The sequence below is a fragment of the Erpetoichthys calabaricus genome, chromosome 5 (assembly GCF_900747795.2).
Source record: "Erpetoichthys calabaricus chromosome 5, fErpCal1.3, whole genome shotgun sequence".
Classification (NCBI taxonomy): domain Eukaryota; kingdom Metazoa; phylum Chordata; class Cladistia; order Polypteriformes; family Polypteridae; genus Erpetoichthys; species Erpetoichthys calabaricus.
Window position 1 is genome coordinate 211,257,062 of NC_041398.2, and position 53,512 is coordinate 211,310,573.

General features: G+C 38.0%; 1 protein-coding gene across 2 annotated transcripts; it reads left to right on the forward strand.

Moving 5' to 3' along the window:
- The first annotated feature begins 340 nt into the window (after positions 1 to 340).
- On the forward strand, positions 341 to 48,931 carry agxt2 (alanine--glyoxylate aminotransferase 2). 2 transcript variants are annotated; one of them, XM_028802474.2, is made up of 14 exons: positions 343 to 624; positions 10,473 to 10,561; positions 14,850 to 15,040; positions 18,856 to 18,979; positions 20,872 to 20,966; positions 21,893 to 21,986; positions 25,376 to 25,469; positions 27,037 to 27,137; positions 28,953 to 29,045; positions 30,484 to 30,616; positions 33,857 to 33,945; positions 34,430 to 34,579; positions 35,352 to 35,450; positions 44,949 to 48,931. In XM_028802474.2, the coding sequence occupies exons 1-14, from the start codon at positions 540 to 542 to the stop codon at positions 45,048 to 45,050; spliced, it is 1,539 nt and encodes a 512-aa protein (XP_028658307.1). In that variant the 5' UTR covers positions 343 to 539; the 3' UTR covers positions 45,051 to 48,931. The 2 variants fall into 2 exon arrangements, with proteins under 2 accessions (XP_051784234.1, XP_028658307.1); XM_051928274.1 differs by lacking the exon at positions 14,850 to 15,040 and having other exon boundaries at positions 341 to 624.
- The last annotated feature ends 4,581 nt before the right edge of the window (positions 48,932 to 53,512 follow it).

The following is a 53,512-nucleotide window of genomic DNA, read 5'->3' on the forward strand; positions in this document are numbered from 1 at the left end:
AAGACCTCTGGAGAGTTAAATAACGGTTGATTCCAAACTGGCACGGATAGAAGCTCTCAACCCAGGGCTTGTACCAGCCAGGCGCAGGCACACTAGACTGAAAATGCAATTGTAATGCGAATAAGTAGCTAACTTCAGCATCATAACTAATTCAGCGGATTAAAATGGAAAGCAGAATCGATTTTTTTTTCTTTAACACTAAATCCTTCTATTTTTCTCAACACGGTATAAGTACTACATCGTCCCAATATTTCTAACTTGAATCTGTCTGGGAATTAGCTTAATGATTTAAAATGAACAGCAGTTTCCTAGTAACGGCACAAAGCTCTGCGCTGATAGGATGAATTTAGGAAAAGCTCCTCGCCAGAGTTTTAGAAGTGCTGTACTTGTTCCCTTGCTATTTAGTTGGCGGTCGTTGTGCTCCCTTTTCTGCTTCCACGGACTCCAGCTGTCCTAAAGCCTCTCGATTTTAAATTTCCACAAGAGTCGGGGAGAAAGAAAGGCGGCTGCTAACTGGAATTTTGTAAAAGAAAATAATTATGTTTCGAAATCTCGTCACTTCGTGTCTGTTTAAGCACCCCTGCAACTCGACGAGCTCCTTGGCAACATTTCATCGCTTGTCTGGTAAGTAAGACCGGTCGGCCGTGGAAGCGCTCCAAAAAAAAAAAAAAACAACCCCAAACCACAGACAGTAGCGTTCACGTTCAAGATGGAGGGGCTGCATGCAATCTTGTCTCAAGCACTCGAAGTATGAACTGGGCGTCTGTGCGTATTCGCTCCTCACTTCTCGACCAGTTAACCAGCCTCGCTAACTAATAAACGTTGCTCGACTGCTGCAACACATAACTTGTCTAAGGAATAAATATCAGTTTTGGAGAATTAAAATGTAACTGGCAATCCTTCCCCCTCCTATATCGTAAATGACGTAGTCAAAAGTTAATTTTCGTCTTTTCAGCGAATTTATGCGTTTAAGGCTATTCCAATCGCCATTTGATTACTTTTTAGCGTTTGTCTGCATAGTTCTAATGATTTTAACATAACTCGTTAACGGTTTATTTTTCTCCAGAGATTATTTTAAGTTTCTGCGCAAACTTGTATGCAGTAAACAAGATACGATTAATCCCATTCCTATTCTACATACTAAAATATTGGTCAGCAAGTTGTATATCCATATTTGTTGCTAAACTCACCGGTTTTTGTGGGCAAAGTCATGTACTGGACATATCACTTTATTTTTCTTCAACTTTACAGCATTGTTTATCAGTAATGCCTCCAGATCTTCTTGGGGATGCACCTGTGACAGGCACCAACAACCATTTCATCACCACTACATGTGATTACCTCAACTACTTAGGGCTTAAGCAAGGGTCCATTCAAACTATATGTCTCTAAATTTGGCAAGATGCAGAAGAAGCACAAGGTGAAAGCTGACTCATTACAAACTGAGACATTCACACGTTGTCCCCAGAATAAATACGCATTAGGCTCTTCCGGGTCTGTCCAGCAGGTACTCCTTCCACCATCTCACCATCAAATTTATGGTGCTTATCTGGTTTTCATGACTATCTCAATACTTGCCAAAGGCCATCTGTCATGTGGCAGTTAGAAACCATCTTTGATTAAGAACTCTGGTTCCAGAGCCACAACTGTGCAGAACACCAAGGGTTGTTCCCACTACAGAAGCCAGTTTGATTTTCCAAGGTGTCTAGTATGTATGGCCCCATCTCAGTTTTGTATGTCACTAGACTTGAGCTGTACCCAGGCCTCAACCTACACCTTGATGGTGGTGAGACAACTTGGAAATACCATGCACCTTTTTGAGTCCATTCCAGTATTCAAGTTGTTTAAGTATTGTGTCTTGAAGTTAATTTGATCTTATCATGTATGAATTGTTGTTTGTCTGTGGTCCCAACAATTAGATAAATGTACCATGGGTATCTTTATCAAGAGTGCATATTTAGCCTTGCAAAAATATGCAAACCAGTTCGCTAATTTTGCTGAATAACAAAGCATATACTGAAATTTTGTGCATCACAATATCTTTCTCTCAAAGTACTGTGACACAAAATAAATTTTTTAATGTCACATTAAAAAAAAAAAGTGCTTTCTACATAATTTTCAGTGCTAGAATTGTAGAAGCTGTACTTTTACACAGGTAAAACCAGCTTTCATTATTGTATATTAAGGCTTTAAAATTAAATAAAATAATACAAATGCACAAATTTCAGAAATGGGGCACAAAACAAGTATTATTGTTGTCTCAGTGCTCAGTCGGTGACATTAGTTCAATTGTTAGACTGTGGAAGCTATGCCAAATCATCCAAATGCTGACTGCATGTTTCTGTATAAGAGAGGCCACAGAGAGGTCATAGTTCACTTTGGAGAAACTACAGAGCTTTTTGGCTGTGACTGGAGTAAAGTGCACCATGTCAAGAGTTCTGTGAAACAGTAATCTGGATTGGAGTGTAGCACAAAAGAAGCCAATTCTCAGCAAAAAGAAAAAAAAAAAAAACACTGCACATCTCAAGTTAGACAAAAAGCATGTGTTTGACCCATGTGAGATATGGGAAAAGGTTTTCTGGTCAGTTGAGACCTTTTAGGCTTTTTTGGCTTTTAGGCCAAAGTTCAAAGAGATAATTTGATATATTTTATTAATCCATGAGGGAAATTTGTCTTTTTGCATGACCTTTGGGGGTCAGTTATGTATGGTGTAAATGTAACACTGCCCCCCCCCCTTTTACATTTCATCAGCAGGGACTAATCTTCAGTTTATGTGTTGTAAAATAAAAGGATGAGTGAAGGGTTGAAAATGCAAGCAGATACTGAAAGAAAACCTGTTTCAGTGTACCAATAAACTGAAGATTGGGGAAAATGTAATCTTTCTGTAGGGAAATGATCCCAAACACAAACTAACATATTTTTGATGCCTTTGCAATGTGCAGGTTTGAAGTTTATTAACCAGCATATCGAGACTTGCTATGGCTGTTTACCCTAGTCTAAAGTGATGTCTCTTAAGCTTTTTTGAGACTGCAAAGCATTGTATATAAAAAACACATCAGTACCCTAAACTGTATATGCATATATGGTATTTATTTAGATAGATAGATAGATAGATAGGTACTTTATTAATCCCAAGGGGAAATTCACAAATGAATTTAAATAAATGAATGTATTTATGCAAAAATATGTTATAATTAAAAATATTTCATAATGCAGCAAGTGTCAATGTTTGCCAAAGACGAAATATGGACATCACTAAGCATTGAGCTGTAGTAGTCTACAATAACACAATGGGCAGCATCAAGCGTGCAGATTAGGCACTTACGTTCTACCCTCTTATGTACAAGCAACAGAAAAATTAATATAAGACAATGAAACGCACTTTTTCTGCCCCAATTGCAATATCTAGCTGCATGTTTTGATGATTGTTTTAAAACATGAAGCAAGTGTACTAAATCTGTATCAGTGCAGTAGTGGACACTAGACATACCTTTCCTACTGTAATCATGTTGATGTTTTGGTACTACCATAGTTCAGTTACATGTAATATCATTTTTTCTTGTTCAAAAAAAATGCAAAGCTTTTTGAGCATTTTTTGGGGAGAACATAACAACAAGGAGGTTAAGAGCAGATTTAACAAATTTAGTAGAACTAGCCAACCCGCGGCGTAGCATACGCCGCATAATTATGTATTGATGGGTGAACCCTTCCTGAACGACACAGTTGTCCAAATGGGGGTGGGTTTGTGGATAGCACTGTGAGTGAATGAAAAGATGGACCTCTGGAGAGAGCAACATACAATTGTCCGTGACTGAAAGTGAGATCGTCTGTGACGATAGAGGCCACGCTGGTGAAAGTTACTTCATTGGTAGGGATAAGTTTCAGCACTTGTTCATTAAGGTGTAGCGAGTCTTCGTTGTTGACGCTTAATATAGCTTGCGTACTAAGTTGTTCCAGAGTCACAGTTGAGAAACACTTTTTTAATGTCTTTTAAGCACAGGGAAAAAAATGAACATGTGAAACATCCGTAATGTAATAAGGCACCAAGAAAAGTAACATTGCAATAATGCTATCTACGACCCGATCGCTGTAAACAGAAGTGAAAACAAAATCGAGCCCGGTGCATTCTTTAACTGCTTTGTAGCGCAGCGGTAGTGTTGCTGCTTTGCAGTAAGGAGACTGTGGAAGATTTTGGGTTCGCTTCATGGTTCCTCCCTGTGTGGATAGTGCTTTGAATACTGAAAACACTGGTATATCAATGTAATGAGGTATTATTATTCATATGCGTCCAGTGCTTTCTCTCTCGCGTGTGCGCCTGTATGTGTGTGTGTGTGTGTGTGTGTGTGTGTCACTCGCTCGCTCGCACGTGTTCCTGCAGGCATACGCCGCATAATCATTCATTGATGGCTGAACAGTTCTGGAAAGACACAGTTGTCTAAAAGTGTTGGTTTTGAGGATACAACAGTAAGTGGATGAAAAGATGGAACTCTGGAGAGAGCAACATACAACTGTCCGTGACTGAAAACTGGTTTTGGCAGATACATGCATATCTTTTTGAAAGTTTGGCCCTGTTTCATATTAATTGTCATCGCAAAGGCCAATCTAACAGGAAATTGTCTTTGTGTAAAAATAAAAGGCAAATTATCCGCAACAAACAAACTGTTTTGCACGTTGCATACTGTTTTAGTTTGGGAAAATGGTTCAAAGGTTTTAACAGAAAATAAGCAGGCAAGAATCAGAGAGGAAAGGTCCAATACTTCAATTGTTTACTTGTTCAAATATGGTATCAGTTACATACAATATAATAGCAATATACATGCAGATATAGGAATTGTACTATTGACTCACAGTAATATATATATATATATATATGAATTATACTATTGACTTACAGTAATACAGATATATGAATTATACTATTGACTTACAGTAATATCAAAAGACCCAGAGCCATCATCCTAGACCAGTAGACTGAGGGAGCCCGCGTGTCAGTCTCGTCAGAGGATCAACTCGTGAGCCTGGTCCAATACCGGGCGGTGTGCACGTTCCCCACGGTTGAGCTTCCGAAGAAACTGAGGGCGGAACCTTCCCTTATAAACTAATTGAGTGTCCTTGCCCAAAATGGCTTACGTGTAAGCAGTGTATACAGAAGTGATCAGTTTCAGCACACACCCTTCCACGGGACGCAGTATTGTTTTTCTTCTACTTGGCCCTCACTGAGACGGTGCCTAGTATCAGAAGACACACAATAACAAGCGTTGCTTGCAATGAAGCCCCTCGAAGTGAAAAACAAGTACATAGCCTTGACTGTATTCCCATAACATTCTGAAACTCTTTATGAGAAACAGGTTTTTGCACATTCTTTCGCTATCATCCCAGACATTCCAATCTTTGTAGCTGGTTTTGCACTGAAGCGACCAACCCCCTCTTACTCCTTTATTTCATCCCTTCTGCTGTTACAGAGAAAACTTTTTTTATTACACATACCAACCCGCGGCGTAGTATACGCCGCATAATCACGCCGCTTTTTTAATGTTTTTTAAGCAGAGGGAAAAAAATGAACATTTGCAAAATCCGTAACGCTGCTTTCAGTAAGTACAATGCACATGCGTTTAATTTGTCAGCCACTTTTTGCCAGCCGTCTTTTCTGGTTTGGGCTGCTTTTGCAGTGTTACTGCTTGTGCATATTAAATCTTGAAATCCTTCGAGTAACTAATTAACTAACTAACACCCACCCACCCCCACACACACACACAGCTTGTGTGAAAAAAATGCGCCCGTACTTTCATCATTTTGTTGCAACCTATCAAAGACTTGCTGATCATGTTTTCTAGACTCAATATACATTGGCTTTTCACTCAGCGCGGGGGCGCGCATTCATCTCGGGGACGTAATCAGTGCGAGCGTAAGATTCGCACTTACTGGAAATTCCTCGTTCATGGGGAACAATTGCAAGCCCCGGTTTTCAGCACGAATGGGGTTCAACGGCTTACCCACGCCTCTCTGCGCCGGGTAAACACACGTTGATCCATTCAGTGTAGCGCGCGTGCAGTTACCTGATGCAGGAATCTGTATAACATTGAAAGAAGTGTTGTTTCCATGAAATACATTTGAAGCGGTGGCAATGGAAGACAAATGAACAGTCAACGTGGCTCACAGCTGGATTGACACCGTTTTTTTTGTCACCCGACCATGGTAGTAGCGAAGGGGGGTGAACAAAGGGCAAGGACGTAATCAGTGCGAACGTATGACCCGCACTTACTGGGAATTCCTTGTTCGTGCAGAACAAATGCAAGCCCCGGTTTCCAGCACGAATGGGGTTCAACGGCTCACCCACGCCTCTCTGCGCCGGGTAGACACACATTGATCCATTCAGTGTAGCGCGCGTGGAGGAATCTGTATAACATTGAAAGAAGTGTTGTTTCCATGAAAAACATTTGAAGCGGTAGCCATGGAGGGCAAATGAACAGTCAACGTGGCTCACAGCTGGATTTGGACCGCAGCACAGACCAAAGCAAGTGAGTATGTGTTTGATGAGCTGTTCGAGTTGGCGGGCAGTGCTCTGAGGTGCGTTCCCTATCACGTGAGAGGAGGGGTTGAGTTTCTGGGCGGGGCTTCGTTGTTTCATTCCCATGGTTTTCGATGGTGGACGCGGTTGGGTGTCGTAACCAAAAAGAATAATGAAAGGTCAACGTGGCTCAGAGGTGCATGTGGACTCCTAGCACAGACGAAACGACTTGCTGGGTGGTCGGTGAGTTGTAGCATCCGGGCACATGAGCAGGCAGTGTGAATGCCTAGAGAGCGAGGGTGGACGCAGGCCGGGGAATAAGGAGTGTTGGTGGGCGGGGAAACGTTTTCCGTGTTCCTGCAGGACCATCTAAGAAGACGCATGTTTGTCGCGGATGCGAATTGCTGTATGTAGCGTGTAAAACAGTTTGCGATGGTGCACGCGGTCGTAACCGAAAAGTCAACGTGGCTCAGGGGTGCATGTGGACTGTAGCTCAAACGAACATAAATGACGGCGTTTTCAGAGGTGTCGCATCCGAGTTGGTGGGCGTGGCTCTGCGAGTTGTCGTTGTATCCAATGGTCTTAGAGTTGGTGGGCGTGGCTGTCTTGCGTGCTTTCCATGGGTGGCTACTTGTCGGCGGCTTAGTGAATTATATATATAGATGGTAAAATACCTCACATTGTTCCATTCGAACTAGTGTGATGCTATGGTGTCCCCCACTGCACAGCTGGTTTATTGAATATGTATATGCACTGTACAAATTGTTCCAATCATGATAATAAACATTTTAAAATAATAAATGAGCAAAGAAATGAGGTGGTCCCAATGGATGTTCCATTTAATAAAAATGAGTGCAGTCATACTAAAAAGAAATTGATCAGTGTCTGCTGATTTAGAGTTTGGCTTCTTTAATGTTGCAGAGCTCCAATGTCCTTAAAAGACGGTCCATGAGTGAATGGGGACTTCTAGTGATCCATTGATTTAAATATCGATGAGATCAGAAGGTGTGGGTCCAGCACGTTCTGAAGCAGATTTTTATTAAGGATATCTCTATAGTTTTCTCCATTCAACTTTACTTCAATGCTGACTAGACACATAGTCCCTGAAGCTGAAAAGTAACTCCACAGTATTATGGTGCCACCATTGTGCTTGAAGTTGGAATGACATTGCACAGGTGATGAGTGATGCTTGGTTTCCTCTAGACATGACATTTAGAGACCAAGCAGTTCAGTCTTCATTTCAGAGAATTTTGTTTCACATAGTCCAGGAGTCCTTTAGGTGTCCTTTTGCAGACTCCAAGCTGGCTTTCTTGTACAGTATATTTTTCTAAGGAAAGGTTTCTACCCAGATCAGTGGAGTGTTGCAGTGATGGTTGTCATTCTGGAAGTTTCTCTCATCTCCACACAGGTTCTCTGGTACATAGCCAGAGCTACCATTGGGTCCTTGATCAAGAACCTCTTTCTCCATTGCTCATTTTGGCCAAGTGACCAGATCTAGGAAGAGTCATAGTTATTCCAAACTTCTTTCATTTCAGAATTATGGAGGGCACTGTGCTCTTGGAAACCTTCAATGATGCGGAATGTTTTTGCTGCTTTCCCTGCATCTTTGCCTTGACAAACTCCTGTCTTTAAGCAATTCTTTAGAACTTGGGCTTTGTTTTTGTTCTGATACATATTATCAACTGTGGGGACCTTAGGTGTTTGCTTTTCCTAATCATGTCAATTCAATTGACTGGACCATAGATGGACTCCAAACTGGTTAAAGAAACATCTCAATGAGCAATAGAATCAGATGTAAACTTCATTGTCATAGCAGAAGGTCTGTGTGACGGTGATATTCCATGTTTTTTTATTTTCAAATAATTTGCAAAATGTGTAAAATTCTGTTTTTACATTGTCATTGTGAGGTATTGAGTGCTGCTTGATGAAGCAAAAATAAATTTGAAAGATTTTAGCATAAGGCTGCAGTATAACAAAATGTAAAAAAAAAAAAAAAAAGTGAAGGTATCTGAATACTTTTTGAAAGTACTATATACAATAAAAACACTTTCCTTTAAATACACATACTATCAGCGTACATTACAATGCTTGGTCACAGCGCACAGCTATGGTACAACATTAAAGATGAGGCTAAAATGACATTTTTCGGTGATATGAATGCTGTGGTATCAACATGTACTGTAAGTGAAATCTAACAGTTTTGTTAACCTCAAAAGAAGATGCTTACTAGGAAAAGTAGCAAGAGTCAATGTTTAACTTGGTGGTTTTCTAATTTAGGAGACTGCTTTGGCTGCAAGCTTTTTTTCAGGAATCTTGAGCTTTTCATTAGATTTATATATCATGAAAATTTAATTTATTTCCTAGTTTCGATCCTTGTGATAATTTTCTTGTATCTTATAAATATTTTTAGTCAAATTGACTCTTTATTTATAGGTTTCTGTTACCGGATTGCATGCAGCAAACACTGCAAAGGACCCAGTATGTATTCTTTTTGCCTTACATCCAGTGCTGCTGGAGTAATAACAACACAAGTATTTTTCTTCAATAAGATATGTGTTAGGTTACTCGTTACTTTAAAACATAATCAGTACCCTTAACGCATGTTACTTTAAATATGTTACCCTACTACTCTCATGATTGTATCACTGAGTTCAGCAACTTCAGCTCATTAACATAAATTTTCCGGTTTCTTAAATATTGAGACAGGTTGTTTTGGCCAGGAGAAGGAATAGTGCGATCACCCAAACATATGCCTCTGGAAGTGTATTCTGTGAACCCCTCTTCCCGTGGCTACTGAAAACATATGCGTAGTAAACTCATGCACAGGCCACATAATTGGGTTATTCACAGAGAAATCTACTTTTGTTAATCTGCTTTCTCGGAGGTCAATAACTCAATTTCTCTAATCGGAATAGGCTTTTACATGGCATTTTTCTGTAAATAAGCAGGAAGCGCACGTAAAAACACTAAGTGTCATTTAGCTAACAGTTAGTGATGACTGAATCGAACTGTACTTCAGCTTTAACAATTTTTTTGAATTTTTCTGTTATGTAATCAGAAAGAGAGTGCAATGCATGAGTTCCCTTTTTGCCTCTCATTTTCACACTTGTTACATTCTGATTAATAGGTATTTTCTAAAATATTATAATGTAGAGATTGGCACATCAAACATACTGTATAAAATAGAAAAATAGCCAATTTTTTTTACCACTGGAGTCCAGGTAAAACAAGTATTGGTTGGAACAAAAACCTAAAGCCACAAGATGATCTTGGCTGTGACCTTGCCAAAGAAATACAGAAAAAGACGTCTAAGCTGTTAGGCAACATTTTATTTTTTAATTTGTTTTAGTAACACAGTTAAGGTTGCATTTCAAAGTGTAACATCAGTATACTTTATCTTGATGCATATATTTCATATTATAAATTAAATTCAAAATACCTACTCTAAGTTGATGCCTCATATGTGAAAAATGTGGATGTGTGACTTACAGTTGGACTGTCTATGGTTGATTCCTGAATTTGGTCTAATGCTGCTGGGACATGTTTCAACCCCTACAATACTGAATTGGGTAGGCCAGAATACCAAAAAATAAATGGATGGCTGAGTAGATGTCATATTATAATTTTTTGCATCTGTATGTAATAATCTTTTGCATGTAGGGTTAGATTTAGATCACCATTCCACTACATGTGATATGTTGGCATCAGGAAATGTGTCCAACTTTCAGCCTTGCTCTAAAACGTTTGCAAAGAATTATACAAAAATGCATAATTATTCCATCAGCCAGTGGTGATTAAGGGGATTGTAGCTGTTGTAGTATTACCTAAAGTTGTTTGTATGATCCAGTTAAGAATGTATTATATATTGTTTTAAATGGATTTGCTTTATTTAAATTTATTGGAGGAGTTCTTCCATTTCTGAGACCAAGAAAACAAATTGTGACTAAGGTGTCTTTTTATTTAGGTGCTCTGAAACAACAGCTTGCAATAAATGATTTGCCAGCAGACTGCCCACAACTGCCACCTTGTGAATTCACACCTGAAGAGTATAAGGTCAGCTATGAAAAAAAATTATTTATATACTGTGGTCTGTCCTAGAAAATTATCATTTTTGTTATAAAGTTGATGATTTCTCAAGGAGTGTGGTTTTAAAAATGATTATCCTTTTTTGAGTTAAACATTGACATGGGGTGGAAATGGCATTCTTGTATCTGGTTATAGAGTGTGTGTAAATTATTGTTAGACTATGTGTACCTGGACATTGCCCTTATATACCTTTTCCACATTTATATATGTTTTCATCCCGTATCTCCGAAGACCTGTGTTTTAAGTGGCAATGTTAGAATGGTACGGTGTAAGTGTGGGTATGTGCATTAGTTGTGCCTGCATGGAGTGGTGCCCTGCCCTGGGCTGTTTCGTACGTTAAACCAAGTGCTGCTAGGACAGGCTCTGGACCCCTTAAACCCTTAATTAAATTAAGTAGGCTTTAAGAATATTGTACTTTGCCTCACCAATTGCACATGTTTTTGCAATTGTGTTCTTTAGATTTTAACACTTTCCAGTTTTTAGAAATGTAAGTCATTACCAAATTATCATGTGTCAAGTTCAAAATTATTATTAGTGAAATTCTTACTTGTATCTTTGAGCAACATGCAATAAACCATTGTTCACAGAGAGTAGCATTCTGTGAATATCTACTACAGTTACTTCTAACATTTATATGAAATTAACCGCTTCATACAATAGTGGAAGTGCCATGCTGTTGGTGAATAATTTAATAAAGTAGCTGGTATTTTAAACATTACCATCACAATTTCAATTAGTTTTTCATATCATCTTTTTGTGTTAAGCAAATTTTTCAAGCTTTCAAACATTCATCATAGCTCATAACCTGCAGTAGTAGAATTTGTCTAGTATCTGTTATTCTGGAGTTTTTGTTGTACTCTTACGCACTCATCCTAACAGAGAGAGCAAAGGTGCACACAGCACAAGTACAATTCTGACCTCTTGTGACTTGTACCTAATTGGTCATACTGTACAACCCATCATTCTACTGACTTTTAAAATTGTTTTTGTGTCTTTGATGACTCCAATATGACTCCTTGGCCTCATCATAATCAATATGCATTTTCTGGCATTAGACATACCATTGTGTAATGACAGTATACTGTATACAATTTATTTCCTATATGTAACCGTTTTCAGTTACTTGTATTAAATTGTATTTGCCAAATATCTACCTTAATCAGAGTTTTGTCTAGATAAATAGCTGGTATCTGCTAATACACGCAAATATGAATGCATCTATAGATTAAATTACATTTTAAGGAGTGGCACAGTGTTTATATGTCATATGACAATAGTACCAAGTCCTGGATTCAAATCCCAGTCCATTCATAATTAGTTTACCTGTTCTTCCTGTATCTAAAAGTTCACATTCCAAAAATGTGTAGACACCATTTTTATGATTGCTATGTGAATTTTTGTGCAACCCACTTAGAATAGGCAATACCAAGTAACAAAGAATAAAGTAAGGTCCGATGGCCGGGAGTTCAGTAAAAACCAAAAAAAAACAAAATCTGCAGGGGTTCTGAGACCATGAGGCCGTTCACCCCCCACTGGGCATTCTTCCTAACATAAATTATCTAAATCAGTCCTCATTGTTTTCAGGCTTCACGTGGAAGAGTAAGATGATGTTCATGTAGACATCTGGCCTTCAATCCATCAATGTAGGGACTGCATGGTGCTTTGATCAGGTGGTGGTGGTGCAGATCGCCACCACAGAAAACTGGAAAAAGAACAGCAGAGAAAGTAGGGGTTAGTACGGATTGTGGAGCCATTATAAAAATGATAATGAAATGCATATACAGAATATCAGGGTTACATTAAAAAGAAGCTATAAGTAAGCCATGTTAAAATGAGTTTTTAGCAGTTTAGCAGTGCTCCACCGTATTTGCCTTTTGTCTTTTTTGGGTATTCCTGAGAGGAGTGCGTTACAGTAATCTAGCCGACTGAAAACAAAAGCGTGAACTAATTTTTCAGCATCTTGCAAAGTTGTAAAGTGTCTAATTTTTGCTATATTTCTTAAGAGAAAAAATTCTGTCCAAGTGATCCGATTAATGTGTGATTTAAAATTTAGGTCAGAGTTAATAATCACCCCTAAGTTCTTTACCTCTGTTTTGACTTTTAAGCCTAATGGATCAAGTTTATTTCTAATACCCTCACTATATCCATTTTTTTCTCCTTATTTAGTTTGAGAAAATTACAACTCATCCACTCAGAAACACAAGTAAGACATTGGTTCAGTGAACTAAGAGAGTCAGGGTCATCAGGCGCTATTGATAAATACAGCTGTGTGTTGTCAGCATAGTTGTGGTAGCTCACGTTATGCCTTGAGATAATCTGACCTAATGGAAGCATGTACAAAACAGCAGTGTACCCAGGATAGATCCTTGTGGAACACCAAATAGAATATCATATGTCTTTGAAGTATAATTACCACAACTAACAAAGAATTGTCTACCTGTTATGTAAGAGTAATTTAAGACATTACCAGAGAGGCCCACCCACTGACTAAGGCAATTTTATAAGAATATTATGATCAGTGGTATCACTCTGATCTAAGAGGGTGAGAACAGTTAAACGGCCTCTGTCCACATTAACCCACAAGTCATTTACTACTTTAAAGAGTGCAGTTTCCGTACTGTGATTTGTTCCAAAATCTGACTGAAACTTGTCAAGAACAGAATGTTTATTCAAGTGACCATTTAGCTGTATAATGACTGCCTTTCTAGGATTTTACTTAAGAATGTTCTAATTTGATGATTAGCCTTTCTTGTGATACTTTATCATTAAGGTTGTTCGAAATAAGGGCGAATAATATTGTGTGTAAATAACTAATTTTGTTGTTCCTCCAAAAATTAGATATTACAGAATTTTTTTTTTCTTGTGTGTGTGTTGTGGTGCATATATATTAATCATGCTTTTGTATAAGATTCATATGTTGTTTTGGTGCTCACAGTATTACATGTTGATCGCATCTTTGTGTGTACTGGGGATAGCTCGTTGCTATGATGCAGGTGGCATTGCCATGTACATGCGTGCATACTCTTAACAGATGACTTCGGGAGCAAAGTATTATATATAGTACAGTATGTGATAAACAGAGGTCCCTTGTGACTACCAGACAGGGACATAGCTCCTCTGAACATTTTTGATTTTGTTTTTTGTGCAGAGTTAATAGGATTTAAAGTTGGTTTCTCTTCCTTTTGTTTAGAAGTGGATGATGGTCAACATTAAGCCACATGAACAGTAATTCTGGCCTTTAAGTATTTAGAGAGGAAAAAGAATTTAGATGAAAAATAAAGGACAATTCTAGTGTCAAGTTAGAAAAAAACAATTAGCAGAAGAAAAATCAAAAATTCATTGGAAAAACACCGTGTTTGTCCAACAATTCAATTTATTTTTTGTGTAGTGCTCCTTAATATATAGACAGACGGACATTCTATTTTATATATAGATGTATATTTTCTAAAAGTTATGTGTTGATTGTAAAGAGGCCTTTAAAACTTTCAGCTCTGTGCATGTGTACGTGTTTTTTTTTTTTTTTTTTATTACTTTGCACAAATCTTTTCATCAGTTTCTCCCTATGCAGTTACTAAGGAAAACCAGGGCTTATTTTTCCTTAATTTCATTTCTGTCCTATTTGATGCAAAACCAGCTTTTGGTTGTTTTTATGATAATGGTCTTGTGTATTATGTATAAGGAGATTATTGCTGAACGAGTGCATCCTTTATAAGGTACAGAAAACCTGCTTTATTGGGTGGTACCTATAGAGTTTATGTTAGAAACCTTTTTCAAACATAGTATTTGGAAGTTAGATGTTTAAAAACTACTGGGTACACTACCTGTTGAAGACTGGTAATAGAACAATTTAAAAATATTTGCAATGTCTTGCACTATGTGTACCTTCAACGCCTTTTCTCAGTAACCTTATGTGCTTGTTAGCATAAAGCCTGCTTTGTAGCCTCCGTCATTATTTTCTAGGTGCCTTCCTAACCTCCTGTCCACTTTTATATTTACCATTATTGAAGGTGACTCTTTGCATGCCGTTTCTCCTCTTTGTGTGTCTTACCAATCATACTAAAGCCAAACTGACCAATCCGATTGCTCAGAGGAACTAGACACACAGACTTTATTATACATATTACATTCAGCATTAATTGAACCAGTGAAATAGACTATTAAGATTGACTGTTCAGGGATCGGAGATATAGTAACATTGGTATGTCTAAAACTTTGAACTAAGTGCAGTATTTAATGTTCTTCAATCTTCTATTAGTTTCTTTCGGAGCAACAGATGATGGAGATCAGAAAACGTTACTGTGGCCCTACAACTATGGTTAATACATATTACAAGAAACCTGTGAGCATACGTCAGGGATTCATGCAGTGGCTGTGGGACCTCAATGGAAAACGCTATCTTGATTTCTTCTCTGGAGTAGCCACTGTCAGTGTTGGACATTGCCATCCGTAAGTAATTTATTCACATATGTTTCTATTTGGTGGTGTTCACGGTGTACATTAAGTCCTACTATTCAGCAGCTAGTAATTACATACAAAATCACCCTACTGGCGTGAAGGCATGAAATAGTGAATTGAATTAGACATTTTCTTCTTTACTCTCCCTTAACAAAAAGTAACTTTTCTGTTACTTTTTTATGTTTTAAATATCTATTTAAAAGCGACACTCTTTTAGAACTGCCATGAAAGACAAATTCTGATGATCCTCAACTGAATTTAGCTCAAATGAAGAGGATAGATGCAATACCATATGGATTAGCATATTCAAATTGCCCTGCAAAGGTTTATGTATAAATCTAGAAGCAAACATAAAAACTTATTGAAAATCCCATAATCTTACAGTTCTGTGGTCTCTATATTTGCAAGTATCTAAGAATTGTTTTGCACTTATAGCATTGTCACATGGACAAAGTACACTGATGTTTTTTACTTGAAAGCACACCAGGTCTTTAGATATACTTTATGTAATAATCATAATGCAGGAGACAAATAGCACATAACAGAATTTACTTTTTTTTTTTTTTTTTTAAATCACAACCAAATAATATGCAGAAGCCATGTGTAAACTAAATTTACCCAGTTATTCAGCAATTTTAGCTTCACTTGAAGCAATAGTTTTGTCTGAGTGCATCAGTCTTATATATAGTATTGGAAAAATTTTGGAGGATACCCCTCCTTGAATCATCTCTTTATTTATTTGAAGTTTGAGGACGCGTTTATGCACAGCTCTCATAAGGTCTTACTATAGCCTGTTAGTGATTGTTGTTGTGTTTAAGTCATTTCAGATTTATTGGCAAATATGAATAGAAGTCTGAAATATAAAGAAAGCATTGTTCATCAGCATGAAAATTTTCAGTTCAAGACCTTCACTATACAATCCCTTTTTTTCTGAATATCTTGAACTGAATAGCTAGAGGTTCAGTAGGAATCTGGTCTGGTTTCGCATTCTAATTTGAAATAATTAGAATTTGTGTTGTTTATCCAGACTAAGGCTTCTGGACTACTATAAAGTAGTGTAATTGATGTAGGTATATTGTCACCGAAACCAAACATGCACACTAAGGTAAGTAGATATCTCCATTCAACCAACTAACTAACTAATTAATTAAAAAGAAATAAGGGTGTTGATCTGATGTTGTCAGGCTTCTGTTACTTCTGGAACAACATTAAGTTTGTCACTGCTGCAGCGCAGTCATTCATTTTTAAACAAATAGCTTTCTTGGAGCACCACAAAGAACAGCCTTGTCTCCTTTTCTCTTCACTCTGCATACCTCTGATTACAAATATAGCACAAGGTCATGTCACTTGCTGAAATTCTCACATGATTCTGCACTTAAGGAGCGTATCAATAAAGGAGATGTGGCAGAGTATAGGAGTCAGGTGACAGAATTTGTTTCTTTGTGCATAGAGAATTGTCTGCATCTTATCATCAGAAAAACCAAGGAACTGGTTATTGACTTGGCTGCACCAAAACGCCTCTATTTCCAGTCACTAATCAAGGAGTGGATGTAGGTGTGGTCCACTCCTACAGGTAATTGGGGGTCCACATTAATAACTGGTTGGCCCGGTCTTGGAACACAGAGGAACTATATAAGAAAGGGCAAAGCAGGCTCTTTTTCTTTAGGAGACTGCGTTCCTTTAATATGGAAGTGACATCCTTCATATCTTCTATAACTCTATGATGACCAGTGCGATTTTCTATGCTGTAGTGAGCTAGGCTGGTAGCATCACTTCAAGAGAGGCCCACCAAATCAAAAATCTAATAAAAGGGCAATCACGATGATCGAACACACTCTTGACTCCCAGAGGAGAGAACTAAAACAAAACTGAGTGCCATTATGAATAATGCTGCACATCCTCTCTCACACACTAACACTGGGGACTTTTAGGCAATTCATTTTTCAGCAGAAGTGTGTCAAGAGACACTACTGCAGCTCTATGATGGTGCGGGTTGGCCCCACACTATCGGGTCCTTCCAGGAAGCCTCTTGAATCCACCACCATCTGTAACGTACCCGAAGGTTGAGTCAGGGGATGAGGACACAACACATAAAGCAAGGGGTAGTTGTGAAAATGAACAGTACTTTTATTAAAAATCAAAGTGTTCAAAACAGTGCAGTGAGTCTTCCATAAATAATCCATAAAAACAATATCCAGTGGAAATTAAAAGTCCCAATAAGTAAATTCACTAAAATAAGATTAAGATCACTCAAGCAGAAAAATATCCTTTTAAAAAATATCCAAACCCTGGTGCAACTCCTCTATCCTGGTGCTTCCTCCCCATATCCTGACCGGACCTTGCAGGAAGAGAAGACACCAAACTGTCAGGCATAGACAACCTTCTTAAACGGGCCTGGGACCCTGCTGTTCCATGTCTCACCAGCAGGACTCCTCATCCGGACCCAGGCTCAGGTCCTTACTGTCCGTGGCTCACAGTAAGGCTCCCAAACCCGAATCTCTGATTCCTGCTGCCTTCCTGGACTTCCCCAGAGAGTTGCTCACACCCCGATCACTCCAGCTCCCTGAGTGATCCAGTTCAGCAGCCCCGAGTGTCACCCACATGCTCTCCTCAAGGGGTTCCCCTCCCAGCTGTCTGCCTTTTCTCTTGCTTGCTCTTCCACTGGCTCTTTGTCCTGTCTTCCTGCTTGCTTCTCTTCTGTCCTTTAACCTTCGCTTCCTTTAGTTTATTTACTGTTCTCTTTCCTTTCTCTCTTGTAACTTCCATTCTTTGCCTTTCTTTTGATCTTCCCTTTTCTTTGTGTCGGCTCTCTTAAATGGCACCATGGGTGCAGCGCCTCAATCATGAAACAATTCAGACAGAACACAACCTCACGTGCAGACATGCTCCGTTTCAATCAAAACACTATCCTCCCATAGCATGTACACTGAACGAAAATCAAGCCAGCTATTTAATTATGTATTCATTCAAAAACTGATCAGCTGTTTCATCGCGGACCCACTATAGCAGAGGCTTCAATATACCAAAAGCAATTTTTCTGCATAATGCTTCACTGGGACTGTGACAGCCAAGTCAGAAGTTTCTTTCTTTTTAATATTCTTGCTTTATAGTCATCCTAGTGTGTGTTCAGACCAAAGTGTGTGTATTTATTTATTTATTTACTTATCTACCTATTTAAAGAGCTTCTGTAAAAATCCAGATTACTTCCTGGGAACAAATAAAGATCTCTGTGTCTAAAGTCTATCTCTGACTCCTTAAAGTTGGAATGCCCAAAATGCATGCAAAATCCCGTGTTTGAAGGAAAAAGACCCTTTGCCATTCCCAATCAGTCATCAAGAATTTTTTTTAACTATTATTTAAAAATGTGAAATTGTGTACCTATGTGTATAGAGTGTCAGCTTTATGATGTAAGAGGATGATTTTAAAGGTGATTGTATAAGTAAAGGACTGTTCTTGTATGACAACTTTGATGTTGTTCCAGAAAGAGAGACTTAAATTAAAAGTGCAATGTATGTTTGCCATTATTTAAAAAACATCAGTCAGCATTTGTCATCTGATGTTAGATTTATACAAATTTTAGGACTTAGTGAGAACTAGATCATTTTTGTTTTTGCCATAACATGTAAAACCATGAAAGAATGTACTTACTTTTTCATATTACTATATAACTTGAATTAAAAGAGTTATGTGGCTATAGTCATCAATGAAGCAATAGCAAATGTTATTTTTTTACCATCTTAATAAACAGAAATAGTTTATAAAATTCTTAGTTTATAGTTTTAGCATTTTTTCTTTCCATTTTATAGGAGAGTTAATGCAGCTGCAAAGAAACAGATGGAACGACTGTGGCATACAACAAATATCTATCTCCACAGTCCACTTCACGAATACTGTGAAAAACTTGCAGCACTTTTTCCAGAACCTCTAAAGGTAAATGCTTTTCAAGGGGATATAAATTTTGTTGCAAACTCTCATCCTCTTGAAAGCCTTGCTAGTTCCAGATCTATCCAGTACCTCATTCAGTTAAGTGATGTGATTTATTGAGATGTTATAATTAATAATTCAGAACTGTGATATAACCCATCTGCATCAGATCAAATGCATACTGAATTTCAGAAACTTTCCAAATTTTAAATAGTAGTGGAGATGTATTCACAGATATTGTATTTGTGGAATGTATCAAGATCTTTTTGTATTACTGGTTACTTGGTAGGAAAAGGAATTTTAAGATAGCACAGGTATGTGTGTGGTATGAGAGTAAGGAGGCAACCAACAGGGGCCATACTTAAAGTATGAGGAACTGATGACTGGAAAACTCCTGCAAAATCCTGGGTTTTTTTGTAGAATGTGCCCATGGAAGTTGTAATTGTACAGACATAGAAAGTAGATTAATGGAAAAGCAATTCAACCGTAATAAATCAAACAAATGTGCAATTACAGTATATGCTAGTATATTGTCTTTGGAATATGATTAAGTTTTTAGATTGGGGGAATTTTGAGCAATCCCCAAACCCAAAATATATGCCAAGTGGATCATGGGTTGATATAAAATACACAAGGGAGGGATATCGACTTGAACAAACAACATTACAGAAATGAGCAAAACAGTATTGAGATTAAAATTAATATCTCTTGATTTTATTACTACGACATATTTATTACCTTGTTAATTGTCTCTGAGCATGTTTGCTATAGGATATCCTCTAAAATCTTGTCAGCGTTCCATTGCTGTAGGCCATCATTACTTATTTGCATTAATAATGACTTTTCTTTGTAATTTCCTGTATCAATTTTCTGTAGCCTTACCACACTACTGTACCCCAGTGCAGTGATAGGGACGTTGTGCTGTAAATATGGTGTCATCCTTCAGATAAGATTTAAAAAGCAGCAAGATTTTGACTTTCTGTGGTCATTAAAGATCCCTGAGCATCTTTCGAAAAGAGGGAGGTTTATCCCAATGTCCTGACTAAATTGCCCATCACGGCCTTTTCCATTCTTGGCCCCTAATCATCCACTGTCTGTAATTGACTATCTCTCACCCCTTCACCACCTAATAGCTAATATGGGGAATAATGGCTGACATTGCATCATCCAGGTGGGTGCTACACATTGGTGGTCATTGAATTGGTTCCCCTCTATATAAAGTGGTTTGAGTAGCAAGAAAATCACTATATAAATGTAAAGAATTATAATTATTATTATTATTATTATTATTATTATTATTACAAAATGCATACTTGCTATTGGGCCATATTATGTAATTACTTGGATATTTAAAAGAACTAAAAATAGCATGATTCTTGTTTAATTGGTTATGTTCAGTTTGTAGTTCATTATCATGCTGAAATATTTAGTGTAGAGGGGATGATGTAGTAAAATAAATTTGTCTCTAGCTGCCATTGCACAAATCCCAAGAGACTAATTCATCTGAACATACCTGATATCTAATATATGTATGATACTAAAATCTTAAGAAATTCAAGGTTTGATATGTACAGTGTACTACCTAGAAAATTAAGACACAGAGGCAAGAGGCATTAATACTATAGCTGACAATACTCTGCACAGGTCTGAGTTCAAGTGTTGCATAGTTTTGTTTTTTTTTTTGTCTATGTTCACTGTCTGCGGGGGCACATGCAAGCAAGCATTTCATTGTACATGGTACTTGTACACATGACAATAAAGAATTGAAATTGAAATGTTTAGTATCTTTCAAATAATGTTAAAACAACCATATTTAAACTGACAGAATTTTGCAGCAGATAATGTAATGTTTGTGTTAACATTTCATGTAAGAGTACCATTTAACCTGCTTTTTCTAGTCTGTTTACTTGACAAACAGTGGCTCTGAGGCTAATGACCTGGCCATGCTTCTAGCAAGACTCTATACTGGGAACTTTGACATCATCACCTTCAGGTAATCATTAGATGCCACAGAGATTTTGCATTTCATATATTTTAGTTTGACTGTCACCAGTAAGTGAAATTAGATCAATTTCATGTTTATTGAGTGTGAATTTGTGTATATTTTTTATTTAATTCTAATTTTTTTAAAATGAATGCTTTACATAAAACAATTACTGTATAACCCTTTAGTTTTGTAATTCTTCTCTCTAACTCTTACAATGTCCTGACTTAAGAACAAGTTAAATGATATAAACATTAAGCTGCTCACAACAGTCAAATAAGGAAATACAAATTCCTTCTCCAGTACAGTTTGCATAGGTTTAGTAATGGCTTTAGATGTAATTGGATGTTGATGGCAGGTTTAAGAGTGTGTGTGTTTGTGTGCGCCCATGTAGCCAGTACACACACTTCTGTCAGCAGTGCTTGGGATTGTGTTTTCCTGTCCACCAGTGAAACACTGTACTTAAATTTAAACAATACTTTCCTACATTTTTATGATATATCACTCTTTCAATATTTCTCTTTTACTTACCCTTTTAATATTTGTTCTTGTGCTATTTTCTTCTAAAGCCACTACTCATTTCTATTGCTGGGTGTTTTGATTGTTTTTTTTTTTTCTTAAGACTGAATATGTCAGTGTGAATAATGTGACTTAAGTCTTGGTATATGTGCTGCACCAGCTCCTGAGAAGAATTACAGAATACTGTATGCCTTTTCTCATGAAACAGTCTGTGTGTGAATTTTACATAAAGCCTCTAAAAGTTGTACAAGCAAAATTTAACAACTGTAACATTCACAATCACAAAAAAAAAAAAATTACAATGATTTAACATACCCCATAGGGGAGCCTAGGATGTACTTCTTTACATATGGATGCCACAGTCTGGGATCTAATGCTTTAGACCTATGTTAAATAACAGCCTTTTTTTGCCACAGAGGTGCATACCATGGAGGAAGTCCACACTCTGTAGGTTTGACAAGAGTGGGAAGCTATAGGTTCCCTGTTGCCACTGGATTAGGCTGCCATCAGGTAACTTGAACATTGGAAGTAATGTATTCTGTTAATAATGTGGTGGTGCCTAACGGTTCTAGAGCCCTGGCTACTGCCTCTATGGAGTTTGTACATTTTTTCCAATTCTATCTGTTTTTTCTTTGGGTACTTGGGTGTCCTCCTACATGCCAAATATGTGAATGTTAGCTATTAAGAACCTTGAACTGGCCTGATAAAGTGATTGTTGGTACAGCTGAGGGGTTTAGCAACTATAAGAAAAGAGTGTGCCAGAAGAAGAGGAAGCATTAATTATTGGAGTGTATTAGAGAGCTACTTTTCTAGGTGGGTCACCTTTGTTTCATTCAGAGAGCATGTCAGAACATTTCACAGGCATACAGTTTGTTTGTCATTTTATTGAACATTCAACAATTCAACAGTATAACATCTGGCACAGGAATTTAACAGTTATCTTCATATATAGTTATTTTCATACAAAGTTCTCTTCATACATAGGAAAAAAGAAAAAAAAAAACAGTTAACAACCAGCACCACATTACTTTTCCTCTTGTTGGAGATGTGGTCAGACTTAATGACTGCAGCAGCTGGATTTCATCACTTTGAGAATGAGGCTTTTGACATTCTCCATTTCCTTTCAGCTGTCCCTATACTCAGTTTGTAGACTCTGTGGAGCTTCAGAGAGCCATGACAAAGAGGGTCTTTCACGTGAAGGCCTAGAGGAGAGAGGACACACAGCATCAAGGCAAGAGAACGTAGTTGAGCATAGAGTGTCAGTGGCAGCATTGGTTGGTGTCAAGAAAGGAAAAGTGGTCAGGATGAGGGAGAGCAGAGGAGTCTATGGAAGAGAAATGGGCAGGACAGGGGGAGCAATGGTGAGGGTGAAAGGACAAGTTGGAGGAATGGTAGTGGAAGGAAAGGGAAGGAGCAGGAAGAACCAGATGTAGTTAGATGTACATAGTTTCAGTTTTGTTTGTGAGTGTGCATTTCCATGAGAGAATGAGATCCAGAAGTTTACCAGCTTTGTGGGTTGGTGTGGTGTAGCGGATCGGTTCCCGGGGAATTCTTAACGCGGGCGGTCCTCACTTAAGTGCACAGGTGAAGAGTCGTCCGCATCTGTAATTGGCGCCGGGAGCTGCTAATTGGCACATCTGATCCACGTCCCTGTAATAAATAGAAGCGTGAGGCGGCTAGGTGGAGGATGACAAAAGAAAAGGAAAAGTGAACTGAGGTTGCAGGAGAAGAAGGCAGGAAGCGGTGAGAGGAAAGCCGGTGCAAGAGAGTGAGAATGAGCGAGCGCAGGCAGCTAAGCAGTGAGCCCTAGCGGGGTGTTTGGCCGACACCTAGGGCAGTTGGTAGTGGTCGCTCCCGCTGAGCATTTTGAAGAACGGGAGTGACCGGAAGGAGGATGGCTCGCCAAATAAGGCCAGTGAAGGCAGCGAAAGTCAAGACTTGGGAAATGAACCCCCCCAGCGTGAGTGCCCTGGTCGTTGGGGGAGACCATGTCAAGGTCTGATGAAGCCCACCGGAGCCAGGGATCGTTGAGGCGAACAGACTTGGAGGAGAAGGTCAGCTGCAGGTAGGGTGGCTCCCCTGGTGCATAGCCTGGACGGGAGAAGCAGGGGAATCGCCAGTAGAAAGGCACCGGGTTCTGTTTTAAAAGACTGCTTCCAGCCATTGTTTTAACCTCGTGTTTTTTTTTTTGTTTTTTTTTTAAGGATTTTTGTTTCTAATGGATGTTAACCTCCACTTTTCAACTGTTTTAATGGATTATTTATTTAAAGATTTTTGATGCACTTTTTTTTGGACACTTTGTTTTTGTTTGCTGTTTTAATAAAAGCACTTGGCACTTTTTAGCACCATCCCTTGCTTTGTTGTGCCTCACTGCCTAGCTCATCGGTGACATTACCTACCGGTGTCGGTGTCAGAAGCTGAATGGGATCGTGGAGTGAACCCGCATCGTCACAGTTGGTCAAACATGGTGGGGGAAGTGTGATGGTCTGGGGTTGTTTTGCTGAAGGCAGAGTTGGTGACATGTACAAAGTGACTGGCATCCTGAATCAAAAGGGTTACCACAGCATTTTGCAGCACCACAAAATACCTTCTAACTTGCATCTAGTAGGTGAGGAGTTCTTCCTATAGCAAGATAATGATCCAAAACATACCTCCAGTCTATGTCAGAACTACATTAAAAGAAAAGAATAAGCAGGTACACTTCAAAACATGGAATGGACAGCACAGTCCTCACACTTAAACCCCATTGAGTTAGTTTGGGATGAGCTTGAAAAAAGGGAAGGAACCTACAAGTGCAACACATTTGTAGGAACTTCTTCAACAGTGTGGGGAAGTTCTTTCTTATTTGATCTCCCTTGAAGATAAAATGCCATGTGTGTGTTTGGCTGTTATATCATCAAAAGGTGACTACTTTGATGACCCAAAAATTTGAATACGATTTTGTATACTTAAGCGATTCCTTTACTTTTTTTTGTTTGCCATTGTTTATTTGTTCTATGCCTCGATTTCTTGAAACATTAAGGCATTAAAACTGAAAAAAACAGGTGTTCTAAAACTTTTGACTGGTAGTGTAAATATGCACACATACACACACACTGAGCCAGTTTACAGTCACCAGTTAGCTTAACATGCACCTCTTGGGAGGAAAGAAAACATGCAATTTCAGTGTTTCACAAATTGCTCAGGGACAGCAGCTGAAAAGTTTATTTAGAAAACTAAAGTCACAAAATATTAAATAGTAAGCTAGTTGGATAGAAGTATTATATTATTATAATGCATTGTCACAAACTCCACACAGAGCCATAGCAAGGTTTGAGGCAGCCACCCGTATAATTGGTATCCTGGCTGCAAAGTCGAAAAATGAATACAGCACTAATCCGAATCCAAATCCAAAACAGAACTGAGGGAATAGGGAAACAGTGGAGGCTTTTAAAGGGGAAGACAGGAAGTGAGGTCAAAGGGGTCGGGCTCCTGAAGGTCCTCAACCATAGGCTCGAGCCCAGACGTGACCTTACAGGGCCGGAGCCAGCAAGGTCTTCTTCCATAGCCTCGGACCCAGAAGTGATGTCAAGAGGACCAGGTGGAATCTCCCGTGAATGGTCTGCAGGAAAGGGAGAAAAAGAGTCCGTGCACTCTGTCACATCCTGGTCTGATTCGGAATTGCTCTTACTCAAGCCATGTAGCTGCCTCCCATGCGCACGTGTGTCACAGCATGTATTATTAAGTATTATGTGATGCATGGGGAATATTGCTTAAATAGTTAACATACAAAATAACTAAATTGTAATACTGTTGATTGTTATTCTTAATGAGCAAACCATTTACAAATTGCAACAACAGTACTTCCTGAGTGTCACCTGATTCCTAAATGTACTTTTCTCTTTTATTGCACTGTCCAGACAATGTGTCCAGATGTTTACAGTGGGATCTGGGGAGGAAGTCACTGTCGAGATTGTGTTGTTCAAGCTGACCGGAAATGCAGTTGCACTTCAGGTTTGTTAACTGACAGGAATACAGAATACTTTGTTCAACATTTTTGCTTTTGTTTTTTCAGAACAGACAATCTGTATTTGCCTTTTCAAATGGCACTTTATGCATCTCAGCTGTTAAGTAAATTATGTTTACAGTTTTAAGATTTAACATTTTTAAGTAATTTGTACAAGAAAATGCACAAAAATGTCTTACTTGGTTGCAGCAAAATCAAAGCAAATACATAAGAAAAAAATTTCACAAAAACATTCAAACATTCAGCAGTATTTAAAATGTCATCTGCTTCTTGAAGTCCAAAGTTGGAAATTTAGTTTGTCATGCACAATATTATACTGTTACACACTTGTGTATCAAAAAATCTGTAATATGTCATTATTGTTTATTACCTACTATAGAGGATAGCAAGTTTTTCTCTAACTTGCATACAGAATTTCCAGAATTCATGTCTGATTATTTCTAATCCTAATACAAACCTAATGAGGTACTGAAAGTCCAGCAAAAGTAATGATGCTGCGAATTAGGTGGTTGTGAATCTCTACTCTGAATAACTTTTGTCATCTCATTACAAATATGGAAAACTGGATTGAGATCTAGTGACTAAGTAATCCACTGCATTAAGCTGGATTCATTGTTGTGTTTTAAATACATTTCATAACTTAACTACACCAGTTTGGTGGGATGGTGCACCATCATGCTGACAAAGCAAATGAGTATAGTGCTGCCTTGAAGTCATGCACCTGATTGACCGTGATCTTCTGATATCCTATGGCATTCTAATGTTGCCCAAATGGTTTCATGAAAACATTTTCAAACTATGAAACTTTAACTACAGCCATCAGTCATAATTGTTTTCACTTGACTCGTGGGCCCTATAGATTTTTAGAGCTTTCACCATATCACATAAACATGAATCCGCAGGAATAAGCAATTATTTTTAGTCTTCTGGTGTGTGTGTGTGTTTCTCATTCTGCTGCATTTTCACTGTGTTCTTTCTCATTAAAAAAAAATGAAACATCAGTTGGATCATCGGCTACAAAGTCTGTGACAGATGAGTTTTGTTTTTCAGTATGCCTGTCTTTGCACCCCTGTTTTACTAGTTTGCCCCTGTTCAAGTTGTTTTAGTTTACACTGACCCCTTTAAACAAAAGTCTGTTTATCACCACATAATATCCATTTGCTGAATGCTTTTTGAGAGGATGGCCCATTCTTGAAGCAGCTGCAACATTCACACCCCAGGACTTTGTGCTGCCACTTCTTTCAAACATTACCACTCCAGTCTCAAACCTCCTTAAAACATTTTATTTTATCTACTCTTCTGCTGGATACTGCTTTAAATGGTATTCTCTGCATTTATAATGTTACCACTGCTTGAGCTTTATACTACAAGTCATATTGGTATATTTTACATAACACATTGGCTTTGATTTGCAACTCTAAACATGTTTGAGTTTTTTAGGCACAGTAAAAAGTAGAAGTTACATCATTTGAAAGCTAAAGTGTGCACTTTGTGTGCTTTCTTTCTTTTTTCCACTGAAAATGCATTCTATCAATAATATTCAATTATAAACAGGTTCTTGCCATGCAAAGGACATGTATCTAGAACAGCTGAAAGATACCCTGAATACCAGCACGTCAAAGAGTGTTGCTGGATTTTTTGCAGAACCTATACAGGTGAGAACTTTGGCATATCTTGTATATAAACATCTACATGTGGATGTGTGTGTGTCTGTTTGTCCGGCCTGGAAGTGCGGGGCAGCTAGTAAGTGTGAGGCTACAGCATGAAGCTCAAAGAAAGCCACTCTGTTGCCAAAGTGAAACCGCCATTGCTAATACACAAGCGAGGCAAGCACGTTGGCAAAACAAAACCAATGAAGAGCCGCTAATACACAACCGATGCGATTGATTGATTGAAGTGCCAGAATCCATGGTTTCTAGGAGCCCGGGCTATTTACAGCACGGGCTTATATACTATATTAGCTGAAAGTTTGTCATTTATTCATTTAACCACATTCTGCTTTTCCACACCAGTTTCATACATTAATTTTTTTTAACAGATATTAAAATGTAAACTGAAAATCTTCTTTTTTTTTTTTTTTTTCTTCTTCTTCAAATTTATTGCCACAGCCATCCTTAAGTATGAAGATCTCAATATTGTTCAATAGTGCACATACTAATTTGTGGAGTGGCTACTTATTGACTATGGAGGAATATTTCGGCCAAAATTATATAAATAAATAGACGCATGTAAATAAAACTACTGTGAAATGTTACAATTAATAAATAATAAGATGAAATATGAGTATAAATAATGAAATACAGTATATCACAAAGTATAGTTTTTGTTGCTTTTTATTTTTATTATTGTACTAATTACAGTACTTGCTAGAGCCTGTCCTCTCAACATCATTTCAGGGTTTGTTTCATGTTTATGTAGTGCCGCTGAAATAAAAAAATAAGCAAAACAGAATGTAAATGTGTAAAGAAATAAGTTAATAAAATGTTTATTTTGTGGCACATTTAATTTATACTTGCATTTCGTGTTATTATATACCAGTAATGGCGCACTGCATGATAACATTTTCATCCTCTTTCTCGTTTGCTCAGAGGTTGATGCACTTGCTGCTTCCTGAGCAGCTCTTCTTTTCTCCACCCTAGCGGCCCGCTTCTTCTCTTCTTTTGTCGGCATGTTTTCATGTTAAAATTGATTAAGTCAGTGTTTGTGTTGCAATTACTTAGTATGTTTTCTTTAAATTTTCACTTAAGCTGGCACTTCAGTCTTCAATCTGCCTCAAGAATGATTTAAGATACAAAGAGGTAGGGGAAGTGACAGCGAAGGTGGTAGGGAATGAGAACTGCACCATACGCATGCGCCGCACGGCCGTCCTGCTGCCCGCTGCCGAGAGTTGATTCTACAATAAAATAAAAAGAGGAATAACATTGGAGATCAATCATCACCTCGATATCGGATAGTAGACGTCATGTAGTATATGTGTACCAAATTTCAGGTCAATAGGTCAAACAGTTTGCAAGTTACAGGTGATTTAAAATCCTGAACAGACAAACGAACAGCTACAGTAGCGTTTTATATATAAAGATTTACTGTATTGTCACATATCACAGTAAGTACTTTTATTTGTGTATTTATTTATTTAATTTTTTCCAAAATATTCCTCTATAGTTGACTACTGTTTCAGGATCATTTTTTTAAATAAAATGCAAATTTTAATTGTGCTAATTTATTTACAGTACAACAATTTTTCAAGCATTGTGTAACAAAAATGTAACTTTCTTCAAGTGATTTCCATAAGCCTAATAGACTAATGCTAAGTAAATTAACAGTATTTTGACACACCAGAATAAACTGTGACTGCTAAAGTATAAATCCTCCATTTTATCCAGATCCCTTTGGTACTTCGCCATTGGCAGTTTTATGTGATTGTTTTGGTTATGTGGTGCTGTAACGTGTTTGTTTTCCTAATTTTGAAGGGAGTTGGAGGTGTTGTGCAGTACCCGAAAGGATATTTAAAAGAAGCTTTCAAAATGATCAGAGAAAGAGGAGGTGTGTGCATTGCAGATGAGGTAAGATAACAACAAATAACTGGAGTAAAATGTATGCAGGGAACAATACATATTTAAGAATACCTAAAAAAATCTCTTAAAAATAAAAGACAATTCACAATGTACAGTCTTACGTTTAACTTCCATGTAAAAGGAAGTTTGGTGATGGGGTCAAAAATTACTTATCAAGTTAAGTTCAGATTCTGACCCTATAATGTTCAAAACATCAAGAAAAGTTGATTTTTACCATGGTACCTGTATAAGTCTAGGCACAACATATTAATTAATCTGATTCTGTAGTAAAGCAGTCCTTATTTTTTCTTGCTTAAAGTAATACTCCACCCAAAAGTGTTTGTGTTTTTTTTTTTTTTTTTATTTCTTACTTACCCCATCTTGTTTGTAGTGGTGGCTGAGAAAGATTTTTAAAGGAATGCTCCACCTGAAGACAATTATGTATTTACATGTTAGTTACCCCATGTGCTTTGTAGTGATGGCCAAGAAGTTTTTTGAACCTCATGTTTTCAAGCAGAAAGGAGATAAGAAAGTTAGTGGGAACAGTAGGTGGCCAATGCAGGACAACCACAAACAATATGAAACCATCCATGATAAAATCTCACGCTACTCGTATCGCATAATCCACATGCAAAATCAGCCAGTCATACTGTATGTTCACACTGTCCCAAACACTTTTATTTTTGCTAACATATTTTTAAATAAAACACTTCTAGATAATGCTCTCATGAACAAGAAGGGAAAACAGGCATATGTGGACAAGCATCAGAACTGAAGCCCCTCTCTCATTAAACAGGAGTTATAGCCCAGTATATGTGTATTCATTAGCTAACATTGCACTTCGTGTGATATTAAAATTGTGTAGTTTGTACTGAGAGACATGTAAAGTTAAAGTGTTTTACTTACAAATATTTTAGTAAAAATACATGCATTTTCCATGCTGTGAGCATATGACTGGATGCCTTCACGCGTGGATTATTAAACAAGAGTAATGTGATTTTTTTCCATTGATATTTTTGATACTGTTTGTTCATTATTGGGTACCATTCTATTAGAAACTTAATGTCCTTTCTCCACAAATACATGAGATGAAAAATTTTTTCTCAGCCTTAACTACTGGTGGCTCTAAGGCTAAAGATCTGCGTGGGTGTCTGGAAGGTTGCTGGTTCAAATCCCTGTTACTTACAAAATGTACAAAAACATTATTTTATTTTAGTCACAATAATGCAATTATACTATTTCCTGAAATATACAAATAATTAAATTAACACCTCTTATATAGTATGTGTTTAGTAATAGAGTTCATTTTAGTTATTGCTTTCTTTACAATTAATATTGCTAGAATGTTGAAGTCAATTGAATATAGTTTATTAAGTATGATCTGTTAATTATGGATATACTTTCAATAAAATAAAGACAATTTAATGAAAACTTTAACTGTGTTTAGGTTCAGTCTGGATTTGGTCGAACAGGTAAAGACATTTGGGCTTTTAAAGCTCATGATGTGATACCCGACATTGTTACCATGGCAAAGGGCATTGCAAATGGCTTTCCAATGGGAGCTGTGATAACTTCCAGAGGTGAGTTAGCAGACTCTTCTAAATTCTTTCATATCCTGTACAGACATAAGACTTTGAAATTGGCTTTACTTTTTTAACTTATTTATATTTTTGTTCATTTCTATATTCACATGGTGATGCTGAGTTACAAAAATTGATATTTTTTTAATATTGTTTTTTTATATAGCGAGTTAAAGTTAACAGACTGTTTGCTGTCTAAGTTGAAGATATGAAATGGAAAAACATGATCAGTGACTTATAAAAATACTTACACACTATTACGCTATTACTATTATTACTATGACTCACCCCATTAATACCTTAGGATTAAGATTCAATTACATTAACTTCCACACCAATTGATATTTCCATAGAGACTACCATTTCTCCAAAGATATGTAAAGGTACACTGTGCAAAACACAGTATTTGAGAGGACAAATCATTTCAGTTGTTTTGCTTAAAAATACATTACAAACTAGAAAGGGATCCAAACTCATTACCAAAATATCCAAGATTGATTTGGTATATGTAACATTGCTTAAAACATCCACTCTACAACACACAGCTATTATTACAAATCGGTTTTCATATTTTTTCTGCAAGAGAAACAGAGCGGCTAATTTTGTTGTTACACTATTTTTTACTACAAATATGGAAGAAGGGCAAGCAGGATTTTAACTCAACAAATACACAGCAAGGTTATTATAGTTTTGCCTTTTTATATTAGTTTTTATTTCTATACTTTTTCTGACTTTACTTGGAAATTCAGTTTAGTTTTAGTTTTCCTTCATCATGTATTTTTAGTTTTAATTTAGTTTTATTTCACAAAGACATTTCTTGTTATTTTTATATCTATTAGTTTCAGTTTTAGTTTTTGTAATTATTAGCTGTCCCCCGCGGCTCTGCCCGTGTAGTAGTGAAACAGGACAAACTTTACATTTTTAAAAATTTTTTTATTGATTTTTAATTTGTATTGAGAAGAATTTATACGATAGCTTTCATATCTGAGGGCCTCTTTATATATAATATGTTTGGTTTTGCTATTGGGGGCGAGAATGTAGCTGTGATCTCTTTGCCAAAAATGTAAAAAATTGCCAAGGTATCTCTGGCCAAGAGGAAGGTAGGTACGCTCCAACGTTAAACATTAGCACTGAATCTAATTGTGTTCACCTCTGATGGGAGAGCGTCACCCGCGTGGGGAGAAGAGCTCATGGCCATGATATCTCTTGCTATGAGCAGCTACCCTCTAAAACACACATAGCTGTGATCTCTCTCTCAAAAACGTCAAACGTTACTCTTTAACAATCTCTAGATGATAATGTCTCCTGAACAAACCGGTATCGCTAGCTAAGCTGAGGAAAGGTTTGCTCCAACACGTGTCGAGTGGCAGACAAATTTGAACGGAGGTTGGTGCATGAGTGAGGATAGCCCCCCCCCCTCTCCTCAGCCCGCAGCCACTGTCTCAGATTTGTGCAAAAAAATTGCTGCTGCAAGCGAACTATGATACGTAGAGCGATGAGAGAAGTCTCAAAATCAATGGAATATTCCAACAAATTATAGAAAAAAACTCGATCTAAATCTGTTAAGTAGTTCTCTCATGAAAAGCGGACAAACATACATACAGACAGACAGACGCTGGATTTTATAAATATATAAGGATGGTATGGTTAAAGACCTACTATGGAGTTTAGTTTTGTGTCACAATCAGACAGAACTGTAAACTTAATGGATTTGGATATGTTAGTGGAAGCTTACTACACTACATGGTTTACTATTTGGTTTTGTTTTTGTCTGATAAAAACAAGCATAACCAAAAACAGATATTGAATGTGAACAATTTTATATAATTTTATAATTTTTTAAATATTTTCTATGCCATTTGTAGTAAACAAATGTGCGCTGATTGTTGGCACTTTTTATCTTTTCCTTTCATTGCCCAGGGTGGGCCAATTCGTAATAAAATTTAGGTGAATTTTACTCTAAATGTCTATACCACACAACATATCTCGCTCCAAGACAATGTGCTTATAGTGAATGCCTTCAATATTGCATTCAAAAATCTCCCATACTGGGATTTTTGTTTTCTACCAGCCATATTGACCTTTGATTTCATCTCAGGCCTGAAAAGATATAAAAAATCAGAAAATAGATTCTACTGTGTTCTGACAGGTGTGATCATGAAAATCATGGGGGCTTAGGAAGAACAGGGCTCTTAGGCTTGAAGCAGTGTGCAGACCCACCTAGCAATATTGAGGGAAACAAAGAAAAACAAGCATTTAGTATCAAGGTTAGGGGCAGCGAGACTTGAATAGCCTATGCATAAGAACAGTAAACCCTTAATGAGCAGAGCAAGAGTAGGGAGTAGGTAATAGGTGTGTGGATGGGCACAAAACCACAGAGACACCATCTGAGATTATTAATAATATATACATTATCTAAACCTGTTTATCCAGAGCAGAATGGCAAGAAACCTGGAGCCTACCCCAGCAGGTTTGGATGCAAGGCAGGAAAAATCCCTGGTATGCAATCTGTATGATATGGCTGATGTTAAGAACAAAAAGAATATCATGATTTCAACTATCTATTTTGAGAGAGAGAGAAAAATTGGAAAAAAAGGGGGACAAATATTTTAAAACATAATTCTGCTACTGGCTTATTTTCGCAATATCAGGTATTTTGAGATGTGAATATAAACTAAAAAAAGATAAATTAATAAATATAGAATAAATACAAAAACACATTAGTAGGTTTAGTTTTTCACCAGTAGACACGTTGCCAACTCAGGAATTTTACAAGGTTTGTATTGCTTTGTTGTTAAACAACTTTTTTAAAGCAAAAGTTGATTGGTCAGCAATAATCTACTGATCTTGTATGATGACCTTATCAGTTTCTCGATCAGTGCCATTTTATTTTCAGAAAGGACTTTTCCTGTGTGAAGTGGCAGGTGAATTATTGTCAACAAAATGCATGCACCTGAGAAATAAACTGAAACGTTACTCACTCGTGATTTTTATGTCCATACAGTAAAGGTTTTGTTGACCAGCACATTCTGATTTCAGGCGTTTGAATTATATCTTGATATACAACAAGCGTAAAGAAAGGCAGCACAGTAAATCACTTTTTATTTCATAAGTGTGGGAGTTGTTAATGGGGCTATTTACTGAAATTGTAGAGGGTAATAAAAAAAGAATAAAATTGAAAGTTGCAAGCTGTTAGTTCAAGGATTTTCAGTTATCCATTGCTACTGTTTCCTCCTGTAGACATTGCTGACACGTTAACCAGAGCTTTACATTTTAATACATTTGGTGGAAATCCAATTGGTTGTGCAGCTGGCTCAGCAGTGATTGATGTGAGTAAAATTTTATTGTATTCTGTTAAAGTTACTTACCAAGCACCAGTTAAATATATACATTATTAAAATACAAATTAAAAATAAACCTAATTTCTTGAGGTGTATTATTGAACTTGAGCTTTAAAATGAGTTGAAAGTTTAATATTTTAGTCAAGTGTAATAACAGCCATTTTAATGGCAGTGTTTTTTATCACAGTTGGATGATAATCATGTCTCATTTACTTCTATGTTTAGTTTCTTTTTATTTTTTTGAACGATCATATACTGTGTTTTTTTTTTTCTAGTTTCTTTTAAGCCAATTAATGAATCAAGTTCTGTTCAACAAGTTTCATAAATGGACTAATGTTTTATCTAAATACAATGTATCCGGTTAGTACAGAAAATATTCAGAAGCTATAGCACTCCATAAATCTAAAACAATAGCTGTGATTTAACCAGTGAAACAGCATTCTGAGGACTGTAATATTTTATTGCATTTTAGGCCCTTTTAGAGGATAAGCTAGCACAAAACAGCACAGAGGTTGGAACGTATTTGCTAATCGGACTTGCAAAACTACAAAGCAAATTTGAGATTATTGGAGATGTCCGTGGCAAGGGACTGCTAATCGGAGTTGAGATGGTGAAAGATAAGGTGAGTTAACAACCATAGTATTAATATACCTTGCCTACATAAAACCTGAGTACAGAGCATTCCCTACACTCGCTGTCCTAACCTGTGTCATTGTCCCACTGGTTGGTATAGAGGTTGTCACAATTAGAAGAAGAAGAGAGAAGAGTTTATTGGTAACTTCACTGCAGGACACCTTCACTCTCAGAGGACCACACATCAGCCCCATATAGTTTCATGAACCCCACCACTGCTCAAACAGCTTGTCAGTAATTTCACAACTCCCTGAATAGTGATTTGTCGTAGAGGCTGTTCAATGCAGAAAAAGTCAATAGTCAGTTTCTTGGTTTTGATGGTGTTGAGTTGCAGACTGTTTTCTCTGCACCGAGAAACAATGTTTTCTACCTGACTCCTATACTTGGTCCCTTTAGTGCAAATGAGATGATCTGGTGTTATATTTATAGCTCAAGGTGTACTCACATCCACATCAGAGGCACAATCCTTGAACCTAACAAGCTGTGGTGTCCTGGACAGATAATCCATACTCTATAGGCTCATCCTCCTACATACTGTATGCCGGAGCTTACCCCTTAACAGGAATGGCTAGACAAAACACTGGAAAAACAATGGCACTGGAAAAACAAAAAATGAGGCAAAACATTATTTTACTTGCATTGCAGGTTACCATACAATCTATAATTTTATTTCACAATCAGATGTGGCTCCAGATTAATGAATATTCTCCAGGTTACTTTGGTATGGTAATGTAATGAATTTCTTTTTTTTTATCATTCAGATTACTCGAAAACCTCTGCCAAATGTTGAAATGGACCAGATCTTTGAAGATTGCAAGGACATGGGTCTTCTGCTTGGAAAAGGGGGTGTCCATGGACAGGTATGTTGTTGATGATATAATCCACTAGTAGGAGGATTATGACTACTTTTTTTCTTCTTCTATACATTGTCTGACCTCACTTGTACATATTATAAACTGGGGTTTTCTCTTCATCAAGAATTATACTTGCTTATTCAGAGACTGAAACACAAGCAGCAGAATGGTACATATTGGCATACTAGTAAGAGGTATGGGCATGGGTAACCAGAACATGACAAAAATTGTGATGAGAACAGGCCATTCAGTCGAACAAGTTCATCCGGCCAATTGACATAGATTGTCCAAAAAAATATCCAGTCAAGATCTGAAGTTCCCTAAAGTCCTTCTTTCCACCACACTTACTTGGTGATTTATTCCATGTGTCTTTAGTTCTTTGCGTGAAGAAAAACTTTCTAACATTTGTGCGAAATCAAATAACCTTGAAAAAAGAAAACCTTTTAAAAATTGTCATCTTCCTAATCTAAGCGCAAATTCATAATATACAATAAGGAATTTGCTCCAGTTTTTCTGCAGAAGAATTACAAAGCTTTTATGAAAAAAAAGCCCAAGTGCTTACTTTCCACCCCTTCAGGCAGAAATGATTAGGTGGTAGCTTGAATGACCTTCAACAAGGTGCACTGTGATCACTCATAAATTGGGGCTGCTCAGATTCTTTAATGGAAAACCCTGGACACACACTTTTGCTTTCCTTACAGGCAGTAGCACATACAAGTCACCTCTGAAATAATAATACATTTTATTTATGTAGCACCTTTCCCATGCTCAAGACACTTCACAGAGTTTAACAAAGAACGGCAGGGTATATAGCATTGTATTAAAACAGATAAATAAAGAAGATTAAGACAGTAAATTCAGAGAAAAAACCTAACAGACACCATAATTGATGGTCTAGCACACACACATACAGTACAGGTTACATGAGCATCTTGACAGAGAGGTAAACTGAGAGAAGGGTAATAAAGTCACGTAGAGCTAAAAGCCTTCCTGAACAGATGAGTTGTTTTTTAAAAGAATTCATGGAGTCAGCTGACTGATTAATTTTGGGATGTCATGCTAGAGTCTGGACGCTATACAGCTGAAGGCCCTGTCACCCATGGAGTGTAGATTAGTGAGGGGCACAACAAGATTTCCAGAATCAGAGGACCTTAGTGGGCGGACAGGCACATAGTGATGGAGAAGGTCACTGATGTAGTTTGGCGCAAGGTCATTTAAGGCTTTGTATGTTATTAGTAGGATTTTATATTTGATTCTGTAAGACACAGGGGGCCAGTGAAGACGGGCCAGGATAGATGTGATGTGCTCATTGCTGCTGGTTCGAGTAAGGACTCTTGCAGCCAAGTTTTGAATAAGCTGGAGGTGTGATATAAAATTAGAAGGGGCACCTGCCCGTAGGGAATTACAATACTCGATGTGGGATGTGATAAAAGCATGGACAAGTTTCTAAGCATTAGAAAAGGAGAGGAAGAAGCAAACACAGGATATGTTACGGAGGTGAGAGTAAGAAAGTATCTTAATGTGATTTATGTGGGCGGAATAAGAAAAGGAGGAATCAAAAATGACACCAAGATTCTTTACAGTAGAGGCAGGTCTGATGAGATCACCATCAAGAGTGACTGGGAAGGAGCTCATTTTATTAAGTTTGACTTTAGTGCCAGTCTGCAGGAGTTCAGTTTTGTTACAATTCATTTTAAAGAGTTCTGCTCCATCCAGGTTTTAATTTCACTGAGGCAAGTTGTGAGCTAAGAAAGCTCTGATGAAGTACCACTTTTAATATTAAAGTAGAGTTGAGTATCATCTGCATAAAAATGATAACCCAGTCCAAAGCTACGAATAATATGGCCAAGGGGAAGAATGTAAATACAGAAGAGAAGAGGGCTGAGTACAGAGTCCTGAGGGACTCCTTGTGTGACTGGCGCATAGCTAGATCTGCTGTTGCCAAGACTAACAAACTCTTGCCTATCAGTCAGATAGGACTTGAACCACTGGAGGGCAGTGCCAGAGATACCCAGCATGTTCTCCATTCTGGACAGAAGGATGTCATGTCTGACTGACAGTGTGAAATGCTTCACTGAGGTCTAGCAGAATTAATATGCTGGTTTGTCCAGAGTCTGCTGCCATAAGCAAATCATTGGTTACCTGTAGCAGAGCAGTTTCACAGCTGTGCTGCGCCCTGAAACCAGACTGAAAGGGTTCCATCAAATTATTAGAGGTTAATTAATTGGTGAGTAGGGAGGCTACAATACACTCGAGAACTTTTGACAGAAAAAGGTAAGTAGGTGATAGGCTGAAAATTGATAAGATTGTCAGCATTAAGACCAGACTTTTTTAACATTGGGGTTACAGAAGCGATTTTAAAAGTGAGCGGCACAGAGCCTGTGTCAAGGGATGAGTTTATTTATTGTTGTAACAGTCGGGATTGTGGCATGAAGGCAGGATTTAAATAGTGTGGTGGGGATGGGGTCAAGTACACAAGTAGTCGGCCTCATCTTACAAAGCAGGTTATTAACAAACGCAGATGTGACTGGTGAGAACTTAGAGAAGGAGCTGGATGGAGTGGGAAAACAGGGAGAGATATAAACAGATGATGTATTTATGTTAGTTGAATTATTTAGATCTTTAATTTTGTTACGGAAAAAGTGGAGGAATTTCTCACAGACTTCAGTAGAAGAGGTAGTTGGGCCAGATGCGGGTTCAAGTAGTTTTTTTAACTACAGAAAAAAAAACCCCTGGGTTGTCATGGCCACTTTCTATTATTCTGCCAAAATGGGTGTTCTTGGCAGCAGTTAGTGCTTCTCTGTAAGTCCTTTGGTGGTCAGAGAAAGCCTGGATGTGCACGGTGAGGCCAGTCTTACATGACATTCTCTCAAGGCATCGGCCAGCTGCTTTCATAGATCGCAATTCTGAATTACTGTATACCAAGGAGCTGATCGCTTAAAGGAAACCTCCTTATGTTTTAATGGAGCTGTTTTATCTAATGCTGAATGAAGGGCTGAGTTATAGTGATGAACAAGACTATCTAATGTTGATGGAATAGGTGAAGACAGAAAAAGATTAGAAATGGATCTAGAAAGAACAGAGGGACAGATATGTTTAAGGTTTATGTAAGAAATTTGTCGTTTACAGGTTAGAGGAGGGAGAGATAGTGAGACAGTGAAAAATACTGCTTTATGGTCAGAGAGTCCCAAATCAGTGCTGTAAATGTTGTCAACAGATAGTCCAGATGTTCAGATCAGATCCAATATATGGCCACCAGTCCAGTAAGGATAGGAATTAATTTCTCAGTTAAGATGTGGGGATGTCAATAGGATGTTAAAATAATGAATGATTCTCTGGGAAAAGGAGCTTAAGTGGGTTAAAAGTATAGTCAGATCAGATAAGAAGGTATGCATTGTATTTTGGAGGACGATAAAGAACAATGAGTGAGACGGGACATGATTCCGTTATTAGTTTAAGAGCCAGGCACTCGAAAGACAATGGACAGTCAATTGGGATTCTTTTGATGTGTAAATCCATTCTGACAATTACTGCAAGTCCACCGCCTTGTCTTGAGCTGCAAGGCTCAGTGTGGAAAGTGAATCCAGGAGGTGTCGCCTCCGTGAGAGATGTAAATTCATTTGGTTTTTGCCAAACTGTGCACTGTGATAATAGTAGACCTTGAGCCAAAAGGAGTTTTGGGGAAGCAGCGGGCCAAGGAAATGTGGGAAAATTGGTTAAAATAAATAGCACACAAGGCTGCTGAAAACAAAAACAGAAAAGTGTGCTTCTGAGCATTAATCTTGGTCGCTGGTAGTCATCAAACTGACTGCCTCTTTCAGGTCCCGGTTGGTTTAAGCACAGATTCCCAGAGGAGGTGGGTCCTAATGACATGAACCCGGAAGTGATGTCACTTGCCTTCTGTCTGAGGTCCTCATGAAATGTGAATTGAAAGAGAGATTGTATTAACAAGTGTGCCCCCTTTTGGCCATTGGGTGGTACTGACCAGTGTAGCACCACCTAATCACATGTTCCTGACAGTAGCTAAAAGCTGACATTGCAAAATCAAGGAAGGAAAAAAAGTTTCTGAATGTTATAACCCTTAACATTAGCAAGTGTAAAACACTTGGCCATCTATCTACAATAGCCCTGAACATCTGAGCTTATATCATTTAAAACAATTTAAATCAAAGTTACCAACACTTTACACTTACTACAGAAAGTTACCTAAAAATGTAAAGTGAAGATATGTATGTATTACGCAAAAAAAAAAAATATCTAGACAAGAACTAGTCTGACTAATTTTATGATAGTTAAAAATACACTGCAGGCAGGGCCGGATTTATATGAAAAGAGGCCCTAGGCTATTCCACTTTTGAGGCCCTTTCACCTTCCATTTTTAAGTTTGTAAATTACATGAGAGATAATAAAATACGTAATACACGTTGATCTTAACCAATACATTTTTATGTTTGTTTATTAGTCATATGCGTAGAATTTCTCCTTATTTTCGGTTCAGTGTTTTAGTGTTCACTGTTTTTAGAATAGTGTAATTTTAATTTTGCTAACAATTTGAATGTAGGCCCCTCTTGATCTTGAGGCCCTAGGCTGGAGCCTAGTTAGCCTATAGGAAAATCCGGCCCTGACTGCAGGTTAAATAGTTTATTAAACACGAGCTGTATATACCCGGCGTTGCCTGGGGCAGAAGTAACCTAATCGGTCAAACACTTACATATATACCAAAGTAAACGTAATCGGTCAAACAGTTACATATATAAAAAAAACCGAACCTAATCGGACAAACAGTTTCATATATACAGAAGCGAACGTAATCGGACAAACAGCTAATCTATATACATAAGCAAACCTAATTGGTCAAACAGTTACATAAATACAAAAGCAAACCTAATCGATCAAACAGCTTCATATATACAGAAGCGAACCTAATTGGTCAAACAGTTATGCATGTGCAGAATGATTTTACAAACATTATGCGTGTTAACAATCATTAAAAAGAAAAGATTGAGGAACTCTTCTTCTATATGTGATGAAGCCACTAATAACACAGATTTTTTTCAGGACCCAGCTGTTTCATAACTAAACTACTGCCACCCCAAAGTAATGCCTAATAGTGGTTTTTGGGGTAGCTGTGGAATAAAAAGGGTGTTTTTTAGTCAGTAAGAATCTAACACTACCCTTCAGTACGGGCTGAAGGGTGCCTATGTAAGGTTTTACATCCTTCCCGTATGGAAAAAAAAACATAGTAAACTTTTTTTTGATCATTATAGATAATCTCAGTCAAATCGAAGTATGCATTCTCAATTTATTTTTATCTAATTTTTACTTTTTCACAAAGCCATCCCATGCCAATTTGTATGAATAAACTTTTGCTAGAGAGTTAGCAAAAGTTTATTCATGCACATATTTTAATACGGATAATCTATCTCTAATCAAGGTTCTCATTTTCATTCTAATTAAAAATAATAATAGATACTCATTTTTTTCTTCTGTTTTAGAAAAAGCAATCTATGCCACCTACGTCTTCGTCAAGTCAGCTTCATCCAGCTTTATCACATATAGAAGAAGAGTTCCTCAATCTTTTCTTTTTAATGATTGTTAACACGCATAATCTTTGTAAAATCATTCTGCACATGCATAACTGTTTGACCAATTAGGTTCGATTCTGTATATATGAAGCCGTTTCATCGATTAGGTTTGCTTTTGTATTTATGTAACTGTTTGACCAATTAGGTTTGCTTATGTATATAGATTAGCTGTTTGTCCGATTAGGTTCGCTTCTGTATATATGAAGCTGTTTCATCGATTAGGTTTGCTTTTGTATTTATGTAACTGTTTGACCAATTAGGTTTGCTTATGTATATAGATTAGCTGTTTATCCGATTAGGTTCGCTTTTTTTATATATGTAACTGTTTGACCGATTAGGTTTACTTTGGTATATATGTAAGTGTTTGACCGATTAGGTTACTTCTGCCCCGGGCAACGCCGGGTATATACAGCTCGTATACATATACACACATACATGCAGTTTTAATAACACAGAAATCAATATAAACATTAACATCATTATCATATGAGAATATGAAGTAATATATAAGAAGCACATTTCATATAAATATAAATTATTAAACAGTAAAATCTTCTTCTGTAATTTGCTACCGTGGCAATTTGTGTGTCTGTCCAGGATTTTAAATGACCTGTAGCTCACAAACCGTTGCACCTATACACTTGAAATGTGGTACACATATAGTACGTCACGTCTACTATCCGCTTTATGGGTGATGATTGTTTTAGTCTTTTTATCTTTATTTTATTTTATTGTACAATCAAGTCGTATCTGCGCACAGCAGGGCAGCCGTGGGCGGATGCGTATGGTGTATTCACTCCATGTTATCGTGCATTGCGCTGTCAGTGGTATTTTGATAAAAGAATTTGAACAACATATAAGAAGCATATAAATTATGAAACAGTAAAACATTAAGATTTAAGAAGTAAAGTTACATTAAGTACTACTGCTGTGCCTTTGGGTATACCTCATTTTTTGTTTGCCCATTACATGCTTAAATGTATACATTTTTTGGTGCACCTACCCGAGAACACGCGACATATAACCGAGCGTGGGAGAAGCATGGATTTTAAACACGCGTTGAGTTGATGTGCTGGTCTCCCTTGTGAAATAACTGGTAATGTTTGACTAAAATCTACAGCGAGTAAAACGACATTAGCTCCTATTTTTTTTTTACGATCTCTGAGATGTTGCTTTTTTCGGTTCAAGGCTTCATAAGCTCTTTTATGTTGTATGGTGTACTTATCCCAAACCATCATCTTTGAATGTTGCAAGACTTTCGCCTTGTATGTAGATCGGGGTAATTACATTCATTGCATTCCTAGTCTGAATCACAATGTGATTGTATGGGTGGTTACCTGGCACTGTAGGGTTGCCACCCGTCCTTTAAAATACGGAATCGTGCCACGTTTGAGAATGAAATTGCGCATCCCGTTTTGAATCAATACTGGACGGGATTTATCCCGTATTTTTTTTATCATTTTTTTTTTAAAGCAGCGTCTCATGCAAATCATCCCACACGCATTTTATGAAGATGCCTCCTTTCCTACTTTTGATTGGGTAATACTTGATGTCATCGTTAGTTTGATTGGTGTTTTTAACTGTCCAGTGAGTAGGGCGTGTCTTTCAACCGTAAGCAGATTTTTTGCACTGGTATCACTGACCTCGACGACGGCGACGTTATACGTCAAAAATAAATTACGATAAATGACGATTTTAGCGATACTTTATTACGACGGCGGCTACATAGACACGATCAAATAAAAACAAAAAAATCAAATAATCATTCTACATTTTCAAAACGTCGAAAAAACGACAGAATGAAAAAAGGCCCACCCGACGACCCACCCATTCCATTTTTATATATATAGATTTTGTGCTGGTGGTGTTTATTGTAGTTCCAGTTTATCAAACACATTTATGTGTTTGGCAGTTTACCACTTGTCTGGCAAGAAGAATCTGGAACATGAGAAAGTCCGCGACGAGATCAGGCCACTCAGCCCAACAAGCTGGTCCACCTTATTCACTGATTGCCCAAAGTAACATCAAGTTGAGATCTGAAAGTTTCTAATGCCCTACTATCCATTGCACTACTTGGTGTCTGTCATTCTTTGCATGAAGAAAAACTTTATAATATTTGTGCAAAATCCGCCTTTTAACAAGTTTCCTACCATGTCCCTGTGTTCTTGTTTCAAATCTTTATATATAAAATTCTTTTCACGTTTGAAACAGAAATTACGTATGAGCGTTTGAAACGGAAATTACGTATGACCACAGAGGAGCAGGAAAAACATTCTTAATAAACCTGATTCTTGCCGAGAGAGCGAATGGTGACATAGCTGTGGCTGTAGCGTCATGGGGAATCGCTTCTACATTATTAGATGGAGGCCATAAAGCACATTCGGCATTGCAATTACCATTAAACCTCGTTCACGACGAAAATCCAATTTGCAACATACGCAAGGGCTCTGGAAAGGCAAAAGTCTTGCAATATTCAAAGATAATAGTTTGGGATGAATGCACCATGGCACATAAAAGAGCTTATGAAGCTTTGAACCGAACAATGCAAGATCTCAGAGATCCTACCAAAATAATGGGAGGTACTGATGTTTTACTCGCAGATTTTCGTCAAACATTACCAGTTATTCCACGAGGGACACCAGCAGATGAACTCAATGCGTGTTTAAAATCCATGCTTCTCCCACGGTCAGTTATATGTTGCGTGTTCTCGGGTAGGTACACCAAAAAATGTATACATTTATGCACGTAATGGGCAAACAAAAAATGTAGTATACCTGAAAGCACTGCAGTAGTACTCCATGTATCTTTACTTCTTAAATGTTAATGTATTACTGTTTAATAATTTATACGCTTCTTATATGTTGTTCAAATTCTTTTATCAAAATACCAGTAACGGCGCACTGCACGGTAACGTGCAGTGAATACACTTGACTTGAGCATTCATAGTATTAATCCTCTTTCTCCGTATGTTTAGCATTCGTTTGCTCAGAGGCTGATGTGCTTGCTGCTTCCTGAGCAGCTCTTCTTTACTCCACCCTAGCGGCCCACTGCTTCTCTTTCGTCAGCATCTTTTCACGTTAAAACTGATTGTTAGTTTTTGTGTTGCAATTACTTAGTACGTTTTCTTTAACCTTTCACTTAATCTGGCACTTGAGTCTTCAATCTGCCTCAAGAATGATTAGAGAAAGTGGTAGGGAATGAGAACGGCGCCTGTACGCATCCGCCGCACGGCCGCTCTGCTGCAGGCTGCCGAGAGTTAATTCTACAATAAAATAAAATAAAGATAAAAAGAGTAATAAAATCATCACTCCGAAAGCGGATAGTAGACGTCACGTAGTATATGTTAACCAAATTTCAAGTCAATAGGTGAAACGGTTTGCGACCTACAGGTGATTTAAAATCCTGGACAAATGAACAGCCACGGTAGCATATTATAGAAGAAGATTTTACTGTTAAATAATTTATATTTATATGCAATGTGCTTCTTATATATTACTTTATATTGTCATATGATAATGATGTTAATAATGTTGTTTATATTGATTTCTATGTTATTGTAAGTGCTCTTTATTTGTTGAAAAATAAAATTGGCAATTAACAAACGTATTTTATAAATACTGCATTTTATTTTTTTCCCTTGCACTCAGTGAGCGAAGCCACTGGGTAATCAGCTAGTATTTCTTAAATTTTTATGTCCGTTATCAATTGGGAATTGCAATGAATTGTTATTTCATATTTTTTTTACTTAGCCTCTCATTAAGAAAGGTAATTAGAGAACTATCCATGCACGTATCCATTTTCTAACCTGCCACATATGTTAAATAGTCGTATCGGAAACAAACTAGTAGTAAGTAAGGTGAAATACAGAAATATATTAAACTGTTTTTTTTTTTTTTTTTTATTATTCCTTGTTATATAGACATTCCGGATGAAGCCTCCACTTTGTGTTACCAAAGCAGATGCAGATTTTGCTCTTGCTGTCTTTGAGCTGGCATTAAAAAGGCACGAGAAGAGACAATAAGAGTTTATCAATTTGACATACTGTGGGTGGAAATGTTTGTATTTGTGATTAAATTAAATCGGCCCCTGATGACACAAAAAAATCATTTCTTTTTAAATGCTGAACTAACCACTTTGCTCTCCCTATAACGTCTGGGGCGATTTCTGTTGTGGAAGATGAGTGTATTTTGTTAAGCAAATAAACTAATGATACACTGTAGCACAAAAGCAGTTCATATATAAAGAGAGTAAGACTATAGCTAGTAATATTAAAAATGCATTTTTTTTTAATTTCTTGAGGATTTACAGTGCATCTGGAAAGTATTCACAGCACATCACTTTTTCCACATTTTGTTATGTTACAGCCTTATTCCAAAATGGATGAAATTAATTTTTTTCCTCAGAATTCAACACACAACACCCCATAATGACAAAGTGAAAAAAGTTTACTTGAGGTTTTTGCAAATTTATTAAAAATAAAAGAACTGAGAAATCCCATGTACATAAGTATTCACAGCCTTTGCTCAATACTTTGTCGATGCACCTTTGGCAGCAATTACAGCCTCAAGTCTTTTTGAATATGATGCCACAAGCTTGGCACACCTATCCTTGGCCAGTTTCGCCCATTCCTCTTTGCAGCACCTCTCAAGCTCCATCAGGTTGGATGGGAAGCGTCGGTGCACAGCCATTTTAAGATCTCTCCAGAGATGTTCAATCGGATTCAAGTCTGGGCTCTGGCTGGGCCACTCAAGGACATTCACAGAGTTGTCCTGAAGCCACTCCTTTGATATCTTTGCTGTGTGCTTAGGGTCATTGTCCTGCTGAAAGATGAACCGTCGCCCCAGTCTGAGGTCAAGAGCGCTCTGGAGCAGGTTTTCATCCAGGATGTCTCTGTACATTACTGCAGTCATCTTTCCCTTTATCCTGACTAGTCTCCCAGTCTCTGCCACTGAAAAACATCCCCACAGCATGATGCTGCCACCACCATGCTTCACTGTAGGGATGGTACTGGCCGGGTGGTGAGCGGTGCCTGGATTCCTCCAAACGTGACGCCTGGCATTCACACCAAAGAGTTCAATTTTTGTCTTAACAGACCAGAGAATTTTCTTTCTCATGGTCCGAAAGTCCTTCAGGTGCCTTTTGGCAAACTCCAGGCGGGCTGCCATGTGCCTTTTACTAAGGAGTGGCTTTCATCTGGCCACTCTACCATACAGGCCTGATTGGTGGATTGCTGCAGAGATGGTTGTCCTTCTGGAAGGTTCTCCTCTCTCCACAGAGGACCTCTGGAGCTCTGACAGAGTGACCATTGGGTTCTTGGTCACCTCCCTTACTAAGGCCCTTCTCCCCCGATCGCTCAGTTTAGATGGCCGGCTAGCTGTAGGAAGAGTCCTGGTGGTTTCAAACTTCTTCCACTTACAGATGATGGAGGCCACTGTGCTCATTGGGACCTTCAAAGCAACAGAAAATTTTCTGTAACCTTCCCCAGAATTTTGCCTTGAGACAATCCTGTCTCGGAGGTCTACAGACAATTCCTTTGACTTCATGCTTGGTTTGTGCTCCGACATGAACTGTCAACTGTGGGACCTTATATAGACAGGTGTGTGCCTTTCCAAATCATGTCCAAACAATTGAATTTACCACAGGTGGACTCCAATTAAGCTGCGGAAACATCTCAAGGATGATCAGGGAAAACAGGATGCACCTGAGCTCAATTTTGAGCTTCACGGCAAAGGCTGTGAATACTTGTGTACATGTGCTTTCTCAATTTGTTTATTTTTAACAAATTTGCAAAAATCTCAAGTAAACGTTTTTTCACGTTGTCATTATGGGATGTTAATACTGGCCATTACTGCACTAGGGTGCAAGTTCAGATATTTTACAAAACAACGAGGATTACCTGCTGGAGTAGAATTTGTTTTTAGTCTCCTGGAGTACTTTTTGTTTCAATTTTTGTTTTCCTGAAACCTCAGACCTGCTGTGCATTTGGTGTAAAAGCTATGCATGAAGAGGGTCCACTCAAAGTGTTGAATGCAGGGGACTTCTGTACAGATAACACCACAAAAAGCAAACGAAAGGAAACACAGGCATTATTAGGCGCTTTAGCACGGCAGAAATATTTTTTTTAGGAACCAGGGGCTTTTTAGAAACTCTAGGACTGTTGTGGCATTCCCATTGCAGGAACTCAGGCCATTTATAGCTCCTGGTGCTCTTTTTTAGCCCCTGCTCCAGGGTATGTACTGTTTGCTTCAACCAGGAACTATCATGGGTGGGGCTCAGGTGATGACTTGTGCTGAATGGTTGACCACAAGCACTGGTGCCATCTTACAAATCTGTTCATAGTTTGGACTTTGGAGATAGTGATGGGCATTTCCATTCAATCTACTGAATCGATTCTTTCGAACTACCCATTTAAGTAAATGAATTCTTTTGATTTATTTTTCAGGATACCTTATACTGAAGTCCCTTCTGATCAACTCACAAATATATAATTTAAATATTTGTAAATTATTTTCATATACACCATTGGTCAAAAGCTTTAGAACACTTCAGTTTTACATTTAAAATGTATAATTAAATTAAAATGTTACATTACAGAATCACAAGTGAATGAGAATTCTGCAATTCATTCAAATGAACGAGAATCTTTAGACCAGGTGTCCCCAACTCCAGTCCTGGAGGGTCGCAGTGGCTGCAGGTTTTTCATTCTAACCCTTTTCATAATTAGTGACCTGTTCTTGCTGCTAATGAACTTCTTTTGAATTCATTTTAATTCATTTGCTCTTGAAGACTCAGACCCCTTAATTGTTGCTTTTTCCTTAATTAGCAGCCAAACAATGAGATACAAAATGACATGACCAGCAAACTGTGACCATCATACAATATCTGAAGATAAAGAAGGATGAAGGTCTCAGGAATGCTGATCTGCTCAGATCCCCAAACCATTTTAACAGTGCTCTTAGAAAAGAGAAAATCAACAATTTCAGAAATGTATGCTATAGCACAATGAGAGCAGCAACAAGCCACAGAATTAAAGAACGGGTTTAATTAACAAAAAGACTCGGCGCCTAGTTAAGCAACTGGTTGGAGTGAAATTGGTTGGAGTTTGAGGCCCTGACTTAGTTGGTCTTCTGTTGGTTCATTCACTTCACATTTCATTTCTGTTTGGGTTGCATTTAAGGAAAAAATGAAGCAATTCAGAGGAAAAAATCTTTAAAAACAAGTCAATTAAAGTTAATTAGCAGCAAAAACAGGTCACTAATCAAAAAAAGGGTTAGAATGAAAACCTGCAGCCCTCCAGGACTGGAGTTGGGGACCCCTGCTTTAGACTAATTCTCGGGTAGTGACTCGTTCACGAATCAAATGAGTCAAGACTCATACATCAGGCGTTTCTGCTGGCACGTAATTTACTCCAGCAGTAACAGCAGCAACGAAACGGGAGATGATGACCACGTCACACAAAACACACCTGCTCTATATTATTAGTCCATTGAGCTCCACTGAGCTGTTTCGTTCATGTTCATGAATCTCCCATCACTATACGGAGAGCTGTCAGTAAACATGGAACACCATATTTTGTAACACGTTACTGTTTATAGCTGCCTCCATGGTGTGCTGCGCCTTGTATAACAGTGAAGCAATGACCTCCCCCATGAACTCCTAAATGTACCTCACATCGCACCACATCACTCTTTTTTGCATGTCATATTTTTGGCATAAAGGTCATACTGTAAGTGACCTAGGGCCTGCATTGTACAGGAGGAGCGCATTGGTTCCAGAAAACAAAGTTTGTGTGGTGAGAAAACACCTGTTGTCTAAACGTCTCTTCAGGTACTAACTGTGCTCAATGTCACAAAGTCTGCTTGTTTTGTATTTTGTATATCAATAAATAGGATCGACAAAATGCATCTGGTTCATATTTTTGCATATTTATCAAGGCATTCAATAATGCTCTTTAATCAACGTACATTCATTTAGTATTATTGGGCAAGAAAAAAAAAATGTGAATATTGTGACCAACAGGGCTGGGCTTGGGGTCACAGTACATCAAACCCTAGACACAATAGCACAGACACAAGTTCCAGCTTAAGTAAAAGGTTTAATCTTATATTTCTACAAAGGTTTCAAGAAGGCACAAACCAACATGCCACACTTCTTCAGACTCTTTTTCCTTCTCTCTCTCTCTCTCTCTCCACTCCTCCTTCCATCTGACTCTGGCTCCCTGTAATGAAGTGAAGGTGCTTCCTTTCAACAGAATCTGGGAGTACTTCTGGTGTCACAAGACTGTCCATTGGAAGCACTTCCAGGTAAAGGAGGGACCATTAATCCCTTCAGAACCCAACATGGCTGTTCCACAGGGCTATAGTTCCCAACATGCCCTGTGGGTATCCTTAGAGGTACCGTAACCCAGGGGCACTGGCACCTAGCACTTCAGGGAAGAAACTGCTCCAAATAACTTGTCTGCCCCTGCCCTTTTATTATACTGGCTGCCTGGCCAGGTAAGGATCCTTGCTCAGTCCTGCTAGGATGACAGTCCCTGCATTATGATGAACAAGATTTTCCAAGTTTTAACACAAGGTTTAATGTGAGCTCATATGGGAGATGATCATACTTTTGAGCTAAATCAACCTTTAGCAATGCATTCAAGAGTTATAATCAAGTCAAGATTTGTAAGAGCAAGAAAACCGACAAATAGAACAGCTTGTATGCCATGGAGGAAGACAAAACCAAAACCCCATAAGACTGGAATGGACTTGGAGGCAGATTTATCTGAGAAAGGAGAAGGGAACACTGATCCACTGTGTAGCACTGCTGACATGGCCTTCATGAAAGAGCCAGCAGATGGAAACCTAAACTGCAGTCACTTCAGAAAAAAAAAAAAAAATTCTCCAGCGATTTTCAGTCATAGCCTTTACTTGCATAATCTTCGTGAGTCAAGGACAGGTATGGTGCACTCCTGTGACCAGCAGTTCTTACAGTCTGCCAAACCCAGTGACTCAGTCTAACTGGTCTGCGTCTCGCTTCGACAAAATCAAGTCTGTAGTGTTCAGCGGCGGGCTCTATGTCTGTGTGTGCGAAAGTTGAGAACCAAGGAGCGCTCAGCCAGAAGTACAATTGAATATAATGCACCAGCAAGTAGAAAGGAATCTCCCAAACAGAAGAGAAGTTTGTCAGTATGATGTTAAGCGTTTTACATTCCTCTAAAGAATTAAAAAAAAAAAAAAGAAAATCTGCTATTGAACTTGTCTTACTTTAAGCCGTCACACAGGAATCGATTCTGTCACGCAGCTCACTACAATAGTTTGGAAATATGAGATTGTGCTGGAATGTCGTCGTGCAATCGTCTAATTTGACACAACCTGCAATTAGAGTCATTTTATATGACCTGCTCAGGTGACAAAGTCAGCAAATGCAGCCAAGTTTGACGTCCCCTCGGACTAGAGGTCATGTCATATGAATCAGCTTAAGACAGAGGCATTTTGGTGCTGTGGACAGATGAAATTAAAATCTAACTCTTTAGTCATATCCAAATAAGGTTTATTTAAAAAAAAAAAGCATTTTGAAGAAGAGAACACCATGCCAACTGTTCAGTACTGGGGGTGGATCTAATCAGCTAGAGGCACAAGAAAGAATGGATTCCATTAAATATCAACAAATACCCAAGGAGAATGTAAGACAGAAAACTGAAATTGAAAAAAAGATTGCTTCATCAACAAGACAAAGATCCAAAACACACTTTGAAATCCACAATGAAATATCACCAGAATCACAAGAGGCCTCATGTATAACGCCGTGCATAGAATTCACACTAAAACATGGTGGATGGACAAAACTGGAAATGTGCGTACACACAAAAAAATTCAGATGCATAAAACTGTGCGTATGCCTTGTTCCATGCACTTCACCTTTATAAATCCCAATAAGCATGAAATTTGACACAAGTGCATGCGCCAACATGCCCACACCGACTCCTCCCAGAATTTCATATATTTGAATATGCAATTCAGGTGTTCAATTCAATTCAGTGCTTTGTTAAAAGACAATGGCAAAAGCACATGGAAAAAAGAAGAATTTCAGCGAATGTGAAGTGGAGACAAGGAAAAACATACTATGTGGTGGCTTAAGCAGTGGTATAAGCAACAAAAGGAAATTGATGGAGTGATACAGCAGGACCGAAACATTTGAAAGTTCAAGTTCAGAAAGTCGCACAGTGCCCAAAATCAAAAAGAAGTGGTGAGATATCAAAGCCGATGTGAAAAGGTGAGTCACAACCCACCGTCTGTTTATCGTGTTTCAGAAAATATTTCAAAAGCTGACCCACATACTGTGGACTCCAGGAGGTGATGGTACTCCTGTGCTCAACACATCTTCGGGCACTAGCTGGCTGTGCATGCACCTCTGCCTCGGAAACTGCTGGGCGACCATCTGGCCGTGTACTGTTCTGCAGCCACAAAATGCAATAGTGGATGCTGTAAGAGATGTGGAGGAATCTAATCTAATGCTAATTACATTCAAACGAAGTTGTAATGCTTTCTGATTTGGCTGATCATTTGGTGGGTCAGAGTCAAGTTCATTGTACCGCATCTCTTCAGGTACGGGCAACCCACGATTGTGTGGCACATTATGCAAGATGCTACACGCTTGCACACTGTGACACACTTTCTGTGCACTGTAGAGCAGCACATTAATAGCATGGAAAATGCATTATATTTACATAAGCAAATTAATTCTCTGAAGGCGCCTTTATAGTGTAGTGTCAGTGCCAAGCACCACAACATACCGATTCTCCGCTCTTAATGTGGCTCTTTAATATGACTGCTTGCCTTTTGCCACACTAGTTGGAAAAAGCACCTGCGACTCTGTGGAGCTGCCGTTTTTATAGGCTCTCCAGCTATATATGATGTAATGCCAGCTCACTCTTTTGGTGATTCATCCCTGGCTAATGTAACTTGTCTAGCACCATTGCAATAGTAATGTGCGTGCAGCAGACCGCTAAGATTACTTTTGGGAAACCAGACATTGCTGCCAATTGCGCTTTGATGTTTCCCTGTTCAACCATAGTGTAAGGAATTCTTATATATCTGGATGACAAGCTGATAATACCATCATACTCAGTGATGTGAAGTACCTGATCGGTCAGCAAGTTCACGTTGAAAAGCTCCTGTGGCTAAAAACCCGAGAGTGGACAGAACTTGCAAAGGCGCAGGTAGAGCACAATTCCTACAAAGTCTGCCTTTGTAAAGCCGGCACCAGTTCAGCACCCAGCTCCAAGAGGAGAGCCCTTGGAAATCGATATTGACTTAGAAGCCAGTCATCATCATCTGTAAATATGTGCTCCCCTCTAATTTTTCAATTTGCCATGTCTTCTAACAACACTAAAGCAGCCACGGTAGTTGGAATAGCTTGGTCATTCCGTGCATCATTATATTGTTATATTGTAGAATGATTACAATCAAGTGCCTTAAATGTGTAAACGATATGCAATTAATTTTGGTGTATTTGATAAACCCTGCGTCATGAATGTGAATCTAAAAAAAGAAAGAGAAACGACACAGAAACAGCACTGCTTAGGCGCTGCGTCCCAACGGAGTCCAGCTGCAGTCAGCACAGTTTTAGGCCTCGGACAGATTCAGAGCCATTCTGAGGCCTGTAAGATGACATCCCTGTCAGCTGCATCTCTTTTGACTCCACACACTTTCCATGTTTCCACCCAAGTGTTACCGATACACTTTTGTGCTAAATGTACTATTATAGTATTGGTGGCAAATTGAATGTGTGTGCAAAAAAATATTTATCTCTCTATTATAAAAAAATTCTTAAGACGAGACTATTTCCAAGAGATTTTTTCAAGTTCCGCCCTCCTCTCAACCATTTCCGGTTAACGGTCCACGGTCCTCTCACCTCTTATTCATGTGAATACTTTTGGCAGACACCGTTCCTGCGCTCTCAGCTCTACGTTTTCCTCACTTTAAGTTCCCAATAAAAGAAGACTTACGTCTAAATCTTAATGAAGAATTACATCCCAAAAAATTATTGACAGAAGAAATAAGTACACTGGCAGTCCTAGCACCAAGAAACAATGAAGTCAAACGAATTTACGCAAAAATTGTCGATCGGTTACACGGCAAATTGGATAAATGCGTATCAATAGACTACTGAAACAGTTGGTGGTGATGTTGCGGAAGATGAAAACATCAGCTTAAAATATCCCATAGAATATCTACAACCATTAACACCATCCGGTCTTCCACTGACCGAATTACTCTTGAAAGAAGGATGTATCCTAATGTTATTGCGCAGTTTAGGTATGAGTGATGGGCAATGCAATAGGACAAGATTAGTTGTATTCAAAATCGGTCAAACAATTCTGACATATAAAATTTTAACAGGCAACAAAAAAGGTAATGTAGTACATCTTCCACGGAAAACATTAGACACCAAAGGAGATCTTGATAAGCCATTCATATTAAAACGTTTGCAGTTTCC

What these genes read in the sequence shown, in the direction of transcription:
- agxt2 (XM_028802474.2), top strand. Translation starts at nt 540, where the DNA reads ATGTTTCGAAATCTCGTCACTTCGTGTCTGTTTAAGCACCCCTGCAAC. An exon ending in AACATTTCATCGCTTGTCTG is followed by an intron (nt 625 to 10,472) that starts GTAAGTAAGACC and finishes CTTTTTATTTAG; the next exon opens with GTGCTCTGAAACAACAGCTT. An exon ending in AGCTGTGATAACTTCCAGAG is followed by an intron (nt 30,617 to 33,856) that starts GTGAGTTAGCAG and finishes TTCCTCCTGTAG; the next exon opens with ACATTGCTGACACGTTAACC.